General features: G+C 43.4%; 3 protein-coding genes across 3 annotated transcripts; 2 read left to right on the plus strand and 1 right to left on the minus strand.

Annotated features, from left to right (window-relative positions):
* Positions 1–26,411: 26,411 nt before the first annotated feature.
* LOC123433145 lies at positions 26,412–29,608 on the plus strand. Its single transcript, XM_045115435.1, has 4 exons — positions 26,412–28,353; positions 28,658–28,882; positions 28,970–29,089; positions 29,199–29,608. The coding sequence occupies exons 1-4, from the start codon at positions 27,202–27,204 to the stop codon at positions 29,256–29,258; spliced, it is 1,557 nt and encodes a 518-aa protein (XP_044971370.1). The 5' UTR covers positions 26,412–27,201; the 3' UTR covers positions 29,259–29,608.
* A 1,210-nt stretch (positions 29,609–30,818) lies between these two features.
* Positions 30,819–34,525, plus strand: LOC123433177 (monothiol glutaredoxin-S11). The gene is made up of 3 exons (XM_045115437.1): positions 30,819–31,135; positions 32,033–32,107; positions 32,951–34,525. The coding sequence occupies exons 1-3, from the start codon at positions 30,956–30,958 to the stop codon at positions 34,163–34,165; spliced, it is 1,470 nt and encodes a 489-aa protein (XP_044971372.1). The 5' UTR covers positions 30,819–30,955; the 3' UTR covers positions 34,166–34,525.
* Positions 34,526–34,944: 419 nt separating this feature from the next.
* LOC123433161 (pentatricopeptide repeat-containing protein At4g21705, mitochondrial-like) lies at positions 34,945–37,580 on the minus strand. Its single transcript, XM_045115436.1, has 2 exons — positions 37,193–37,580; positions 34,945–36,384 (listed from the first exon to the last, which is right to left on the minus strand). The coding sequence occupies exons 1-2, from the start codon at positions 37,523–37,525 to the stop codon at positions 35,182–35,184; spliced, it is 1,536 nt and encodes a 511-aa protein (XP_044971371.1). The 5' UTR covers positions 37,526–37,580; the 3' UTR covers positions 34,945–35,181.
* Between the last annotated feature and the right edge of the window lie 34,509 nt (positions 37,581–72,089).

Genomic DNA, 72,089 nt, shown 5'->3' on the forward strand with positions numbered 1-72,089 from the left:
ACTTGATCACGAACATGTTGCACAATCTTGGGAGAGAATGAAATTGATGATTAGGAATTGTCCTGCTCATGACTTGAGTCTTTGGATGATTATACAAATCTTCTATACTGGTTTGAATTTTGCTTCTAGAAATATCTTGGACTCCGCCTCCGGTGGAATTTTCATGGACATCACATTAGGAGAAGCCACAAAACTCCTAGACAATATCATGACAAACTATTTTCAGTGGCACACTGAAAGGTCACCTACTAGTAAAAAAGTGCACGCTATAGAAAAAATTAACTCGTTCAGTGCTAAGATGGATGAGTTAATGAAATTGTTTGCTAGTAAAGGTGCTCCTTTAGATCCAAATGATATGCCCTTGTCTTCCTTGATTGAGAGTACCAATGAGAGCTTGGATGTTAATTTTGTTGGTAGGAATAATTTTGGCCACAACAATGCTTTTAGAGGAAATTATATTCCTAGGCCTTTTCCTAGTAATCCCTCTAATAACTTGGGCAATTCCTACAACAATACTCATGTAAATTACAATAAATTACCCTCTAATTTAGAGAGTAATATTAAAGAGTTTATCAACTCGCAAAAGATTTTCAATGCATCCATAGAAGAAAAACTACTCAAAATTGATGATTTGGCTAGGAGCGTTGATAGAATGTCTCTTGATATTGATGCTTTGAAAGTAAGATGTGCTCCTCCCAAGATCAATATGGATGAAACTTTGAAAGCTATGCGTGTTTCCATGAATGAGAGTAAAGAAAGAACCGCCCAAATTCGTGCTTGACATGAATGGCTTAAAAAGTTGTGTTCTCGTGATAAGAATCACGAAGATCTTAAAGTGCTTGGTGTGACTCCCATTGAATCCTTGTTTTCTAGTGTCAAACCTGATAATAATGGGGCTGAATATGAATCCACTTTGGTTAAAAAATGCCCCAATGATTCGGAGTCCATCTATCTTGATGCTAAAAGAATTAAAAGTGGAGTAAAGGATATCAAAACTTTGAGTAGTAATGAAATTACTACTTTGGATTTCAAGGAATTCAATTATGATAGTTGCTCTTTGATTGAATGTATTTCCTTGATGCAATCCATGCTAAACTCTCCACACGCTTCTAGCCAAAACAAGGCCTTTACCGATCATATCATCGATGCTACGATGAAATCTCTAGAAGAGAAACTTGAATTGGAAGTTTCTATTCCTAGAAAACTTCATGTTGAGTGGGAACCTACTATCAAAATCAAGATCAAAAACTATGAATGCAATGCTTTGTGTGATTTGGGTGCTAGTGTTTCCGCGATTCCAAAATCTTTATGTGATGTTCTAGGCTTCAATTAGATTGATGAGTGCTCTCTTAATTTGCATCTTGCGGATTCTACTATTAAGAAACCTATGGGAAGGATCAGTGATGTTCTTATTATTGCAAATAGGAATTATGTACCCGTAGATTTCATTGTGGTTGATATTGATTGCAATCCTACATTTCCTATCATTCTTGGTAGACCTTTCCTAAGGACCATTGGTGTTGTCATCGATATGAAGGAAGGTAATATTAGATTTCAATTTCCATTAAAGAAGGGCATGGAACATTTTCCTAGAAAAAAAATAAGATTGCCTTATGAATCCATGATGAGGGCTACTTATGGTTTGAGCACCAAAGACGACGATACGTGATTCTATCGCCTTATGCCTAGCTAAGGGCGTTAAACAACAGCGCTTGTTGGGAGGCAACCCAATGAATTTATCTTTGCTTTTTGCTTTCTGTTTTGTTGCGTCCACACCATCATAATTCTGTTATGATTGTGTTTTTTGTGTTTCTTTTTGTGTTTGAGCCAAGTAAAACCTTTATGACTAGTTTTGGTGATGGTTGTTTGATCATGCTGGAAAAGGTCAGAAACTTTTCGCTCACGAAATTATTTTTCATTTTTATCCGGAAAGAGATTTTGAGTTTATTCCTTTTGCTGCTGGTTGATATGCCAATTTCCCAAATTTTCATAAGTTTTCCGAATTGTTGAGATAACAGAAGTATACAAAGTATACAGATTGCTACAGACTGGTCTGTTTTTGACAGATTCTGTTTTTGTTGTGTTGATTGCTTATTTTGATGAAACTATGGATAGTATCGGGGGCTACTAGCCATGGAAAAGTGAGAATACGGTAATATAACACCAATATAAATAGAAATCAAGTTTTCTACGGTACCTAAAGAGGTGGTAATTTGTTTTCTTGTGCTAATGATATCATGAGTTTCTATTTAAGTTTTGTGTTGTGAAGTTTTCAAGTTTTGGGTGATGTTCTCAAGGTCGATGAGATAAAGAGTGGAAAGATCTCAAGCTTGGTGATGCCCAAGGCATCCCAAGCCAAATTCAAGGACACCAAAAAGCCTAAGCTTGGGGATGCCCCGCGAAGGCATCCCCTCTTTCGTCTTCAATCCATCGGTAATGTTACTTGGAGCTATATTTTTATTCACCACATGATATATGTTTTGCTTGGAGCGTTGTGTATTATATGAGTCTTTTCTTGTTGTTGTGTCACAGTAATCCTTGTTGTACACATTTTGAGAGAGACATGCACTCATCGTGAATTTGCTAGAATACTCATTGAGCTTCGCTTATATCTTTTGAGTTAGGCAATTTAGCTCACATGTGCTTCACTTATATCTTTTGAGCTAGATAACTTTGCTCTAGTGCTTCATTTAGATCTTTATAGAGCATGGCGGTGTCATATTTTGGATAAATAAGAACTCTCGATCTTCACTTATATCTTTTTGAGAGTGCTCTCTCTGAGTAACTTGGTAGTTGGCTTGTGCTATGAAAGTAGTCCTAAAGATGATAGGCATCCAAAGAGGATACAATAAAACTTCCATATTCTTGTGCATTGATTATAAAGAGAAGTTTGATTCCTCTCAATTAGTTTTGAGATATGGATTTGGTAATATTACAGTTATATTAGTAGGGTGTTGTGAATCTAGAAATACTTGTGTTGAAGTTAGTGATTCCCGTAACATGCACGTATGGTGAACCGCTATGTTAGGAAGTCGGAGCATAATTGATTTATTGACTGTCATCCTTTGTGTTGCGGTCGGGATCGCGCGATGGTTAACACCTACCAACCCTTCCCCTAGGAGTATGCGTTTAGCACTTTGTTTCGATTACTAATAAAAACTTTCGCAACAAGTATGTGAGTTCTTCATGACTAATGTGAGTCCATGGTATAGATGCACTTTCACCTTCCACCATTGCTAGCCTCTCCAGTGTCGCGCAACTTTCGCCGGTACACAAAACCACCATAGACCTTCCTCAAAACAGCCACCATACCTACCTACCATGACCTTTCCATAGCCATTCCGAGATATATTGCCATGCAACTCCCATCGTTCCGTCTCATGACATGTGTCGTCACTTTCATATTGCCATTGCATGATCGTAAGATAGCTAGCGAGTCATACGCTAAGCTAGATCGTTGCACATCCCGGTACACTTCTGGAGACATTTCCTATAGAGTCATCATTGTTTTAAGCATTGAGCTGTGAGTAAATAAAAGTGTGATGATCATCATTATTAGAGCATTGTCCCATGTGAGGAAATAAAAAATAAAGAGGCCAGATTTGCCCACAAAAAAATATGCAAAGAGGCCAAAGAGCCCAAAAAAGAGAGAAAAAGAGAGAAGGGACAATGCTACTATCTTTTTCCACACTTGTGCTTCATAATAGCACCATGTTCTTCATGATTGAGAGTCTCTTATTTTGTCACCACCATATACTAGTGGGAATCTTCATTATATAACTTGGCTTGTATATTCCAATGATGGGCTTCCTCAAAATTGCCCTAGGTCTTCGTGAGCAAGCAAGTTGGATGCACACCCACTAGTTCTCCTTTTGAGCTTTCACATACTTATAGCTCTAAGTGCATCCATTGCATTGTAATCCCTACTCTTTCACATTGATATCTATTGATGGGCATCTCCATAGCCCTTTGATACGCCGAGTCAATGTGACCATCTCCTCCTTTTTGTCTCGCAACCTCCACCACACTCTATTCCACCTATAGTGCTATATCCATGGCTCACGCTCATGTATTGCGTGAGAGTTGAAAAAGGTTTGAGAAAGGAAGAGTGCGAAAACAATTACTTGGCCAATACCGGGGTTGTGCAAGATTTAAATTCGTTGTGTGGGGATGATGGAGCATAGCCAGACTATATGATTTTGTAGGGATAACTTTCTTTGGCCTTGTTATTTCGAAAGTTCATGATTACCTTGCTAGTTTACTTGAAGTATTATTGTTTTCACGTCAATAGCAAACTATTGTTTTGAATCTTACGGATTTGAACATTCATGTCACATGAAAGAAGTTACAAAGGACAAATATGCTAGGTAGCATTCCACAAGAAAAATTCAGTTAAGCTTGTGATGCTTGATACGTCTCAAACGTATCTATATTTTTTGATGGTTCCATGCTATTATCTTGTCAAACTTTGGATGTTTTGTATGCCTTTTATATCTTTTTTGGGACTAACTTATTAACTTAATGCCAAGTGCCAGTTCAAGTTTTTCCGTGTTTTTGACCTTTTTCAGAGGAGAATTTTAAACGGAGTCTAAACGGAATAAAACCTCCGAAAAGATTTTTTCCGGAACTGAAGATACGCAGGAAGCTTGAGAACCAAGGCAGAGGGCACCAGGGGAGGCCACAAGCCCCCTAGCCGCGGCCAGGGGGCACGCCTAACAGGCTTGTGGGCCCCCTGGGGCTCCTCTTCCCTTGTTCTTCCGCCTATAAATCCCTGAAAAATCTGAAACCATGGGGGGAGAGCCACGAAAATACTTTTCCACCGCCGCAAGCTTCTGTCCCCGCAAAATCCCATCTGGGGCACGTTCCGGTGCCCTGCCGGAGGGGGGATCCGGACACGGAGGGCTTCTTCATCAACACCATTGCCTCTCCGATGATGTGTGAGTAGTTCACCACACACCTTCGGGTCCATAGCTAGTAGCTAGATGGCTTCTTCTCTCTCTTGGATCTTCAATACAAAGTTCTCCATGATCTTCATGGAGATCTATCCGATGTAATCTTCTTTTGCGGTGTGTTTGTCGAGATCCGATGAATTGTGGATTTATGATCAGATTATCTATGAATCTTATTTGAGTTTCTTCTGATCTCTTATATGCATGATTTCATATCCTTGTAATTCTCTTCGAGTTGTGGGTTTTGTTTGGCCAACTTGATCTACGTTCTTGCAATGGGAGAAGTGCTTGGTATTGGGTTCATACCGTGCGGTGACCTCACCCAGTAATAGAAGGGGTAGCGAGGCACGCATCGTGTTGTTGCTATCAAGGGTAAAAAGATGGGGTTTATATCTATTGCATGAATTTATCCCTCTACATCATGTCATCTTGCTTAAAGCGTTACTCTGTTCGTTATGAACTCAATACACTAGATGCATGCTGGATAGCGGTCGATGTGTGGAGTAATAGTAGTAGATGCAGAAACTATCGGTCTACTTGTCTCGGACGTGATGCCTATATGTATGATCATTGCCTTAGATATCGTCATGACTTTGCGCGGTTCTATCAATTGCTCGACAGTAATTCGTTCACCCACCGTAATATTTGCTATCATGAGAGAAGCCTCTAGTGAACACTATGGCCCTCGGGTCTACTTCACATCATATTTTCAGCCTTACACTTTTACTTTGTTGCACTTTCCGCCTTCAGATCTCACCTTGCAATCAATCGTGAAGGGATTGACAACCCCTTTGTAGCGTTGGGTGCAAGTTTGCTGTTTTTGCGCAGGTACTTTTGCATACTTGGCTTGATACTCCTACTCGATTGATACATTGGTTCTCAAACTGAGGGAAATACTTACTGCTACTGTGCTGCATCACTCTTTCCTCTTCAAGGGAAAAAGCCAACGCAAGCTCAAGACGTAGCACACCCCACCACGGGTGCTGCAACTTAACAGGTTTGTGTTTGGTGCTAAAACATGGGGTTTCACCAAGTTTGAGCTCCATTGGACAAGTTTAGCTTTGTAAACTTGAAAACATCACTATTTGGCCGGATCTGTCCCTTCCAAGGAGAGTGTGGGAAAACTAAGTCCCACAGATCCCATTTTTGGTGTGGAACCCTCATTTGAGGTATTAGGCACTCCTGCAAAGTTTTAGCATTATTGGACAAACTTTGCTATGTAGAGTTGCTCTAACTTCAATCTGGGCAGAAGGGGGTTTTGGGTTATTTGGGGTCCTTAATCACCTTGGATCAGAGTGATACTTTATGTGGACACCAAATATGGCTTAAGGATACCACTAGAATTTTATAGGATTTTATTGAGGTCAAAACAGACAGAAATGGTTTTCAGGGTTTTACTCAAATAATTATAATATAAATAGGTATTAAAAATCTTATGTATGGAAAATATATGTCCTTCTGATCATATCCAAATTTAATCAGATTTTTCTAATGCAGAGGTCCACTCGATTGGTACCCATCCCACATGTTGTACGTCTTACGAGCACCGATTGTGGACAGTATCAACCATGCGGGGACCAACGGTGTGCGTGGAACTCATAAAAATGGCATAGTTGTCCTACCTGGCACGACCCCATCACAAGAGTGACCACAGATCACTCCCGCCACTAGTAATGTGGCTGTTTGCTAGCACCGACCAGAGTAATCGACATAGCCCCATCCCATAAGGGGTACCGTGGTCATACTGGTAAGGTTGGGACGGTCGACACATCATAAATCTAATCCCATTTCCGAAACCATACTCACACAAATACCTGGTGCACCACTTCACCAAAAGTGGCTACCTAACTCATCATCACCCTCGGGCATTAGTGGCACCCGACGGGGTTTTCATAAATCTTTGATTTTTATACCAACAACATGCTCATGCTATTTAATCTAGCATTACTTGTCAACATGATAATAGCATGATCCTCAAAAGGGGTAGGATCAAGCTCAATGCCTGTGCTCCGAAGGAGCCATCGGTAACATCACCTTAGTGATTTACCGACACTTATGATCATAAGCAATGGAAATACTTGTTATCTTAACATGCAATTATAACATATGCCCAGTCATGGTCAAAGGGCTTTTTGCCTTGGTCAGCTAGGTATCCGGGGTCTTCGAGGTCTTCCGCTCTGATTCCCTCGTCACACGGATTTTCTATCGTCCTCAAAAGAATAAATAAGAAATAGCTCACTCAAAAGCAGATCACAAAGTCATTTTAAAAATGTTCTTTATTACTGATAAATCTAAGTTGTTATCTTGAAAAATATGTGCCTCTTTTCCAATGAAGGAACATTTCTAAAATCAACCAAACACAAGCAAAACTATTCCAATTTAGTCCTTTTTATTATTGCAAAACAGAATAGTTGTTGAAAAAATCATCTCAAGGTCTTATTAAATACTACATATTTTTAGAAGAATAACAGCGGAAAAATTATATTTTTACACTGGTTAAATATTTTTATAAAAATCTTTGAAATCAGATTTTTAAAAATAAAGAAAAATGGGCTAAGTCCCTGGCCTGGCTCGGCCTGGAACTAGGCCGGCCCAAGGCCAGCCGACAGCATGCCCACGCGCGCGTGCCGTCAGGTTTGAACCTGATGTGCGAGGCCTTGCGGTCAGCGGCTGCGGGCAGCGCGGGGGAGGGAACTGGGCCACTGACAGGTGGGGCACACGTGTCGGGGTCGTCTCCTACCTCTGGCTAGAGAGGAGGAGGAGCACGCCGACGAGGCTGCCGACGTTCTCAAGCCCCAACGAGGACAGAAATGGGCTCGGCATGACGCGCCAACCTGCTGGTGGTCGGAACAACGACGGAGAGGCAAGGGTTCGCCGGCGACGAGAAGGCCGCGGCGGAGGAGTTTCGCGAGGTGGTCGAGAAGGTAGCTAGCGGCACGGAAATGCTCGGGGAAGTTGGGGAAAAGCTTCTTGGGGTCGAGGGGATCAGTTTTGTGGGTCGAGGAACGCAGGAGCCGTCGTGTAGCCGGAGATTAACCGGAGCTACGAGACGGAGGGGCCTCGGTCGATCTCGAGCACCGGGGCTCTGTTGGTTTGCTGGGGTGGCTAGGGAGGTGCTAGTGGTTGTGGTGAAGCTGTCTGAGGGGTGCTGGAGCGAAGGGGATGGCTATAAATAGGCCTGCGATGGTGAGCCGATTCGGGAGCGTCGGTGACTCACCGTGGCGCGCATGGGGGTGCAGGGAGGAGCTGGGGTCGAAACCACGGTCTCAGGACGTGGTTTTGGACTGCTAGAACCATCTGCAACAAAGGAAGAGAGAGAGGAGTCGAGCATCCATGGCCGCACAACCTTGGCCGGTTCTGGTGTGTGCGGGCACGTGTCGCACGAGCTCTAGCGCGGGAGAGGAGGGGCCCTGATGGTTGCTCGACGCAGAGGGGTTGTCGGGGAAGAGGTTGGACACCTCGAGGGAGGCTGGAACTGGCCGAGAGCGTCGCCCCCACCTCGGTGGCTTCCTGTAGCGCGCCTAGAGCGCAGTTTTGGCATGCCACGGCATGCTGGTGCGCTCTGAGGCACTTTGGACGTGTCTAGCATGTCCTGGCACTGGCTGGGGTGAGGCTAGCCGTTTGGGTCTCGTGGGAGCTTCGGCTGGTCAAGGGAGACAAGGAATACTGGTGTTGTCACCTTTGAACTGAAGCTTAGATTTGGGTTTTTGGCATTTCCACTTTGAACCAGTGAGGGGCTAGTTGACTGGGGTTGGGCATTGATACTGGGCACCTAATCTATGAGTTTGGAGCAAAGGGGTTGGGTCTAGCTCTAGCTAAGAGGGCTTTTACCCCTCTGTTAGAAGGTGCTCGACAATGGTTTGTTGGGGAACGTCGCATGGGAAACAAAAAAATTCCTACACGCACGAAGACCTATCATGGTGATGTCCATCTACGAGAGGGGATTTCCGATCTACGTACCCTTGTAGATCGCACAGCAAAAGCGTTAGTGAACACGGTTGATATAGTGGAACGTCCTCACGTCCCTCGATCCGCCCCGCGAACCGTCCCACGAACCGTCCCGCGATCCGTCCCACGATCTAGTGCCGAACGGACAGCACCTCCGCGTTCAGCACAAGTACAGCTCGACGATGATCTCGGCCTTCTTGATCCAGCAAGAGAGACGGAGAGGTAGATGAGTTCTCCGGCACCGTGATGGCGCTCCGGAGGTTGGTGATGATCTAATCTCGGCAGGGCTCCGCCCGAGCTCCGCAGAAACGCGATCTAGAGGTAAAACCATGGAGTTATGTGGTCGGGCTGCCTTGAAAAAGTTGTCTCAAATCAGCCCTAATAGCTCCATATATATATAGGAGGAGGGAAGGGGAGGCTTGCCTTGAGGCTCAAGGAGCCCCAAGGGCTGCGCCACCAAGGGAGGAGGAGTCCTCCTCCAATCCTATCCAACTAGGATTGGAAAGTGGAGTCCTTCTCTCCTTTCCCACCTCCTTTTTTTTCTTTCTCTTTGATTTTCTATCCTTGGCGCATAGGGCCTTCTTGGGCTGTCCCACCAGCCCACCAAGGGCTGGTGCGCCACCCCTAAGACCTATGGACTTCCCCGGGGTGGGTTGCCCCCCCCCCCCCCGGTGAACATCCGGAACCCATTCGTCATTCCCGGTACATTCCCGGTAACTCCGAAAACCTTCCGGTAATCAAATGAGGTCATCCTATATATCAATCTTTTTTTCCGGACCATTCCGGAAACCCTCATGACGTCCGTGATCTCATCCGGGACTCCGAACAACATTCGGTAACCAACCATATAACTCAAATACGCATAAAACAACGTCGAACCTTAAGTGTGCAGACCGTGCGGGTTCGAGAACTATGTAGACATGACCTGAGTGACTCCTCGGTCAATATCCAATAGCGGGACCTCGATGCCCATATTGGATCCTACATATTCTACGAAGATCGTATCGTTTGAACCTCAGTGCCAAGGATTCATATAATCCTGTATGTCATTCCCTTTGTCCTTCGGTATGTTACTTGCCCGAGATTCGATCGTCAGTATTTGCATACCTATTTCAATCTCGTTTACCGGCAAGTCTCTTTACTCGTTCCGTAATACAAGATCCCGCAACTTACACTAAGTCACATTGCTTGCAAGGCTTGTGTGTGATGTTGTATTACCGAGTGGGCCCCGAGATACCTCTCCGTCATACAGAGTGACAAATCCCAGTCTTGATCCATACTAACTCAACGAACACCTTCGGAGATACCTGTAGAGCATCTTTATAGTCACCCAGTTACGTTGCGACGTTTGATACGCACAAAGCATTCCTCCGGTGTCAGTGAGTTATATGATCTCATGGTCATAGGAACAAATACTTGACACGCAGAAAACAGTAGCAACAAATTGACACGATCAACATGCTACGTCTATTAGTTTGGGTCTAGTCCATCACATGATTCTCCTAATGATGTGATCCCGTTATCAAGTAACAACACTTGCCTATGGCCAGGAAACCTTGACCATCTTTGATCAACGAGCTAGTCAACTAGAGGCTTACTAGGGACAGTGTTTTGTCTATGTATCCACACAAGTATTGTGTTTCCAATCAATACAATTATAGCATGGATAATAAACTACTATCATGAACAAAGAAATATAATAATAACTAATTATTATTGCCTCTAGGGCATATTTCCAACAGTCTCCCACTTGCACTAGAGTCAATAATCTAGTTCACATCACCATGTGATTTCAACGAATCCAACACCCATATAGTTCTGGGGTTTGATCACGTCTTGCTCGTGAGAGAGGTTTCAGTCAATGGTTCTGAAACTTCCAGATCCGTGTGTTCTTTACAAATCTTTATGTCATCTTATAGATGCTGCTACTATGTGTTATTCGGAAATACTCCAAATATCTACTCTACTATACGAATCTGTTTCACTACTCATAGTTATTCGGATTAGTGTCAAAGCTTGCATCGACGTAACCCTTTACGACGAACTCTTTAACCACCTCCATAATCGAGAAAAATTCCTTAGTCCATCAGTTACTAAGGATAAATTTTGACCGCCGCTAGTGATTCAATCATGGATCACTCTCTGTACCTCTCAACAGACTTTGAGTCAAGGCACACATCAGGTGCGGTACCCAGCATGGCATACTTCAGATTCTACGGCCAAGGCATAGAAGACGACCTTCGTCTATTCTCTTTATTCTGTCGGGGTCGGGTTTTGAGTCTTACTGAAATTCACACCTCACAACGCGACCAAGAACTCCTTCTTTGCTGATCTATTTTGAACTCCTTCAAAAACTTGTCAAGGCATGCATCTTGTTGAAACTTCCATTAAGCGCTTTTGATCTATCTCCATAGATCTTTGATGCTCAACGTTCAAGTAGCGCAGTCCAGGTACTCCTTTGATAACTTATTTCAAACAACCTTGTATGCTTTACAGAAATTCTACATTACTTCTGATCCACAATACGTCAACCACATATACTTATCAGAAATTCTATAGTGCTCCCACTCACTTCTTTGGAAATACAAGTTTCTCATAAACCTTGTACAAACCCAAAATCTTTGATCATCTCATCAAAGTGTATATTCCAACTCCGAGATGCTTGCACCAGTCCATTGAAGGATCGCTGGAGCTTGCATACTTGCTAGTATCTTTAGGATCAACAAAACCTCCTGGTTGTATCCCATACAATGTTTGCTCAAGGAAACCGTCGAGGAAACAATGTTTTGACATCCTATGTGCAATATTTCATAAATAATGCAGCACCTACTAACATAATTCTAACAGACTTTCAGCATCGCTACGAGTGAGAAAGTCTCATCATAGTCAACTGTTTGATCTTGTCGGAAACATCTTTGTGACAAGTCGAGCTTTTCTTAATAGTGACTTATCACCATCATCGTCTGTCTTCCTTTTAAAGATCCATCTTTACTCAATAGTCCTATAACCATCAAGTAGTTCTTCCAAAGTCTACACTTTGTTTTCATACATGGATCCTCTCTCGGATTTCATGGCATCGAGCCATTTGTCGGAATCCGGGCCCACCATTGCTTTCTCCATAACTCGTAGGTTCACTGTTGCTCAACAACATGGCCTCCAAGACAGGGTTACCGTACCACTCTGCAGTAGTACGCGACCTTGTCAACCTACGAGGTTTGTAGTAACTTGATCCGATGCTCGATGATCACCATCATCAGCTTTCACTTCAATTGGTGTAGGCGCCACAGGAACAACTTCCTGCGCCCTGCTAAACATTGGTTGAAGTGATGGTTCAATAACCTCATCAAGTTCTACCACCCTCCCACTCAATTCTTTCGAGAGAAACCTTTCCTCGAGAAAGGATCCGTTTCTAGAAACAAACACTTTGCTTTTGGATCTGAGATAGGAGATGTACCCAACTATTTTGGATATCCTATGAAGATGCATTTATCCGCTTTGGGTTCGAGCTTATCAGACTGAAACTTTTTCACATAAGTGTCGAAGCCCCAAACTTTCAAGAAACGACAGTTTAGATTTCTCTAAACATCAGTCTATACTGTGTCATCTCAACGGAAATACGCGGTGCCCTATTTAAAGTGAATGCGGTTGTCTCTAATGCATAACCCATAAACGATAGTGGTAATTCGATAAGAGACATCATAGCATGCACCATACCAAATAGTGCGTGGCTATGACGTTCAGACACATCATCAAACTATGATGTTCGAGGTGGCATGAACTGCGAAACAATTTCCATATTGTCTTAACTGCGTACGAAAACTCGTAACTCGGATATTCATTTCTATGATCATATCGTAGACAGTTTATCCTCTTGTTACGACGAACTTCACTCATGAAATAGATTTGAACTTTTCAACATTTCAGACTTGTGATTCATTAAGTAAATACTCTTGTATCTTCTCAAATCGTCATTGAAGTAAGAACATAATGATATCCACTGCGTGCCTCAGCACCCATTGGACTACATACATCAAAATGTATCACTTCCAACAAGTTACTATCTTGTTTCATCTCAATGAAAACAAGGCCTTGCTCATGTGGTATGATTTGCATGTCACTAGTGATTCAAAATCAAGTGAGTATAAAGATCCATCAGCATGGAGCCTCTTCATGCAATTTATACCAACATGACTCAAGCGGCAGTGCCACAAGTAAGTGGTACTATTATCATTACCTCGTATCTTTTGGCACCAATATCATGAACATGTGTAACACTACGATCGAGATTCAATAAACCATTGAAGGTGATTATTCAAGCAAATAGAGTAACCATTATTCTCTTTAAATGAATAATCGTATTGCAATAAACACGATCCAATCATGTTCATGCTTAACACAAGCACCAAATAACAATTATTTAGGTTTAACACCAATCCCTGATGGTAGAGGGAGTGTGTGACGTTTGATCATATCAACCTTGGAAACACTTCCAACACGTATCGTCACCTCGCCTTTAGCTAGTCTCTGTTTATGCCGTAGCTTTCATTTCATGTTACTAATCATTTAGCAACCGAACCGGTATCCAATACCCTCGTGCTACTAGGAGTACTAGCAAAGTACACATCAACATCATGTATATCAAATATACTTCTTTCGACTTCTGCCAGCCTTCTTATCTACCAAGTATCTAGAGTTGCTCCGCCTTAGTGACCGTTCCCCTCATAACAGAAGCACTTAGTCTCGGGTTTGGGTTTAATCTTGGGTCTCTTCATTAGTGCAGCAACTGTTTTGCCGTTTCACGAAGTATCCCTTCTAGCCCTTGCCTTTCTTGAAACTTAGTGGTTTTACTAACCATCAACTATTGATGCTCCTTCTTGATTTCTACTTTCGCAGTGTCAAACATCGTGAATCGCTCAAGGATCATTGTATCTATCCTTGATATGTTATAGTTCATCACGAAGCTCTCACAGCTTGGTGGCAGTGACTTTGGAGAACCATCACTATCTCATCTGGAAGATTAACTCCCACTAGATTCAAGCGATTGTCGTACTCAAACAATCTGAGCACACGCTCAACGATTGAGCTTTTCTCCTTTACTTTGTGGACAAAGAATCTTGTTGGAGGTCTCGTACCTCTTAACAAGGGCACAAGCATGAAATCACAATTTCATCTCTTTAGAACATCACTTATGTTCCGTGACGTTTCAAAACGTCTTCGGCGCCTTGCTTCTAAGCCATTAAGTATTTTGCACTAAACTATCGTGTAGTCATCAGAAACGTGTATGTCGGATGTTCACAGCATCCACAGACGACGCTCGAGGTGCAGCACACCGAGTGGTGCATTAAGGACATAAGCCTTCTGCACAGCAACGAGGACAATCCTCGGTTTTACAGACTCAGTCTGCAAAGTTTGCTACTATCAACTTTCAACTAAATTTTCTCTAGGAACATATAAAAACAGTAGAGCTATAGCGCAAGCTACATCGTAATTCGCAAAGACCATTAGACTATGTTCATGACAATTAGTTCAATTAGTCATATTACTTAAGAACTCCCACTCAAAAAGTACATCTCTCTAGTCATTTGAGTGGTACATGATCCAAATCCACTATCTCAAGTCCGATCATCACGTGAGTCGAGAATAGTTTCAGTGGTTAGCATCTCTATGCTAATCATATCAACTATACGATTCATGCTCGACCTTTCGGTCTCATGTGTTCTTAGGCCATGTCTGCACATGCTAGGCTCGTCAAGCTTAACCTGAGTGTTCCGCGTGTGCAACTGTTTTGCACCCGTTGTATGTGAACGTTGAGTCTATCACACCCGATCATCACGTGGTGTCTCGAAACGAAGAACTGTCGCAACGGTGCACAGTCGGGGAGAACACAATTTCGTCTTGAAATTTTAGTGAGAGATCACCTCATAATGCTACCGTCGTTCTAAGCAAGATAAGGTGCATAAAGGATTAACATCACATGCAATTCATAAGTGACATGATATGGCCATCATCATGCGCTTCTTGATCTCCATCACCAAAGCACTGACACGATCTTCTTGTCACCGGCGTCACACCATGATCTCCATCATCATGATCTCCATCAACGTGTCTCCATCGGGGTTGTCGTGCTACTCATGCTATTACTACTAAAGCTACGTCCTAGCAATATAGTAAACGCATCTGCAAGCACAAACGTTAGTTTAAAGACAACCATATGGCTCCTGCCGGTTGCCGTACCATCGACGTGCAAGTCGGTATTAACTATTACAACATGATCATCTCATACATCCAATATATCACATCACATCGTTGACCATATCACATCACAAGCATACCCTGCAAAACAAGTTAGACGTCCTCTAATTGTTGTTGCATGTTTTACGTGGTGACCATGGGTATCTAGTAGGATCGCATCTTACTTACGCAAACACCACAACGGAGATATATGAATTGCTATTTAACCTCATCCAAGGACCTCCTCAGTCAAATCCGATTCAACTAAAGTTGGAGAAACCGACACTCGCCGGTCATCTTTGAGCAACGGAGTTACTCGTAGCGATGAAACCAGTCTCTCGTAAGCGTACGAGTAATGTCGGTCCGAGCCACTTCGATCCAACAATACCGCGGAATCAAGAAAAGACTAAGGAGGGCAGCAAAACACACATCACCGCCCACAAAAACTTTTGTGTTCTACTCGAGATTACATCTACGCATGAACCTAGCTCATGATGCCACTGTTGGGGAACGTCGCATGGGAAACAAAAAATTTCCTACGCGCACGAAGACCTGTCATGGTGATGTCCATCTACGAGAGGGGATTTCCGATCTACGTACCCTTGTAGATCGCACAGCAGAAGTGTTAGTGAACGCGGTTGATGTAGTGGGACGTCCTCACGTCCCTCGATCCGCCCCGCGAACCGTCCCACGAACCGTCCCGCGATCCGTCCCACGATCTAGTGCCGAACGGACAGCACCTCCGCGTTCAGCACAAGTACAGCTCGACGATGATCTCGGCCTTCTTGATCCAGCAAGAGAGACGGAGAGGTAGATGAGTTCTCCGGCATCGTGATGGCGCTCCGGAGGTTGGTGATGATCTAATCTCGGCAGGGCTCCGCCCGAGCTCCGCAGAAACGCGATCTAGAGGTAAAACCGTGGAGTTATGTGGTCGGGCTGCCTTGAAAAAGTTGTCTCAAATCAGCCCTAATAGCTCCATATATATAGGAGGAGGGGAGGGGAGTCTTGCCTTGAGGCTCAAGGAGCTCCAAGGGCTGCGCCACCAAGGGAGGAGGAGTCCTCCTCCAATCCTAGTCCAACTAGGATTGGAAAGTGGAGTCCTTCTCTCCTTTCCCACCTCCTTTTTTTTCTTTCTCTTTGATTTTCTATCCTTGGCGCATAGGGCCTTCTTGGGCTGTCCCATCAGCCCACCAAGGGCTTGTGCGCCACCCCTAAGACCTATGGGCTTCCCCGGGGTGGGTTGCCCCCCCCCCCCCGGTGAAAACCCGGAACCCATTCGTCATTCCCGGTACATTCCCGGTAACTCCGAAAACCTTCCGGTAATCAAATGAGGTCATCCTATATATCAATCTTTTTTTCCTGACCATTCCGGAAACCCTCGTGACGTCCGTGATCTCATCCGGGACTCCGAACAACATTCGGTAACCAACCATATAACTCAAATACGCATAAAACAACGTCGAACCTTAAGTGTGCACACCCTGCGGGTTCGAGAACTATGTAGACATGACCCGAGTGACTCCTCGGTCAATATCCAATAGCGGGACCTCGATGCCCATATTGGATGTACCTACATATTATACGAAGATCTTATCGTTTGAACCTCAGTGCCAAGGATTCATATAATCCCGTATGTCATTCCCTTTGTCCTTCGGTATGTTACTTGCCCGAGATTCGATCGTCAGTATCCGCATACCTATTTCAATCTCGTTTATCGGCAAGTCTCTTTACTCGTTCCGTAATACAAGATCCCACAACTTACACTAAGTCACATTGCTTGCAAGGCTTGTGTGTGATGTTGTATTACCGAGTGGGCCCCGAGATACCTCTCCGTCATACGGAGTGAAAAATCCCAGTCTTGATCCATACTAACTCAACGAACACCTTCGGAGATACCTGTAGAGCATCTTTATAGTCACCCAGTTACGTTGCGACGTTTGATACGCACAAAGCATTCCTCCGGTGTCAGTGAGTTATATGATCTCATGGTCATAGGAACAAATACTTGACACGCAGAAAACAGTAGCAACAAATTGACACGATCAACATGCTACGTCTATTAGTTTGGGTCTAGTCCATCACATGATTCTCCTAATGATGTGATCCCGTTATCAAGTAACAACACTTGCCTATGGCCAGGAAACCTTGACCATCTTTGATCAACGAGCTAGTCAACTAGAGGCTTACTAGGGACAGTGTTTTGTCTATGTATCCACACAAGTATTGTGTTTCCAATCAATACAATTATAGCATGGATAATAAACGATTATCATGAACAAAGAAATATAATAATAACTAATTATTATTTCCTCTAGGGCATATTTCCAACAGTCTCCCACTTGCACTAGAGTCAATAATCTAGTTCACATCACCATGTGATTTCAACGAATCCAACACCCATATAGTTCTGGGTTCTGATCACGTCTTGCTCGTGAGAGAGGTTTCAGTCAATGGTTCTGAAACTTTTAGATCCGTGTGTCCTTTACAAATCTTTATGTCATCTTATAGATGCTGCTACTATGTGCTATTCGGAAATACTCCAAATATCTACTCTACTATACGAATCCGTTTCACTACTCATAGTTATTCGGATTAGTGTCAAAGCTTGCATCGACGTAACGCTTTACGACGAACTCTTTAACCACCTCCATAATCGAGAAAAATTCCTTAGTCCATCAGTTACTAAGGATAAATTTTGACCGCTGCTAGTGATTTTATTGAGAATATTTCCTTTGGAAATATTTCAAAAGGTCAAAACAGACAGAAATGGTTTTCAGGGTTTTACTCAAATAATTATAATATAAATAGGGATTAAAAATCTTATGTATGGAAAATATATGTCCTTCTAATCATCTCCAAATTTAATGATAGTTTTCTAAGGCAGATAAGTATTTTCCATGTAGGAATACCATTTCTGGCCTCAGAAATGGACATGCAAATAAATTAAGAAAATAATTCCAAAAAAATATTATTTTGTGGTTTTGGAATACTAAGATAAGTTAAAATCAGATCACCAACTTTGGTAGAAACCAATCTTGCCATCAAGGGCAAGTAGTGCAACTCAAAGTAGGGTTTTACCCTGATGAGAAACAAGAAGAAGGTTTTGAAAATAATTCAATATTGTGAAATGGGGTTTTATCATCACATGATCATCACACAAGTCATTCAATGACAAACATGACACTCACATCATTAGTTTTGAAAAAGTTTTAACAAGCTCATATTTTTGCATTACACAGAAAGTGGTAGCAAAAACAGGGTGTGACATGATGCCTATATGCATAATCATTGCCTTGGTATCTTCATAATTATTCGCTTTTCTATCAATTGCTCCACAGTAATTTGTTCACCCACCGTATTATTTTCCTTTATGAGAGAAACCTCTAGTGAAACCTATGCCCCCAGGTCTATTTTTCATATTATACTTTCAGATTTATAAACCAAAAATACCAAAAATATATTGCTGCCATTTATTTACTTTTGTTTAACTTTTAATTCTAGCAATCTTTTATCTATCTCTATCAGATCTCATCCTTGCAAATAACCGTGAAGGGATTGACAACCCCTTTTTAGCGTTGGGTGCACGTGCTTTGATTGTTTGTGTAGGTGCTAAGATTGGGGCCTTGCTTGTTCCTCCTACTGGATTGATATCTTGTTTCTCAACAAACTAAGGGAAATACTTATCTACTTTTGCTGCATCACCCTTTCCTCTTCAAGGAAAAAACCAACGCAAGCTCGAGAAGTAGCAAGAAGGATTTTTGGCGTTGTTGTTGGGGAGGATACATAGCAAGATCAAGCTTACCAAGTACCCATCACAAACTCATCTCTTGCATTTACTTTTTTTGCCATTTGACTGGTTTTCCTCTCCCCCACTTCTAAAACAATTTTCAGAAAATACCAAAAAGATTTGCCTTTTTATTCACCCTTCTTCCGTTCGTCTTTTCGCTTGATTGCTTGTGTGCTAGATTGCTTGCTTTGTCACAATGGCTCAAGAGAATACCAAGTTATGTGATTTTCCACTACTAATAATAATGATTTTATTAGTACTCCGATTGCTCCTGCCGCTAGTGCGGAATCTTGTGAAATCAATGCCACGTTCCTCAATCTTGTTATGAAAGAACAATTTTCTGGCCTTCCTAGTGAAGATGTCTCATCCCATATAAATACTTTCGTTGAGTTGAGTGATATGCAAAAGAAGAAAGATGTGGATAATGGAATTGTTAAATTGAAGCTATTTCCTTTCTCACTACGAGATCGTGTTAAAACTTGGTTTTCATCTTTACCTAAAAATAGTATTGATTCATGGAATAAGTGTAAAGATGCTTTTATTTCCAAGTGCTTTCCGCCCGCTAAGATTATCTCCCTTAGGAACGATATAATGAATTTTAAGCAACTTGATCATGAGCATGTTGCACAATCTTGGGAGAGGATGGAACTAATGATTATGAATTGCCCCGCGCATGGTTTGAGTTTATGGATGATTATACAATTTTTTTATGCGGGATTGAATTTTCCTTCTAGAAATCTTTTAGATTCCGACGCGGATGGTACTTTTATGGAAATCACATTAGGAGAAGCTACTAAACTCCTAGATAATATTATGGCAAATTACTCTCAATGGCATACCGAAAGATCTTCTACTAGTAAAAAAGTGCATGCTATTGAAGAAATAAATACTTTGAGTGAAAAGATGGATGAATTGATGAAATTGTTTGCTAGTAAGAATGATCCTATTGATCCCAATGATACACTGTCTTCTTTGATTGGAAATAATAATGAATCTATGGATGTGAATTTTGTTGGTAGGAACAATTTTGGCAATAATGCGTATAGAGGTAATTTCAATCCTAGGCCGTTTCCTAGTAATTCCTCTAACAATTATGGTAATTCCTACAACAATTCTTATGTAAATTATAATAAGATGCCATGTGATCTTGATAACAATCTTAAAGAATACATTAGCTCGCAAAAAGGTTTCAATGCTATGATTGAAGAAAAATTTCTCAAGATTGATGATTTGGCTAGGAACGTTGATAGAATTTCTCTTGAGATTGATTCTTTGAAAATTAGATCTATTCCACCCAAGCATGATATTAATGAGTCTTTAAAATCTATGAGAATTTCTATTGATGAGTGTAAGGAAAGAACCGCTAGAATACGTGCTAAGCGTGAATGGCTTGAAAAGGTGTTTTCTCGTGATAATAATGATGAAGATCTTAAAGTGATTGATGTGACTCCTATTGAATCTTTGTTTTCTAGTATAAATCTTGAAAAGGACAGGACTAGAGATGAGTCAACTTTAGTTAAAATTCGTCCCGATGATTCGGAGTTTATAGATCTTAATGCTAAGATTGATAAAAGTGAGATTGAAGAGGTCAAAACTTTAAATAGCAATGAACCCACTCTTTTGGATTTCAAGGACTTTAATTATGACAGTTGTTCTTTGATTGACTGTGTTTCCTTGTTGCAATCCATGTTGAATTCTCTGCATGCTTATACACAAAATAAAGCTTTTACTAAACATATTGTGGATGATATGATGAAATCTTTTGAAGAAAAACTTGAGTTGAAAGTTTCTATACCTAGTAAGCTTTATGATGAGTAGGAACCTACTATTAATATTAAAATTAAAGATTATGAGTACCATGCTTTGTGTGAATTGGGTGCTAGCGTTTCCACGATTCCAAAAACTTTATGTGATGTGCTAGGGTTCCGTGAATTTGATGATTGATCTTTAAATTTTCATCTAGCGAATTATACAATTAAGAAACCTACGAGAAGGATTAATGATGTTCTTATTGTTGAAAATAGGAATTATGTGCCCGTAGATTCCATTGTTCTTGATATAGATTGCAATCCTACATGTTCTATTATTCTTGGTAGACTTTTCCTTAGAACGATTGGTGCAATTATTAATATGAAAGAAGCAAATATTAGATTCCAATTTCCATTAAGGAAAGGCATGGAGCACTTTCCTAGAAATAAAATAAAATTACCTTATGAATCTATTGTGAGAGCTACTTATGGATTGCATACGAAAGATGACAATACCTAGATCTATTGCATTATGCCTAGCTAGGGGCGCTAAAATATATCGCTTGTCCGGAGGCAACCCATATTTATTTTTATGCTCTTGTTTTTTCTTTTGCTTTTGAGTTCTGCACAAATTATTACTTCTGTAATAATTGTGTTTTCTTGTTTTAATTAGTGTTTGAGCCAAGTAAGACCTTTGGGATGGTCTATGGTGTTTGCAAGTTGATTTTGTTAAAAAGCAGAAACTTTCGCTCTTAGTCCAGGAATTTTGTGAATTCACTAGAACGTGCTTTTGATCTGAATTTTTTACTAAAGATTGATATACAAATTGCCCTAATTGTCCTATTTTTTAGATTTTTTGGAGTTACAGAAGTATTCGAACTTTATAGATTGCTACACACTATTCTGTTTTTGACAAATTATATTTTCTTTGTGTTGTTTGCTTATTTTGATGAACCTATGGGTTTTATCGGGGGTATGAACCATAGAGAAGTTGAAATACAGTAAATATTACACCAATATAAATAAAGAATGAGTTCACAACAGTACCTAAAGTGATGATTTATTTTTCTTGTACTAACGGATCTCGTGAGTTTTGTGTTGAGTTTTGTGTTATGAAGTTTTCAAGTTTTGGGTAAAGATTATTATTTTGAGAGTCTTTAAACAACATGATAACTGTTTAGTTCAGTTCTGTAATGTGATATTCGATTGTTGTGGGAACAATTTTCTATTGTTATGCATGCAAGAAATAAATCAAATTTGGATGTACTAAATACATGTGAAACATATACAATTGCTATATTTCCAAGTTCTTGGCATGTTTGATTTAGATAAGTGGCCTTTTCACGTGTCTCGAATTAATTAGTTGGATCTGCAATGCGCTTATTTTACATTAACATATTTTACTGATAGTATGCTAAGTCTCACTTAACCTGAGCAATATCTATCTTATACATGTTGCAGGAGAAAGAATGGGAGACGATGAAGTTTACCATCGAGGTTTGCACATGCATGGTCCTTTGGCTAATAACATATTATTGCGCAATTGCATGAACCATTCTAATATTTAGGTTTTTTATAATTTTGTTTTGTACATGTAGGTCCTGCTGTAAGAGGTTTAGACCCACTTTTTGACCCATTTTGCATGTGGGGAAATGAGGTGTCCATGAATATAAGGCAAATCAAGAAATTTAGAAAGATTATTAAGATAAAGAAACTAACGACAAAAAACAATAAGATGTTTGTCTGCACAATGAAGGATATATCAATCAACTATAGATGATACTATCTCTTTTACCTTGTCTTTTTCCCTTTGCATCATTTTAAAATTTAGAAAAGATATTTATGCATATCTTTGTTTCATTCCTTTTCAAAGAAGTTCATTGATGATTACATCTCAAACCACCTGTATGGTCAAGAGGCGAGGAAAGTATCCATACACCACCCATGGTATAATAATGAACTATTCCTCAAGAGGACGAAGGATGGGCGGGCAATCATCCACATGCAGTGGCCTAAAGTTGCAAGAACCTTCAATATCATTGAAGGCTCAATATTCCCATTCCATTTCAATAGTTTTATCAACGAAATTCATCTGTCTATTTACCATTTATGATGCTACTTTCCAAAGTTTTTAGATGTTGCATGTAAAACTTGGTGTTATTGTGTAATTGGGTAGCTAGGTATATGCCTATAAGATGTAAATGAGTGATAAAGCTATATGATGTTGTACTCTGATGTATTTCAATTACAAAAACCTGGTTGCCGCGCTACAAATATGAAATATATTGTGTGCTTGATATGAAATATCAATTTGGTTACTAAATAGATTAAAATAATAGGTAAACCAGGCTGCTTACTAGGTTTTTCTATTCCCGACGGCTTCTCACACAACACCATGGGCGGCGACCTCAACAAATCCACACAGTTTCTAGAAATTTGGCATATTGGATGAGTGAACAATCACACATGACTTCCGGCCGACAACTGTGTGCGTTAGGCATCTTGCACAAACGTTTTTACATAAAAAGTGTGTGTGATGGACAACCCTATACCAAACAGTTTCTTCTAGGCACCACGTGTAATGTATTGAATAACGCAAATGATAAAATTACAACGATCGCTTGTGAGGGACGCCCCTATCACAAATAATGTTATGAAGAAGATTGTGTGTGATGTACCATATGAATGGAAACATATCTTTAAGATTCACCATGTGGGATGCTAAGAACACCTCACACGACTTCTATAATATATGTATTTGTGATGGCTCTCCCAGTCGCACACGAGATCCTTTTACCCCATGTGTGTGACCAAAGTAGGCATCATCGATGATTTATCTGTGTCGTGTGGGATATCCCCCCGATCGCACACACATGCAAGGTGGTGGTTTAAAACCTCTTCACGGAAAGTGGTAAAAACATTTGTATAGGACTTGCGCGCACTAGTGATTGCACTCACATTGATAACTTGGATGCTCTTCATATCCACATTCATACATGATACAAGGCATGAAGCACCTATCAGGGATAGACTTGCATTCACTAATTCTAACCATTCCTTTAACTTTGCTTCATTGCTGACCAAAGATGATAGAATCTTATATCTCTTTTCCTTCATTGCAAGTTGTCAATGTTCATGGATAATCATCGCGGAAGACATGATCAATAGATTATTTTTGTTTCCTTTTGGTTTAAAGAAAAAGGTAAGATAAATATCAACAACAAAAAATGTGTGCAAGTGGGAAGGTAATGACCAAGCGTTATCCTCCCGACAACGACGACGTACAATGCTTGATGTCCCGCAACACTTACATGGTTAATTGTATCACTTTCACATATGTGTGTACATCCACACCCAAACCTTTATTTGAAAGTGGTCTATTTTGTCGGTCATTTGGAAAATAATTATAAGGGAAGTTTATCTAATCTACTAATGAGAAGGTAAAAACAGTAAATAAAAGCTGCTAGACTATAATAGGGGTGACACTTGATTAATAAAGTGTTCTCATGAGTTTCAGATTCATCATTGTTAGTATAATCTCTGTGATTGTGCGAAAGTGCAATTTTAGGTTCGAATCATTAAGCTACCTCACATGTTTCTATAAAGTGGGCGAAGCCTCATACAACATACGTGCATACGTGAACAACCATGTATCGGAGATGTTATCACGGTTCCTCCTCACATTCCGGTTATGACAATGATAATTAAGGGTCCCATCATGGATGCGACCAATGGGCGATCTCTGTTTTCCTTTATCAAATGATCAAATACGGAAGGAAAGTAGTTATTGCATACATATATTTCAAAATCCCATCATCACACAGATCAGTGGGGTCTCAAGGAGGGAGTTAGCTTCTATCACCGCAATACCTTCGTTCTCTGCTTCATCCGAATAGTAATATCATTCATGTCCTACTAGGCAAATGTTGAGTGGTGCACTTCAGCTAACATCACAAACAATATTAACATAAACATGCAACAAGAGGATTTTGTATTCTATCGACATTCGGTTATAATACATGCTAGAGTTGATCTATATTGCTCGAGAACTAGTGCAATTACTCAAACATGTATGCGATCAACATAGAGGGGAAATACAAGTTACAAGCCAACATGAAGTTGGTGAAGGAGAAAGACATGGTAGCGCAGGTGGAGATGGCACCAGCCCTCCGATCGATGCGGGGCATTGGCGGAGCCTTCCTCTTCCTTCTTCCTTTTCTTGACCCTTCTTCTGTGGTGGGGATGGTCTTGTAACAACAATGGAGGTGTGACAACACATGATAAATAAATGGGAGCCCTCGCCGTCATCTAGGGTTGAAGGTGTATACATAGATGACATCATGGGTCTTCTACGTGGATCCTCCACCCACTCCTTCGTCCAATGGCTCTAGAGGAGCCTAATCCTCTCCCAATGCCTCCTTTGTTCGCCAAGGAAGTCATAGAACAAACCAAGACAATCAGTGAAGAATCGCGTTATGACTAATTTCATAGCCCTCAGAGGCTGGCACGAGTGCTGGCAAAACCAGGTAAGGTCGTACCGGACATCATCTTCCCTTCTAGAGTGTGCGCGGGGTGTTTACTATTTTGGTCGGCACTTCTTCATACAAACTCCAATTTGGACGTTTTTGGGCTCAAAAGCCATATACACCAATGGCATTGAATTTTCAACCTTGTCTCGTTGGAAAATGTCAAATTACCCAACTCTCCAAAGGGCATGAATCTAAGTGTTGAAAGTTCTCCACTTTGGCCTCGACTTGGTCCCTTTTAACGTGCTAAGACCCTATTTGTTTGAGCTTATGCTTCAACTTTTGCAGCTTTTTCATTTTAGCTAAAAGGCAAAAAAAGCTCCTATTTAGGGCCTTTTGGCTTATACCATCATATGAAAACATTGATTCATAGGCCAATAGCCGAAGCCAAAAGCCCCTATCGAGGAGCTTTTTTGGCTTTTAAGACGAAGTGCAAAAGCGGCAAAAGCCCAAACAAACAAGACCCAAGTCCATGAGAATGCCAATACACCTACAAGGACAACAAAACAAAGAAAACTAATAAAATAAAATAGTTGTGTAATGAACTTGGCAAAATGTGTGAGATAAAAAACTATGCATTGTAAACATGAAAAAGAAACTAGATTGATATGATACGAGGGATTTTGCCACTAGAATACAATCTAAAAAGTGATGCAAAAATCTACTTATCAGCCAAGGGTGCCGAAATGGTCCTTACTCACCTGCCGTGGTTGAGCTCCCCACCACTCCGTTGGCTCAACCATGACCTTCCCGTCGTGGCATGCCCGCACCGATGAATCATCTGACCGCAATAACACCTTTTTTGGATCCGCCCGTAGACCGCACACTGTCCGTATGGATGCCACCCCAAATCCAGCAAGCCCCCGCCCCCCCCCCCCCCCCCCCCCTCTTCATGCCCTTTGCGCCTGCAGATACCCCATTGTTCAAAAAAGCTCGCACACATCAAGGAATATAAGTCTAAATGAAATGTGATGTTTAGAATTAAATATGTTATGAAAATATATGTCCAAATGAAGGTTGTATGAAAACATTTGAAGAAAGAGCAGTTATTTTCGAAAATCAAGTTCTAGAGGATCTACGAGATGGTTTTTTAATCCTAAAGTAACTAATTTTGAAATAAAAAATGCAATTTAAATTAGTAGGAATCTGCCAGAAATGCCCTTAGTTGTGAACCGCGGTTGGGTATGGGTGGCTACCTGTCCTTTTCTCTTTTTTGAGGTTTTCTTTCACCTCGCCTTCTTCCCATTAATCCAGAGTCGAGAGTCGAGACACGCCACGCGTTTTGCTTCCTTTTCCCCTCTCCTCGCGCACCTTCCCTTCTCCACCACCCTCCAGACCAAACATCCCCGTCCAAGCAAACAATCGAAAAAAAAGGGAGGGCGAATTCCGCTCGCCGACGACCTCCCCCGCCGCCGTGTTGACACCACATGGCCTCGACGCCCTCGGCGCTCTTGTCCGACTGCCGCCTCCGTTCCTCCGCCGCCTCGCCGAGCACCGTCCGCAGCCTGCACCAGCCTCCTCCTCCTCCCCCGCCACAGCAGCCTCGACCCGTCGTCGTCCTCTGCTAGGTCTCTCGCCAGCCGCGCTTCCCCGCCCCCACCCGCGCGCCAATTCGGCGGGCGCCAGGAGTCTAGGGTTTGCTGCCTCCCGTGTCTGATTTGATGACTAGGGTTGGCGCCACCGGCGAGGAGTTCGCGCTGCTGGGCAGGTTCCTCACGCTCGCTTCCATTCCCATGGCTGGAAAGATACGAATACGACCGTCCGTGTTAGGTTCTATTTGTGTACTACCAGTTACAGTCTCTTTTTGTTAAGAAGCTTGCAATCTTAGGGCTCGGGAGGAAACTAAGATCTCAAGTGTGGTGTTTTTTTTTCTGTGTGTGGAAACTTGAGATAGTTGCAAGGAGGGAAAATCAGGGAGGAGGTAGCCTTGTGGAGGTTAATTTGGGGGGAATTTGTAAGACAGAGACACGGAATTGAAGGGACCAGTGGTGGTAACTCGAGGGGATTTCGCCATGGTGGGGAAGGATTTGGTGCTGCAACAGAATGCTCCGGTGGACATCCGTGAGATTGCTGCCAAGGCCACGCTCCGGGAGGTTCGGCAGAACGGGCACACCTATGTGGAGCTCCGACGCGTAGGGAAGCGCGTCATCTTCTTCTGCACCATCTGCCTCACCGAGTGCTTCAGCGACAATGTGCTGTTTGACCACCTCAAGGGGAATCTGCACTCACGGCGGTATGCCGAGGCCAAGGTCACCCTGTTTGGGCCCATGCCATGGCCGTTCAATGATGGTGTGCTCTTCTTCAACAACTCACGCGAGAATGATCCGCTCTTGCTGGACTCAAGCTTGCATAACACCGGAGAACTTGCTCTGGTTCCCCATCCTGACTTCTCAGGGAAAGACTCTGAGGTGACATCAAGGCTGAGAGATGGTTCAAGCTCCCAAAATGGTGCAAAAGGCTCATTCAGCGGTGCAAACAGACGTCTGAATGGTAGATCTTCTACCATAACTGAAGATAGTGCTCTGTCAAACTGCAATGAAACCAATGGTCAGCTTGTTATTCCTGGTGTATTGATAAAGGATGTTGTGTTGAATTTGCCTGTGCATCTCTTGGGTTATGGAAACATTGCATACAAGATTGCTGAAGCTAGCGATGCTCGTAAGAAGATCAGCAAAATCTGGTGTGCTTGGGTAGGAGAAGAAGCCTCACAGGGCTCTGAGGCATGTAACATCTATGAACAATCTGGTTTCGCCATTGTCAACTTTTCTTATGCATATGAGTTGGGAAGGAAGTGGCCTTCTGAAGATCAGGACCTTCCCATCTCTGCTGGATCTTTCTTTGTCATTGATGAGGCTGGACATCGTGGAAAGCGAATGAAGAAGTCATTTTCTGATCAAGAAGCATCTTCAGAAGAGTCAAATGGCCAGACTCAGGACAAAAGTCAAGCTATCATGACTGGTTCCCCAACAGGTACCTCAGGCAATCTTCAAGTCAGCCCCTTGTCCAGCAAGTCTATGAGGAGAGAGCTGAGGAAGCAGAAGCGACTTGCTGCTGAGAAAGTTTGTGATATTTGTGGGCGATCAATGCTTCCTGGAAAGGATGTCGCCACCTTGCTGAACTGCAGCACAGGAAACCTAGCTTGCAGCAGTAGAAACTCCAGTGGGGTTAGTAATTCCAAACATCGTTTCCTCTTTCTGTTTCTTGATGAAGGCAACACAAGTCCTAATTACTTCTATTTAGAGAAAAAACAGAAAGAAAATACCATTAGAAAGTTAGGTCTTCAAAAAGTCCTTTATGAGTAGAGATACAAGATTTTGGAACTACCTTAAACTGTTAACTGAGATTCCTTGGTACAGTACAAACATATACCGATTTCTTCTTTCAAACAAATATAGCTAGATAATCCCACCCTTAAATTTCAAATCCTTCTGCTGTGACTACTTGGCTAAACATTTTTTTTCTCTCCAGGCTTTTCATCTATTTCACACTTCATGCTTACTGCACTGGACTATTATGTGCCAATATGAGGTACTGGCTGATCAAATTGTAAAGATGGGAAAGAGCAAACGAGGAAGAAAGGCAAAAACCGCGCCAAAGAGCAGAATAACATCCATCCTTTGCCCAGAATGTCAGGGTACAGGGATTCACGTCGAGGGAGATGAGCTCGAAAAGCCAACTATTTCGTTGTCTGAGGTTTGGAGGAGCACATTATCAGCTGCTGCCTACACTTTCAGCTATGTGTGAATTAAATGGTCCTGAAAATTGGATTTGTTTTTGCAGATGTTTCGCTACAAGCTGAAGTCCATCGAAGCCAACAAGGCATGGATGAAGACCCCTGAGATGCTGGAGAACTGTTCCACTGGGCTCCATTTCCCTGCGGAACATCTGGAGAATGCGGAGGTATCATCAGTTACACACTTACACCGATCTCCCTTTGTTTGCTGTTTTGCTGACGAGTCTAATTTGATCTGAACTCACGACAACCACATTCTCATTCCCTTTGTTGCAGGAGCAGGTGATGCCACTGAAGTCGCTTCCTTTCTTTGCAGCTGATGGATATATGGCATAATTCGTGGGTTAAGCTCATGGACCAGGTGACGCTAACGATGGAAGTGAGCTATACCATTCTGCCAGAGCCATTGTAAATCTACTAGAGCAGCTGTAAATAAGCATGCATGACTATACTGGGAACAGTGTATGCTAGAGATGCTGACGTTTATTTTGCTTGTAATCGTGTTGTATCTATGATGTTTAGGTTTGCAGACACGTCTGTCTGTCAACCGGGTACAATCCAGCAAAACTGTTAGACTGGGTTGTAGTAACCATAAACTCTATACATGTTGCACTGCTCACAATCTTTATTTTGTTGTAAGATGTGGCTGTAATGGCCACATTACATCTCCACCATCGCTTGGTTGATTCATGTTGTCAAACTGGTTATGCACTATATTGATCGTGATTGTTCATAGGAGATTGGATCAGCGGAAACTCATCCGAGTGCTGCTTCTTATCTGAAGAAGAGTGGTTATAATGGCTACATTTGTTCTGAACCATCGCTTGGTGTAATTTTGTTTTCAAACTGTTTGTGTACAATGTTGAGCCTGATTTGAGGAATGATTTTGTTCATAGGAGATTGAATCAATGGAAACTTGTCCAAGTGATGCTTGTTATCTGAAGAAATCGGTGGATTTACATACATGGCTACTTGCAAACATCAGCTGGGAGGGGGGTGGCAACCAAACTTTTTTCTTTTCGACAAGTTCAGCTGGCCTGAATCCTGCCGTTTTTTGCCGCAAAAGTTTTCTTTACAGAAAATGCCACGCGTTCTGCCAACCCATACAACTAAACTCGTCACCTAATCGCCAGCTATTTCTGTCCTTTTTCTCTCCTTTTCTACGCAATTTTTCAGAGAGCGCTATATGTTGAGAGACTCAACCATGAAACGAGGTTCTCCCTTCCAACTTGTCTCAAAATAACATCCAGAGGAAAACAGGCAAAAGAGACAAAAGGAAAACAAAAAACAAAAGGCAGGCAAAGTTGCTTCGTACTGGATCTCAGCGAGAGAAAATGTGTCATCAGGAAGCCGCTGCGATGTCATCGCAGCCGCCTCACATTGATCAGGAAGATAACGCAGTATTTCTACCAGAGCATCATCGATCCAAACCATCCACAGCAAAATCACGCACCCCAAGAGCATCAAACCGAAAACAACGAAGCAGAAGGATGCTACCATCAGGCACAGATCTGAATTGGTGGAGGCAGTGTGTGGGGATTCAGAGTTTCAGACAAAGGGTTTGGTGGCGACTAATACCCTAGGGTTTCGTTTCTGGCCACCCGAGGGAGGGCACCTGAGGAATGCTTCGGATTTATATAGACTCGTCGGCCGGGGCGAGGAGCTGAGGGGGGATGCCGGGATGGGACCCCGGGACGGCGGCTGGGCCCCGCCGCCGCCGCAGCCTCTGGCTTTTTGCCGGGCTGGGCGCGTGGGTCCAGGTCAGTCAGACCGATGATGATTCTTTCATCTTTTGGGCCGTTAGCCCGCTCCGGCCAGGCCCAAACGGCCTAGGTCGGTTCCGGGCCCTTCTGGAATCTTCCGTCGCCGTCGCACCGCACGGGCACGGGCCGGAGAGGAAAACCCCAGGTCGCAACCCCTCGCCACGAGTCATCACCCGTCGTCTCTCTCCCCCAATCGCCCCCGCCGCTGGTAGCTAACCATCTCGAGCGTTCTCGCCGTCGATTGTTGTTGCTTTTCGTGGGGAGGAGGCGATGGCGAGCGGCGGCGGGGCGGTGAGGGAGGTGGGGTCGAGGGCGGAGCTGGACGCGGCGGTAGGCGGCGCGCGGGCCGCCGCGGTGCACTTCTGGGCGGCCTGGTGCGAGGCCTCCAAGCAGATGGACGAGGTCTTCGCCCACCTCGCCGTCGACTTCCCCCACGCGCTCTTCCTCAGGGTACGCACGCACGCGCTCGCGCGCAGCCTGCTGCTGCTGCTCGCCGATTCCTCCCCTGTGGTCGCGGTAGATTTGGGTTCGGGCCGGTTTCCGGTGGATCGTGATCCTTCGGCGGCGGTCTGGGCCTCTGGTCACAGATTTGCGTTTAGGGTTCTGGCGCGTGATTCATGCTGCTGCCTAGGTTACTTTTTTTCGCATGCTTATACTCCCTCCGTTCCTAAATATTTGTCTTTTTAAAGATTCAACTACGGACTACATACTTGTCTTTTTAAAGATTCAACTACGGACTACGTACGGAGCAAAATGAATGAACTTACACTAAATTATGTCTATATACATCCAAGACAAATATTTAGGAACGGAGGGAGTAGAGTATTTATTTACTTACGATGCGAGAAACACTATGTGATGTGTATGCAGTTGATTAACTCGAACCATGAGATAAAAGCAGAATTCAACCCGTTTGTGTGCTTGAAACCGAAACCCTTCGTTTGTTCTAGTTACAAGTATGAAATCAGGCAGTACCTGTATCAAGTCTTTTGTAAGATATTTTTTGCTATAGTGGTCTGTTGTCTACTACTTTCACCGTGTGATGCCATCAGACCGGGATTCAAGTAAAAGAATCAACAACAATAACAAAAACAAAGCCTTTTTATTCCCAAACAAGTTGGGCGGGCAGAGTCGAAACCCATAAGATCTCGAAACCAACTCTAGTAAAAGAATGATCTAATCAAACATTCCTCTTTTGGGACTATTGTCCTTTGATTATTATGAAGTGTTCTTTGGTCACATAATTATGATTCATTCTTTATGCTCTGCCAATGACACACCATTTCGTAATTTGGATATCTCAAGCCTTTTCTTATTTATCCTCGTCATGTTGGTAACTTCTGTCAGGTTGAAGCTGAAGAACAACCGGAAATTTCAGAGGCATATGGAGTTACAGCAGTGCCATACTTTGTTTTCTGCAAGGTATTTACTGTTTACAGTTGTCATGCAATGCAATTAGTTCATGCTAGTGGACCTCTTTTTGATTACACTTCATAATGGATCCTGGTAGGGTCATGGACTCATGGCACCCTTCTTCCTTATTATTAAAGCTGAATTGCATGAGTTCTCTTGTCCATTTTTAAAGGCAAAAAATCAAGCATCTGCTCTGCCCTAATGATGAGGCATGTGTTGATATTATTGTTAGGACCCACTTTCAAACTTCTTAAGCATGAAGTATTCTACAAGCAATGACATAAATCATGTGAGCCCATGCCTCATATACTGTGGAATAATGAAATTAGATACACACTTCACTGAATTTACTCTAGCCCACCTACCCTAAAGATTCTGCATGAGTGTATATGTTAATTGGTTCATCCTAGCATGTACGTTTGATGTTCTTGCTTCTTTTGGTAAATTTTGTTGGGAGATGATGTACCATCCAGGCTCTTACAAGTTCTGGTCATTGGAGTGTTGTATGGACAATGAAATGTTCTGTATGACTAGAACCAACCTAATGATATTGTGATGGACCTCATGAGGTCGGCATGCACAATGTCCTTTTTGCTAGGCTAGTTTGGTCATGCCTTCACTTGGCATTTTGGTGTTATCGTGAGACTCCTTTGTAATTCCAACCTATGTGTCACACATCCTTTGACATTTTCATATGGTGTTTGCTCTGCGCACATATCTGAGGTCATATTTGCTTAGCTTCCAGATTTTCTTCATTGCTGTGCCAAATGTATTTATCGATTTCCTTGGAAGTTTCCTATATTGCCTTCTTTGTAAGAGGTTGTCATCGGTGCATGGTTTATCTCTTTTCAGGAAGGCAAACCTGTTGATACCTTGGAGGGCGCAAACCCAGCCAGCCTGGCCAATAAGGTTGCAAAGTTAGCTGGGCCTGCCAATGTTGCTCAGTCTGCTGTACCTGCTAGCTTGGGGGTGGCTGCCGGGCCTGCTGTACTCGAAAAAGTCCAAGAAATGGCACGGCAAAATGGATCTTCTGCTGCTGAAAGTACACTGAAGAAGCGTTTGGAGCAGCTTGTCAATTCCCATCCTGTCATCTTATTTATGAAGGGAAATCCAGGAGAACCAAGGTGTGGGTTCAGCCGAAGGGTGGTTGACATTTTGAAGCAGGAAGGTGTTGAATTTGGGAGCTTTGACATCCTTTCAGATAATGAAGTACGTGAAGGGCTGAAGAAGTTCTCTAACTGGCCAACTTTTCCTCAGTTGTACTGCAAAGGTGAGCTGCTTGGTGGATGTGATATTGTTATTGCCATGCATGAAAGTGGTGAACTGAAGGATATGTTAAAGGAGCATAACATTCCTCTCGGGCAACAAGGAACCAAAATTGAGGAGCCGGTGATATCTGAATCTGCAAATGAACAGAGTCCTGAGGCAATTGGGCTTACTGAAGCTCAGAAAGCTCGTTTGGAGAGTCTCACTAACTCTAACCCAGTGATGATATTTATCAAAGGTTCACCCGAGGAGCCCAAGTGCGGATTCAGTGGAAAGGTCGTTCACATTCTTAAGCAAGAGAAGATTCCTTTCTCAAGTTTTGACATTCTTACAGATGATGAGGTTAGGCAGGGCCTAAAGGTTCTATCAAACTGGCCTAGTTACCCTCAGGTGTACATCAAGGGTGAATTGGTTGGTGGTTCGGACATAGTGATGGAGATGCATAAGAGTGGGGAACTGAAGAAGGTTCTGACTGAGAAAGGGATTATTCCGGAAGAGAGCCTAGATGGCCGACTCGAGGCTCTAATTTCCTCATCCCCAGTGATGCTGTTCATGAAGGGCAACCCAGATAATCCACGTTGTGGCTTTAGTTCGAAAGTGGTGAATGCCTTGAAAGGAGCAGGGATAAGCTTTGGGTCCTTTGACATTCTATCTGATGAGGAAGTTAGACAAGGTCTGAAGACATACTCGAACTGGCCCACCTTCCCCCAACTCTACTACAAATCAGAACTGATGGGGGGCTGTGACATTGTTCTCGAGCTGGAAAAGAGTGGAGAGCTGAAGGCCACTCTTTCGGAGTAGCATAGCATATGTCGGTGCTATATGGTGTCTTATGGTGTTTCGAGCATCTGTCCTATATCGAATTGCTCTATTGATGGCATTGTTATGCCAATGTATTTCATAGATCCATGTTTTAAACTTGGATATCCTAGTGCTACGTTTGCTTGAACTGTGACAGCTGCAGGAGAAATAACTTATAAGACCTCTTAAGTGACCTGTTAGTCTTGTATTACCCCTTCATTTTTGCTGCCTTGGTTCAGGCTGGATGATGTAGAACATAAGTATTAGCCATCATTTCACAGTTCAAAGACGTATGATTCGTAACGTTTATGAAGTCTTTGTGTATGCCCCTACTAATATAATGTCATGGTTGGTTGGGAATGTGTCATTGTTCTCCAGGCGATGGTTGGTTTTGTTCGAAACTTTTCATTCATTATTATGGTATACTTTAAGTTGGAGATGCAAAATAGAAAGATGCCGCAGATATGCCATGCTGACCCTCTTCCCTTTAAATACCGTTTGATTGTCTTCTCAACATGTATTGTTGCACAATTGCACTTTCATGCCAATATATGTGACATAGATTTTCCCGCATGAAGAGTTAAATCAGAAAACAATAAAAAATGTGGTTGAACATCAACTTAGAAAAGACATCCTGTAAAATTTCACCTAGAAAAGACATCCGTGGAGGCCTGTACACAAAAATAAAATAAAAATTCGGGACTCCAAAAGACATATTTGGAGTACTCACTTCTGTTATTTTTGGCCCAGACCAATATGGATGCCTTCTTGCGGCGAAATTTTGCAGGATGTTAGAAAACTTGTTGATGTTTGTCCACAAAAAAAAATCAACTTTTTTACAATTTTATCAGAAATTGCTGTTCATGCGGGTGCTCTATGCTACAAACCTGCGGAGAACCGGGCAGCAATTTGTTTATGGCAAGTTTCAGACTCAAGTAAAATATCAAATGAATTCCGGTAACTAATTAGATAAATTACATGGTGCAATAAGTTGGCACTGAGAGTTGCAGCAAAAATTATCCTGATGCCTTTGTTGAGCTTAGAGCTTCCTTCTCTGCGTCTCCAGACTTCTTTTCTTCTCTCATACGAGCCCTTGACAAAGCGTCAGTCATATGTGAGTTCATAGGCATAGCAGCTTGCAGCAGTTGGACGAAAGTTTCAACATCCTTGAGATCACCTTCGTCTCCAAGATACTTGAGTATCATCTCAATCATCGCAGGCCTCGGGATCCAGCCACTCCTTGGAACATAAACACAAAGGGCATTTTTAATCAACTCATAAGCTTTCGCACAATCACCTTTCTCCGCGTAGCCGATTGCCACGATGGCCCAACTGGTCGAAGGAGGCATCTTCCCCTTCTTCAAGAAGTCATCCAGCAGTGCTTCGGCCTTGTCCAGCATGTCCTTGTGCCGGTATCCAGTGAGCAAGACATTCGGGACGTGGAAGTCGAATGCGTTTTCGCTCGACTCCCACTCTTTCAACAAGGCCTCGGCTTCTTCAATTTCATCAAGCCTCACAAGCATTGCAAGCATTGTAGTGTAGTCCTTATTAATATGCCTCTTGCAGTTTGACATTTGGAGCCCCCACAGCCTCCTCATCTCTGACTTGTCCCCCAGCTGGCCGTAGAGGGAGATCAGGTGGTTGTAGGTATCTGAATCTTTTATGTCAATTTTTGCTTCTGCTTTCTTCAAGGCAGAGATTGCCTTCTCTCTTAGGTTGCCCTTAATGTAGTTGCTCGCCACAACGGCATAGGTATTCCAATCGACAACAATTTGAGGCTCACACTCCATATCTTCCAGGGTGTTCTCCATCCCGAAAAAATCTGCCCGTGTGCCGTAAGAGTTTATGCATATTCTGTAGCTGAAGTTGTCAGGCATGATACCACTGCTTTTCATCTCTGCTATCACTGAAGGGACCTTCTCATGCTGTCCTATGTTAGTATAGAGGCCCATGAGGTTGTTGTAGGGGAGACTGGAGAAAACAAAGCCCAGCTCTTTCATCTTCTGAAAATGAGCCAAGGATCCATCAACCATGAGTTCTCGTGTGTAGCAGTTCAGGAGCGCACCGTAGGGTTTCTCCGTCTTATCTTTATCAGGCAGTGTATTGAAGTAGGCTTCTGCTGCTCCGATACCATGAACTTGACCGATCAAATCCAGGTGAACAGCATAATCCTTTGGCAAAAATCGGACATGACCCTTAGCACTCATCCACTCGGAGACCTGTACAAAGTAAAGGTTTGGAAAGAAACTGATGAGGCATTTCAAGGGTATGTAAAATACCGCATAATTACTAGTGACAAACTATAGGGATGGATTATTATTATTTTATACGTACTTCAAGGGTTTAATGGTTTACATGCTGCAAACCCCTGGTTGCCATAGTCAGTCGTTAATTCTAAACATGAATGCAGATGCAGTTTAACCCGCACGGAAGTATTACAACTACAGACCACACTGAGTTAAAAATAAAACACATACCAGATTAAACTCCTCATTCCACTAAACTTCAAGTCTGTGACATAAGGCAAACAAAAATAAATTGAACGCAACATTCTCTTCTTTATGCACCATGTGCTACTGTTCCGTACTCGGATAATCTAGTCACGCAAAGTCATAACGTCTAAGCAATGACTCGAAAGGAATTCTTCCTTGCAGTTCTTACTACGCCTCTTTGGATTGTAGGATTTGCATAGGTATTTTGGTTCTTAGGATTGGATTGCCAAAATCCTACGTAATACATTTGATGCACCCAGTTCCACAGGAATCTCCACATGAACTTGAGCCTCATTTTGTTTCCTCTTTGAGAAGTCCAATGCAAATAACCACGTGATTATACAGCATGGTAAAAATGAGAAACAGATCAAGTCACCATTTCAGAAACGTCCTACTCGTATCTGTCAATGGCAGGGAATTTCCCGCATTCCGCTGCAAGAGATAAACGGGCTAACAGAACCATGGGAAGCTACTGCCGCATTTCATCGAACAGCCGACGGACAGTCAGTGGGGCACGGGGAGGGTACGGCAGTACCTCGAGGGCCTGGCGGTGGCGGCGGCGCTTGCGGAGCTCTTTGACGATGCGCTCGAGCTCAACGGGGCGGAGGCGGTTGCCGGGCTTGTCCGCCCAGCGCTCGATCTCCGGCACCAGAAGCGTGTCCGGGTGTCCCAGCGGCCACAGAGTGGACTGCAGGCCCGGGGGTCGCCGCGGCGGCCTCTCGGCGCTGTTGGAGTGAGGAGAGGACGCGGCGCGCACAGGGAGGAGCAGGGGAGTGGGATTCTGGGGACGGACTCGGCCTTGGAGGAGCCTGCCGCGCCCGAAGTGGAGAAGGCGGCGCCTGGCGGCGAAGAGGGAAGAGGAGGCCATGGCGTGGTATTTTTTTTCCTCTTTCCTTTTGGCTACTTGGGTTTAAGGAAAGTTTGCTTGCTTGAGCATCAATAGGAGGGGTTTTATATATTTTTTTTACTAAAAAACCTCGTGCTTCTTCTTTCAAATGTCAACTTGAGTAGATAGCATAAGAATATTTTTAATTTTTATGAATCATGGAGTGTCTCTATATTGAGAAAATACTAAAACATGACGTCCCAATATACTCCCTCCGTTCCTAAATATAAGACCTTTTAGAGATTGTACTATAAACTACATACGGATGTACATAGACATATTTTAGAGTATAGATTCATTCATTTTGCTTCGTATGTAGTCTTCTAGTGAAATCCCTAAAAGGTCTTATATTTTGAAACGGATGGAGTACAATAAAAGAGAAAAGGTATGTATAAACCCTAGAAAGGGTTATACCTTAGAAATGGTTACATTTATGATATCATGAGGGAAATACTGTAAAATTGAACCTGGTTCGATATTGGGTTTTCAATCTGATGTGATGAATACTTTATATCTCAACAATTAAAAGTGACTCCCTTTGTACATAAATACTTATAGTTGCAAACTAGACTAGTTTTTTTCTTCCAAATTTAAATATTTAGGTACAGAGAGAATATGTTTTAAGACTGTGTAAACAAAAGTAAAACATGTGTTTTTAGCAGGAAATTATAAGTTTGTATTGGATTATTTTTACAAAGTAAGACATGGAATGTTTGGCATTACGTGCAGGGCCGGTCCTGAGATTTTGAGGGTCCGGGGCGAAACAAAATTCCGGGCCTATTAATACTAGTAATAGTATGTGGTTTGCATATGATTATACCACCATGTTTCGGCAGTTGATTCATGAGTAAATTTGAGAAATAGTTTTGGAAACATTGGATTCTAAAACGTATGAAGACGAAAATAGGAAGTACAACAATATGGATACCGTGACTTTAAAAAATAAATCACAAGAGTTTAAAGCTCTTGAATTTACAATGATGTGAGTGAAGATACATGCAATCACATAAGACAAATTGTAAGATCTCTAAACTCAAATCTAATGAAAATAAAGGCAGCAAAAGCACAATAAAATTCCTATGAAAATATCTCATTCCAATCTAAGAGGCCACCTTTTTTTGCGAAAATCTAAGAAGCCTTCATTGTTCAAATTATACCTTTTACTTAAACATAAAGTAGATTCGCCATTAATCCAATAAATTATTTTTAACATAAGTGATATAATTTGTGAGTATAATAACAAGGATGTATACCTCACAAATGGCTGAACTTCAGAACGGTAATATGATGCACCTTGGATTTACATCGATTGCTTGGTAATCTGGCGCTTTGCAAGGACCTGATGTGGAGTGAACTCACGGTTGATGGGAGGCGCTCGGCCATGCGGTCTGACCGTGCATATAGCGCCTGGAAACTCAAGTGTGGCGAGCGGAGTTCTCGCCGGCGTCTGTGCGTCAGCATGCGATTTTCGCGATTGGAGCAATGGGTCTGGTGGATAGTGGAATTAGGGATTGACGGATGGTAGCAATGGATAGTAGCAGTCTTAATAGGAAAAAAATGATTATAGCGATCTTTTTGTTAGAAAAAAATCCTAAAGGCAAAACTGTGTCCTTGGATCATGGGCTATCTTGAGAGATGAGAGAAGAGCCTCCAGATGCGGCACGCCAGCTGCTTGCTGGGAAATTTTTTTCACGATCTATGCTCTGGGCTAGTGCGTACCTGGCTGGAAAGGGCCCCTAAATGTTGGGGGGGCGGGGCGGCCGCCCCGTCCGCCCCCCCTCAGGACCGGCCCTGATTATGTGGACTGTGACAATAACGTTTAAATTATTAGTTTGGTATGTTTTGTACTCTAGCTAACTAGCTTCATACATCTATATCATATTATTTTTCAAACAGTCATGATACTAGGCTTCATTATTATATTTCCTTTTACATTATTATTAAATACAAACCTATTTGTTCAAAAAGCCACTTTTTAGTGAGATTGTCTACATTATATACATACAATGTCGTGCCTAGTGAAAAATATATTAAAATCAATTTGTTATAGTTTTTATCATTATAGTGTGACTAGGAGACGTGCTCTTATGGTTATGTGTATGTTGGCTTTTTTATCTGGTAAAAATAGAGTAAAATTTATTATATATTTTTCTATTATAAAAAATATGGTTCTTTTTCTACGGAAGATAGTATCTCTAAGAGCAACTCTAATAGCCGCTCTAAAACGGCCCCGTGCGGAAAAAACCATCAATATATCGCGCGTGCGAGAGAAAACGACGCTCCAGCAGCCGCTGCATAATCGTGCGAGCGATTTTTTTTGGCGAGCGCGCGGGATCGGGTAGGCATATTTTGAGCTCGTCGCGTGAAAGCCAACTGACGCTCAAGTTTCGTCCTGCACTCGCGCCGTCGCCCTATCCAACCCTCCGACGCCCCTCCGACGCGAGCCGCGGCGAATCCCGGCGCCGACGCTGTCTTGCCGCTCGCCAAGCACTCCCGTCGTCGACCGCATGGCAACTTTGTGAACTATTTGTGCATGAACTAGTTGTTTGTTCGTGTGTTTATTTGATGGCAACTTTATAAACTATTTATTTTATTTGTTGTATTATTAAACTATTTGTTTGTTTATTGATGCACTATTGTTGTATGGATGATAAACTATTTGTTTGTGTTGTAATAATAACTAAACTATTTATTTTTGATTTATTTCGTTTTTGTTTGATCTTTCATGTTGTATACATGTTTGCAATCGTTGTTTGTGCTGTCACGCGTGCTGCACTGCAGCGCGCCTCTTGGAGCGCTGCGTTTCTGCCGCGCTGTATTTTAGGACACCTGTTGAACCGCCCCTGTATCGCGCGCACTATACCAGCTAATGCAGCGCTGCAAAAACAATTTGCCGCGCGCAACAATGCAGCGCCTGTTGGAGTTGCTCTAAGAGCAACTGTAGCAGACCCCGCATCCCGCCCCGACCCGTAAAATAACCGTCAAAATGCGGGTTGGGGCGGAAAAACCAGCCTGATCAGACCCCGCATCCCGCAAAAAAAAATTAGGGGGTGCGGCAAAATCCCGACCCCAACCCGGGAAAACGCGGGTTTCCCCCTCGCGACTGCGGTGCCCTGCATATAAGCGGAAGCGGTTGGTGGGTGGAACATTTCATCCCGCGCTTTCCCCCACTAACCACCACTCCTCTCCCCCTCGCGCCACCGCCGGCCGCCGCCCAATATTCCGGCGATAGCAACCGACAGGAGCATGCCGGAAGGCCGCCACGCGCACGAGGCCTCCTCTCCCTTCCCCCCTACGTCGGTGGGCCGCCGGATTTGCACATCCGCGACACTTCATCGCGGGCCGCCGGATTTGGCTTTTTCCGGCCGCCGGTTGCTGCCCCAGGCGATGGAGTGGTCGGGGAGTCTCTCCCGCACCCCAGGCAAGGACGCATCGCCGCATGCAGGCACGGGTTTGTCCGCCCGCCGCCGACGAAGGTTTGCGGGCATGGACTCGTTCGGTCGTCCACCGGGCTCGGCGCTCGCGCTGTTGGAAATATGCCCTAGAGGCAATAATAAAATGGTTATTATCATATTTCCTTGTTCATGATAATCGTCTATTGTTCATGCTATAATTGTATTAACAGGAAACAGTAATACATGTGTGAATAAATAGATCACAATGTGTCCCTAGCAAGCCTCTAGTTGGCTAGCTCGTTGATCAATAGATGATCATGGTTTCCTGATCATGGGCATTAGATGTCATTGATAACGGGATCACATCATTGGGAGAATGATGTGATGGACAAGACCCAATCCTAAGCATAGCACTAGATCGTATTGTTCGTATGCTAAAGCTTTTCTAATGTCAAGTGTCTTTTCCTTCGACCGTGAGATTGTGCAACTCCCGGATACCGTAGGAGTGCTTTGGGTGTATCAAACGTCACAACGTAACTGGGTGACTATAAAGGTGCACTACGGGTACCTCTGAAAGTGTCTGTTGGGTTGGCACGAATCGAGATCGGAATTTGTCACTCCGTGTGACGGAGAGGTATCTCTGGGCCCACTCGGTAGAACATCATCATGAGCTCAATGTGACTAAGGAGTTAGTCATAGGATGACCTGCTACGGAACGAGTAAAGAGACTTACCGTAACGAGATTAAACAAGGTATAGGTATACCGACGATCGAATCTCGGGCAAGTTCTATACCGACAGACAAAGGGAATTGTATACGGGATTGATTGAATCCTTGACGTCGTGGTTCATACGATGAGATCATCATGGAATGTGTGGGAGCCACCATGGGTATCCAGATCCCGCTGATGGTTATTGGCCGGAGAGTGTCTCGGTCATGTCGGCATGCTTCCCGAACCCATAGGGTCTACACACTTAAGGTTCGATGATGCTAGGGTTATAGGGAAATGTTATACGAGGTTACCGAAAGTTCTTCGAAGTCCCGGATGAGATCCCGGACGTCACGAGGAGCTCTGAAATGGTCCGGAGGTAAATATTGATATATAGGATGGATGGTTTTGGACAACAAAAATGTTTCGGGCGTCACCGGTAGCGTACCGGGACCACCAGGACCACCAGAAATGGTCCCGGGGGTCCACCGGGAGGGACCACCAGGCCCAAGAGGCAGCATGGGCCAAAGGGGGAGGGCAACCAGCCCAAAGTGGGCTGGTGCGCCTCCCACAAGAGGCCCAAGGCGCAGGAGGGAGAGAGGGGGGGAACCCTAGGCGCTGGTGGGCCTAAGGCCCACCTAAGGGGTGCGCTACCCCTCCCCCTGCCCTAGCCGCCGCACCTCCCATCTAAGTGGGGGCTCCCGCACCACCTAGGGGGGAAACCCTAGGGGTGGCACCCCCCTCCCCTCCTCCTATATATAGGGAGGGGTTTGGGGCTGTTTTGCACACCGTTTCCTCTCTCCTTCGGCGCAGCCCTGCTCCCCTCCTTCCTCCTCCTCCCGCGGTGCTTGGCGAAGCCCTGTCGGGAGACCTCGTCTCTCTATCGACACCACGTCGTCGTGCTGCCGGAGATCTTCCCCAACCTCTCCCTTCTCCTTGCTGGATCAAGGTGTGGGAGACGTCACCGGGCTGCACGTGTGTTGAACGCGAAGGTGTCGTGGTTCGGCACTAGATCGGAATCACACCGCGATCTGAATCGCCGCGAGTACGACTCCATCAACCGCGTTCTAGCAATGCTTCCGCTTAGCGATCTTCAAAGGTATGAAGATGCACTCGCCCCTCTCTCGTTGCTGGGCTCTCCATAGGAAGATATGAATATGCGTAGGCATTTTTTTGAATTTATGCTACGTTACCCAACAGTGGCATCCGAGCCAAGTTTTCTATGCGTAGATTCTATGCACGAGTAGAAAACAAAAGGTTGTGAGCGATGATTTGTCAATTGCTTGCCGCTACTAGTCTTATTATTTTCCGGCGGTATTGTGGGATGAAGCGGCCCGGACCGACCTTATACATACACTTACGTGAGACTGGTTCCACCGAGAGACATGCACACCGTGCATAAAGGTGGCTAGCGGGTGTCTGTCTCTCCTACTCTAGTCGGATTGGATTTGATGAAAAGGGTCCTTATGAAGGGTAAATAGCTTTGGCATATCATCGTTGTGGCTTTCACGTAGGTAAGAAGGCGTTCTTGCTAGAAACCTAAATCAGCCACATAAAACTTGCAACAACAATTAGAGGACGTCTAACTTGTTTTTGTAGGGTTTGACATGTGATGTGATATGGCCAAAGTTGTGATGTTGCATGTATGATGTATGATATGATCATCTTATTGTAATTGGTTTCACAACTTGCATGTCGATGAGTATGACAACCGTCAGGAGCCATAGGAGTTGTCTTAATTTATTGTATGAGATGCAACGCCATGTGCTTACTACTTTTACTTCATTGCTAACGGTTAGCTATAGTAGTAGTGATAGTAGTAGTTGGCGTGACGACTTCACGGAGACACAATGATGGAGATCATGATGATGGAGATCATGGTGTCACGCCGGTGACAATGATGATCATGCGATGCCTGAAGATGGAGATCGAAAGAGCAAAGATGATAATGGCTATATCATGTCACTATATGATTGCATTGTGATGTTTATCATGTTTTTCATCTTATTGCTTAGAACGACGGTAGCATAATAAGATGATCCCTCTTAAAATTTCAAGAACGTATTCCCCTAAGTGTTCACCGTTGCGAAGGATCGTTGTCTCGAAGCACCACGTGATGATCGGGTGTGATAGATTCTAACGTTCCCATACAACGGGTGTAAGCCAGATTTACACGTGCGAAACACCTAGGTTGACTCGACGAGCTTAGCATGTACAGACATGACCTCGAATACAAGAGACCGAAAGGTCGAATGAGTCGTATGGTTGACTAGTCCGTCTCACGTGATGATCGAACACGGGTTAGTCAACATGGATCATGTATCACTTAGATGACTAGAGGGATGTCGATTTAAGTGGGAGTTCATACTTAATTTGATTAAATGAACTTAATTGTCATGAACTTAGTCTAAAAGTTGTCTTTATAAATATTGTAGATGGCCAACGTCAACATCAATTTCAACGCATTCCTAGAGAAAAACAAGCTGAAAGATGATGGTAGCAACTATGCGGACTGGGTCCGCAACTTGAAGCTCATCCTTGAAGCAGCTAAAAAGGCTTATGTCCTTGATGCACCGCTAGGTGACCCTCCCGCTCGCGCAGCAGCCCAGAACATTCTGAACGTCTGGCAAACGCGGAGTGATGACTACTCTCTAGTTAGGCGTGGCATGTTATATAGTTTGGAAACGGGGCTCCAAAGGCGTTTTGAGCAACACGGTGCATATGAGATGTTCCCAGAGCTGAAAATGGTTTTTCAAGCTCATTCCCGTGTCGAGAGATATGAAGTCTCCGACAAGTTCTTTAGTTGTAAGATGGAGGAGAACAGTTCTGTCAATGAGCACATACTCAAAATGTCTGGGTTACACGATCGTCTGACTTCACTTGGAGTCGAACTTCCGGATGATGCTATAATTGACAGAATCCTCTAGTCTCTTCCACCAAGCTACAAAGGTTTTGTGCTGAACTACAACATGCAAGGGATGGAGAAGACCATTCCCGAGTTGTACTCGATGCTCAAGTCTGCAGAAGTAGAAATCAAGAAAGAGCATCAAGTGTTGATGGTCAACAAGACCACCAGTTTCAAGAAGGGCAAGGGTAAGAAGAACTTCAAGAAAGACGGCAAAGCCGTTGCCGCGCCCGGTAAGCCAGATGCCGGGAAGAAGAAAAAGAATGGACCCAAGCCTGAGACTGAGTGCTTCTATTGCAAGGGAAAAGGTCACTGGAAGCGGAACTGCCCCAAGTACTTAGCGGACAAGAAGGCCGGCAACGTTAAAGGTATATGTAATATACATGTTATTGATGTGTACCTTACCAGCACTCGTAGTAGCTCCTGGGTATTTGATACCGGTGTTGTTGCTCACATTTGCAACTCAAAGCAGGAACTGCGGAATAAGCGGAGACTAGCCAAGGACGAGGTGACGATGCGCGTCGGGAATGACTCCAAGGTCGATGTGATCGTCGTCGGCACGCTGCCTCTAATCTATCGTCGGGATTAGTTTTAAACCTTAATAATTGTTATTTAGTACCAGCTTTGAGCATGAATATTGTATCAGGGTCTTGCTTAATGCGAGACGACTACTCATTTAAGTCAGAGAATAATGGTTGTTCTATTTATATGAGTGATATGTTTTATGGTCATGCTCCGCTGGTGAATGGTTTATTCTTGATGAATCTCGATCGTGATGTTACACATATTCATAGTGTGAGTACCAAAAGATGTAAAGTTGGTAATGATAGTCCCACATACTTGTGGCACTTCCGCCTTGGTCATATCGGTGTTAACCGCATGAAGAAGCTCCATACCGATGGACTGTTAGAGTCTCTTGACTTTGAATCATTTGACACATGCGAACCGTGCCTCATGGGCAAGATGACTAAGACTCCATTCTCAGGAATAATGGAGAGAGCAACTGGCTTATTGGAAATAATACATACTGATGTGTGTGGTCCAATGAACGTTGAAGCTCGCGGTGGCTACCTTTATGTTCTCACTCTCACCGATGATTTGAGTAGGTATGGGTATATCTACTTGACGAAGCACAAATCTGAGACGTTTGAAAAGTTCAAGGAATTTTAGAGTGAGGTTGAGAATCAACGTGACAGAAAAATTAAGTGTCTACGATCTGATCGTGAAGGAGAATATTTGGGTCACGAGTTTGGCACACACCTAAGGAAGTGTGGAATCATTTCACAACTTATGCCGCCTGGCACATCGGAACGCAATGGAGTGTCTGATCGTCGTAATCGCACTTTATTAGATATGGTACGATCTATGATGTCTCTTACCGACTTACCGCTATCATTTTGGGGATATGCATTAGAAATTGCAACATTCACTTTAAATAGGGCACCGTCTAAATCCGTTGAGACGACACCGTATGAACTATGGTTTGGCAAGAAACCTAAGCTGTCGTTTCTTAAAATTTGGGGCTGCGATGATTATGTGAAGAAACTTCAACCAGAGAAGCTCGAACCCAAAGCGGAGAAATGCGTATTCATAGGATACCCTAAGGAAACTATTGGGTATATCTTCTATCTTAGATCCGAAGGTAAAACCTTTGTTGCCAAGAACGGATCCTTTCTAGAGAAAGAGTTTCTCTCGAAAGAAGTAAGTGGGAGGAAAGTAGAACTTGATGAGGTAATTGCAGCCCCTCTCGAACCGGAAAGTAGCACAATGCGGGAAATTATTCCTGTGGCGCCTACACCAACTGAAGAGGAAGTTAATGATAATGATCGTGAAGCTTCGGATCAAGTTACTATTGAACCCCGAAGGTCCACAAGGGCACGCTCCGCACCAGAGTGGTACGGCAACCCTGTGATGGAAATCATGTTGTTAGACAACGGTGAACCTTCGAACTATGAAGAAGCAATGGCGGGCCCGAATTCCAACAAATGGCTTGAGGCTATGAAATCCGAGATAGGATCCATGTATGAGAACAAAGTATGGACTTTGGTGGACTTGCCCGATGATCGGCGAGCCATAGAAAATAAATGGATCTTCAAGAAGAAGACTGATGCAAACGGTAATGTGACCGTTTATAAAGCTCGACTTGTCGCAAAGGGTTTTCGACAAATTCAAGGAGTTGACTATGAAGAGACTTTATCTCCCATAGCGAAGCTGAAATCAGTCTGAATCATGTTAGCAATTGCCGCATTTTATGATTATGAAATTTGGCAAATGGACGTCAAAACAACGTTCCTTAACGGGAATCTTAAGGAAGAGTTGTATATGATGCAACCAGAAGGTTTTGTCGACCCTAAGGGTGCTAACAAAGTGTGCAAGCTCCAACGCTCCATCTATGGGCTAGTGCAAGCATCTCGGAGTTGGAACATTCGCTTTATTGAGGTGATTAAAGCGTTTGGGTTCATACAAGTTTATGGAGAAGCCTATCTGTACAAGAAAGTGAGTGGGAGCTCTGTAGCTTTCCTCGTACTGTATGTGGATGACATATTATTAATAGGGAATAATATAGAGATGTTGGAGAGCATAAAGGCCTATTTGAACAAGAGTTTTTTCAATGAAGGACCTTGGAGAAGCTGCATACATATTAGGCATCAAGATCTATAGAGATAGATCGAGACGCCTCATAGGTCTTTCGCAAAGTACATACCTTGACAAGATATTGAAGAAGTTCAATATGGAAAACTCAAAGAAAGGGTTCTTGCCAGTTTTGCAAGGTATGAGATTGAGTAAGACTCAGTCACCGACCACGACAACGGATAGAGAGAAGATGAGTACTGCCCCCTACGCTTCAGCCGTAGGCTCTCTAATGTATGCCATGCTGTGTACCAGGCCTGATATAAACCTTGCCATAAGTTTGGTAGGGAGGTACCAAAGTGATCCCGGTATGGAACACTGGACAGCGGTCAAGAATATCCTTAAGTACGTGAAGAGGACTAAGGAGATGTTTCTCGTTTATGCAGGTGACGAAGATCTCGTCGTAAAGGGTTAAGTCGATGCTAGCTTCGACATAGATCCGAATGACTCTAAGTCACATACCGGATACGTGTATGTTTTGAATGGTGGGGTGCTATCCCACAGACAACAACACCATAAGTTGACACGTTGACAGAGGCTGGGCTTGCGTTGGTTCTTCCCTTAAAGAGGAAAGGGTGATGCAGCACAGGAGCAGTAAGTATTTCCCTCAGTTTGAGAACCAAGGTATCGATCCAGAAGGAGGGTCTCGTCAAGTCCAGAGTACCTGCGCAAACACAAACAAGCTTGCACCCAACGCTTCAAAGGGGTTGTCAATCCCTTCAAGATTGTTTGCAAAGTGAGATATCAAGGCGGAAAGTGCAACGAAGTAAAAAGTGTAAGGCTGAAAATATGGTGTGGAGTAGACCGTGGGGGCCATAGTTTCCACTAGAAGCTTCTCTCAAAATAGCAAGTATTACAGTGGGTGAACAAATTATTGTCGAGCAATTGATAGAACCGCGCAAAGTCATGACGATATCTAAGGCAATGATCATGCATATAGGCATCACGTCCGAGACAAGTAGACCGATACTTTCTGCATCTACTACTATTACTCCACACATCGACCGCTATCCAGCATGCATCTAGTGTATTGAGTTCATGACGAACAGAGTAACGCTTTAAGCAAGATGACATGATGTAGAGGGATAATCTCAAACCAATGATGAAAACCCCATCTTTTTACCCTTGATGGCAACAACACGATGCATGCCTCGCTACCCCTTCTGTCACTGGGTGAGGTCACCACACGGTATGAACCCAAAACCAAGCACTTCTCCCACTGCAAGAATCATAGATCTAGTTGGCCAAACAAAACCCACAACTCGAAGAGAATTACAAGGATATTAAATCATGCATAAAAGAGATCAGAAGAAACTCAAATAAGATTCATAGATAACCTGATCATAAATCCACAATTCATCGGATCTCTACAAACACACCGCAAAAGAAGATTACATCGGATAGATCTCCATGAAGATCATGGAGAACTTTGTATTGAAGATCCAAGAGAGAGAAGAAGCCATCTAGCTACTAACTATGGACCTGTAGGTCTATGGTGAACTACTCACACATCATCGGAGAGGTCATGGTGTTGATGAAGAAGCCCTCCGTGTCTGAATCCCCCCTCCGACAGGGCACCAGGACGTGCCCCAGATGGGATCTTGCGGAGACACAAGCTTGCGGCGGCGGAAAAGCGATTGCGATGATCTCTTGATTTTTTTTGGAATTTATGGGATTATATAGGAGAAAGACCTAGGTCAGGGGACCTCCAGGGGGCCCACAAGCTTGGATGGCGCGCCCCCTGGCCGCGGGGTGGGGGCTTGTGGGGCCCCTGGGGCTCCCCTGCCTTGGCTCCCAAGTTCCCCGATCTTCTTCCTTTCCAAAAAAAATCTTTTTAGGGATTTTCTTCCGTTTGGACTCCATTTCAAAATCTCCTATCAAAGGGGTCAAAAACATGGAAAAAAGAGGAACTGGCATTTGGCACTGAGTTAATAAGTTAGTCCCAAAAAATATATAAAAGGCATGCAAAACATCCAAAGTTTGACAAGATAATAGCATGAAACCATCAAAAATTATAGATACGTTGGAGACGTATCATGGGGCAGTGAGCTGGTGCAGCAGCAAGCAAGAAGTCGTGGAAGCATCTACATGTGAAGCGGAGTACATAGCTGCTTCAGAAGCGGCTCATGAAGGAATTTGGATGAAGGAGCTCATGACCGACCTTGGAGTGGTTCCAAGCGCGTCGGGTCCAATGACACTCTTCTATGATAACACTGGAGCCATTGCCATAGCCAAGGAGCCCAGGTTTCACCGGAAGACCAAGCACATCAAGCGCCGCTACAACTCCATCCAGGACCATGTCCAGAGTGGAGTAATAGATATTTGTAAAGTATACACGGATCTGAATGTTGCAGACCCATTGACTAAACCTCTTCCTCGAGCAAAACATGATCAACACCATAATTCTATGGGTGTTCGATACATCACAATATAACTAGATTATTGACTCTAGTGCAAGTGGGAAACTGTTGGACATATGCCCTAGAGGCAACAATAAAATGGTTATTATCATATTTCCTTGTTCATGATAATCGTCTATTGTTCATGCTATAATTGTATTAACAGGAAACAGTAATACATGTGTGAATAAATAGATCACAATGTGTCCCTAGCAAGCCTCTAGTTGGCTATCTCGTTGATCAATAGATGATCATGGTTTCCTGATCATGGGCATTAGATGTCATTGATAACGGGATCACATCATTGGGAGAATGATGTGATGGACAAGACCCAATCCTAAGCATAGCACTAGATCGTATTGTTCGTATGCTAAAGCTTTTCTAACGTCAAGTGTCTTTTCCTTCGACCGTGAGATTGTGCAACTCCCGGATACCGTAGGAGTGCTCTGGGTGTATCAAACGTCACAACGTAACTGGGTGACTATAAAGGTGCACTACGGGTACCTCTGAAAGTGTCTGTTGGGTTGGCACGAATCAAGATCGGGATTTGTCACTCCGTGTGACGGAGAGGTATCTCTGGGCCCACTCGGTAGAACATCATCATGAGCTCAATGTGACTAAGGAGTTAGTCATAGGATGACGTGCTACGGAACGAGTAAAGAGACTTACCGGTAACGAGATTGAACAAGGTATAGGTATACCGACTATCGAATCTCGGGCAAGTTCTATACCGACACAAAGGGAATTGTATACGGGATTGATTGAATCCTTAACATCGTGGTTCATCCAATGAGATCATCCTGGAACGTGTGGAAGCCACCATGGGTATCCAGATTCCGCTGATGGTTATTGGCCGGAGAGCGTCTCGGTCATGTCTGCCTGGTTCCCGGACCCGTAGGGTCTACACACTTAAGGTTCGATGACGCTAGGGTTATAGGCAAATGTTATACGAGGTCACCGAAAGTTGTTCGGAGTCCCGGATGAGATCCCGGACGTCACGAGGAGCTCTGGAATGGTCCGGAGGTAAAGATTGATATATAGGATGGATGGTTTTGGACACCGGAAATGTTTCGGGCATCACCGGTAGTGTACCGGGACCACCGGGACCATCGGAAATGGTCCGTGGGCTCCACCGGGAGGGGCCAGCAGGCCCAAGAGGCAGCATGGGCCAAAAGGGGGAGGGCAACCAGCCCAAAGTGGGCTGGTGGGCCTCCCACAAGAGTCCCAAGGCGTAGGAGGGAGAGAGGGGGGGGGGGAACCCTAGGCGCTGATGGGCCTAAGGCCCACCTAAGGGGTGCGCCACCCCTCCCCCTGCCCTAGCCGCCGCACCTCCCATCTAAGGGGGGCTCCCACACCACCTAGGGGGAAAACCCTAGGGGTGGCACCCCCTCCCCTCCTCCTATGTATAGGGAGGGGTTTGGGGCTGTTTTGCACACCGTTTCCTCTCTCCTTCGGCGCAGCCCTGCTCCCCTCCTTCCTCCTCCTCCCGCGGTGCTTGGCGTAGCCCTGTCGGGAGACCTCGTCTCTCCATCGACCCCACACCGTCGTGCTGCCAGAGATCTTCCCCAACCTCTCCCTCCTCCTTGCTGGATCAAGGTGCGGGAGACGTCACCGGGCTGCACGTGTGTTGAACGCGGAGGTGCCGTGGTTCGGCACTAGATCGGAATCACACCGCGATCTGAATCGCCGCGAGTACGACTCCATCAACCGCGTTCTAGCAACGCTTCCGCTTAGCGATCTTCAAAGGTATGAAGATGCACTCACCCTCTCTCGTTGCTGGTCTCTTCATAGGAAGATCTGAATTTGCGTAGGATTTTTTTTGAATTTATGCTACGTTACCCAACACGCGCAACGTCTTTGTGGCCTGCCGATGCCGCTCATAGAGTGCGACGACTGCCCGCGCCAAGTGCTGCGGCTCACTTCGGGCACGCCGAAGCATCCCGGATGGGTGTTCTACAAATGGGAAAACGACGGGGTGCGTGCACTTGCGGTAGCTCGTTCCATAGCTCATTCTTTAGTTCAATTGCGGTAGCTCACTTCGAGCTTGCTCATTCTTTTGTGTAGGACGATGGATGCTCATTTTGGTTTTGGGAAGGCCAATACATTGATTTGTTGATATCTTTTGTATCTAATGTTGTCGCAAAAGCAAAGAAAAGCATTGCGCTAGATCAATTTAAGTTGCAAATCTAAGTTCTACGGGCCGGGAGGAGCTGCGCCAGATCAGAACCCGCAGAAGCCGACCCGTAAAAAAAGTATATTTTGCGAATATGCTTTTTAGGATCCATTATGCGGGGTCTGCATTTGTGCCAGCCCGCGCCGGCCCGCAAAAGCGGTTTTGCGCGAACTGCAAACGCATTTTACGGGCCGGCCGGATGCGGGGTGTGCTAGAGTTGCTCTAACAAGGGACCCTTACTACATTGAGTGTTGTTTTTGTGCACCCATAGACTTTGCACCCCAGGTGCACCCATGATAAAAAAACTTAGCAAAATATTTTTTAAAAATCTAAAACTTTATGAATGTGATTATGATCAAATATTTTAGCTGCTTGTAAAATTTGGTGGCCAAATGATATCCGAGGAGTTCTGAACAAAAAAGACAGTTTGTGCTGAAATATGTAAACAGTAAACTTGATTGCAGAGCATCATTTGTATTTCGTTTTGTATGGAGATTATTTGCTGTCTTTTGATGACCAAACTTTGGAAGCACCTAAAACATTTGCTCATAATCGCATCCACGAAGTTTCATATTTTTTTAATTTACTGTTCACTTATGGGTGTACCGAAGTTGAATGCAGTCACTACTTTCCCTTATCACATTTTACTGGAGACATATGTTCATGCAGAACAACCAGTGTCAGATTTACTTGATCGCGTGAAAAACGAGGTTTTGAGGCTGATGAAAAAACAGATAAAATCATGGCTGGAATATGCCAGTAGATATCCGCAGCTTCCTATCACTAGGCAATTTCGTTGGTTATTTATTTTCCATGGCAGGTAGCTGTAACCCATCCAATTATTTGTTTGACTTCTCTTCACTGCTTAGTGCTTATCTAAGACACTGTAATTATATAATGTTCCCTATGTCTATGACGACGTCACAGGACACTGGGGATGTCAAATATATTCTTAGAGTATGTTCATTTGAAATTTGCAGAGTTTTGTACTTCTCTTAATATCAGATAAGATATGATGTAAGGCAACTGTTCAGTAGTGTCACAAATCAGTCTTTTAAGCCAATCTCCTTGGCTCCATCTACCACATCAAAATCTTCCACTTGCGACCTAACTGCTCCTCTCTTATTTTGTCCCTGTTTTAATGGCATCCGAAGTCGCCATGGGGGCATGTCTGACATAAGCTGATAACCTGATTACACAAACCAGAGATATGGACTGTCAAGGGATGTATTCCCGTCGCACGAAAGACATCTTACTGAAGTACATTGCACATTTACCTGTTGTTCTTCATTTGAAAAGAAAATATAGTACAATTCTTTTTTGTCTGCTCATATGACGCCTGCAATATGTTAGAGATGGCTGTGAGAATGCTGGATCTAGGTGGCGGCGGCAAGTCGTCCCTCCAATGGCCTCGATCGTCAGGATCTTGGAGAAATTGTGTAGTAATTCATTTTCCAAGTTTGCCGCCGTTGTGACGGGAGCACGTACGGCGACCAAAGGAAACTTTTTAATTTTGGGTCCTGATATTGCCCATACATATGGGTGTTAAGAAAGTCTTGTCTTACGTTTCGTGTGATGTATAAGAAAAATAGACCGCACGTCTATGTATGGGTAAAACAGCTAACACCCACACGTTCGGCCTTCTGTTTTGCGGCTCGCACGTCCGACCTGCCAGCTTGCGGTCCCGCGTGCCCCCTCATGATAGTTGTTATGGTTGCTGAATCGTGGCAACTGTTTGTTTAACTGCAGTTGTCATGTCTGAACAACTACAATTATCATGATTGGTCAACTGCAGTCGTCATATCTGAACAACTGCATTGCCATGTAACACTTGAAAGATATGACAATTGACAGACGTGTGGGCGCGCGACGGCAGTTTCATCCAGTCATCATGTAACACTGAAAAAAACACAGCAACTGACAAGCGTGTGGGCGCGCAACTGTAGTTTCACTCAGTTGTCATGTAACATTGGAAAGACATGACAACAAACGTATGAGCACGACGTCAATTCCATCACACGTTGGGTTGACAGACGCGAGGTTTGCGTGCGGGAAACAGGCATGTGGGCGAACTGATAAACGCCTACACATTAACCTTTTCCTACTTGACATAAAAATCTGTTAAAAATTGTTAAAATTTGGGTAAACAGGCATGAATGACGATCCACACGTATGGACCAGTTACAAAATGTCCAAACGTATGAGCGTTATATTATCCCTTTATTTTCTCGGGCCAACAGAGACACATTTCTGTTTTTCTCTAGTCTCTACAGTTCCTCACAAAAAGCCGTCCATGTGAAACTTCTACGTATTGATTTGCGTCGCCTTCGGTTCAAAGGGAAAGAGAAAGCCTCCGTTTGTTGATCTGTTGTGGGGGCCAGTCCAGTCAGGATTAATCACCCGTCTCCCGTCTTCCGTCTCCGTCCACGAGCACCATGTGACAGGATTGCATGCCGAAATTCCGTTCTGCTTTGGGTGTGGTTAACCCACTCCTTTCTTTTATGTTCTCCTTATTGTAGGCATGTCGTTTCGGCCCCTTGTCGTACGATTTGCGTATATTCGTGTACCAACTTGCTTGGAGTGTGGTACACACTTCCTCTAACATTTTCTTTTGCGGGTGATACGGCGCAGCAATTTGGTGATGCTCCTACGTCTGCCACTTCTCTGTCCATGGGATACGATACGTCCGGGAAGGATCTGCTATGGACAAGCTACCGTGCCGTCGACCGCTCCTCACTTGCTCGCGTCCTTGGGAGAGGATTTTTTTTTCCCAAAAGAATCACCTGCTCAACGAAGTTGTTTAAAAAAATCATTTCCGATTAAAATTGATAGAAAAGACTCCTAAATCGTGGCAGCAGGTGCGTCATCCGACACGTGGGACCTGCCGTCACGGCCGGAGGCGGCAGCACTGTTCACATACTATTCACGTGAGGAACGATTTACTATGTATGAACAGTATTCTTAAAAAATTCAAAATATAGCAAAAAAATTAAAAAAAACTGATTTTTTTAGCAAAGATGACCGAGTGTTCTAGCTGGATGCAAAATTTCAGATTTTTTTGCAATTTTTTAATTTTTTCAAAAACACTGTTCATTTTTTTATTTTGATCAAAAACACTGAACATTGCTGTCGCCTCTGGGCATGTCGGCAGGTGCCACGTGTCAGCTGACGCACCTACCACCACGGTCGAGGGGATCTTTTTTCTTAATTTCATCTAAAGAGGATCTTTTCTAGCAATTCGATTGTGCATGTGGTCATTTTGGACAAAAAATCGAGGGAGAGAAGTGCCACCATGTCGTTCTGTCCCCGGAATTGGCGTCAGAGCATGACACTCAAGCATGCATGGCCACCTCCGTAGTTTGCCCACTCTCTTTTTCGAAGGGCGTGCTTCGAGCGGCCAAATTCACCGTTTTGACATTTTTCGGTACGTTTAGCCGGGGTCAGACACTGGTCCGATTTTTTTGGATCTGATCCTATTCCTACCGCCATCTGTTGTGACGGTATGGTAGCACACGCTACCGTCACTTACGCAGGCGGTATGATAGCGGTCAACGCAGACGTCGTCGTCTTCCCGCTGACGTGGATTAGGACCGTACCGTCACAAGCAGTGGCGCTAGGCTTGTTAGCCTACCGCCAGCGCGGGTGGCTATAGGGTCCGCTGAGTAGTTAATCGTCAAGTGGGGTTGCGGGCGCCCTTCATCCACCCACCAACCCGTTCTTCCTCTTGTGCGTGAACAGAGGCCATGGTGGCGCCTCACTCCTCCTCCCGTTTCCATCCTTCGATCTTCCTCTACTGTCAACCATTTGTACGGTTCTTTGGGACAAAACAAAGAGGCCGGTAAGCTACTCCAATTACTTTTGCCAAAAAATTGTAGTTTTGTAGTTATCTTTGGCACTAGGTGCAACCCTAGGTCTTGAGAATTTTTAAAATTTGCTTAAGTTTGAAGTTTTTAGTATGATATGATGTAGTATCATCGTTATCTTGATGAATGCATGTGAAAATTGTATGGATATGATTGAAGTTTTATTAATTTATATGGATTAAAAATTTGTATGGCATATGTTGCATTATTGTTTTATATGTATTGAAATATGTATGTGAATAGTGGATGTTGAATGCATATGAATATTGAATATGTATATGGATAATGGATGATGAATATATCATAAACGACCGGATAAATATATGTTCAAAGTTGTGACCGTCAATGCATATTGATATATATGTGTGAATGCATATTTTTTGAATTGTTTTCTATTCCTATAGGATATGGTTGTTGCAGTATTTGTTACTATGTTTGCAAATTATATGGATATAGTCTTTTCCAAATATTTTCTTTCGCTTACATGTATGGAAGATGATGTCTAATAGTTCATAAAAATTGTATCTTATGTTAGGATGGCTGAGCATGAGCACAATGGGCGTATGTATACGGGGCTTGACATGGCTTTCGACAAGAACCATCATGCCCGTGCTCTCGAGCGTGGAGAGGTAACAAGTGAAGCCAAAATAATTTTCATGTAACTATTTCTTGTATAAAGTAAGGTTCTAACATAATTGTTCAATTTTGGCATACACTTACGGTCATGCGAATGAGGAGTCACACGAAGGGTACCCAGATGGCATATGACATGCGTTATGAGCCCTTCTTCGAGCATGCCGGCCTCCTACCGTTTTTCCTTCAGTTCAAATGTGTGCCACCGGTGATGAACCATGCAGCTCTCACGGCATTGGTTGATCGTTGGCGCCCGACGACACACAAATTTCATTTCCCTTCTGGCAATATGACTGTGACGCTCGAGGACTTCGCCATGATCACATGGCTTCCCATCGAGGGTCAGGCTCTCACCGGACTTGTGGACAACAAGAACCGACGTGGGAGGGTTACCGCTCTCATCGCTGACTGCTCTGTTGGGGAACGTCACATGGGAAACAAAAAATTTCCTACGCGCAAAGACCTATCATGGTGATGTCCATCTACGAGAGGAGATTGGGATCTACGTACCCTTGTAGATCGCACAACAGGAAGCGTTAAGAAACACAGTTGATGTAGTGGAACGTCCTCACGTCCCTCGATCCGCCCCGCGACTCGTCCCACGAACTGTCCCGCGATCCGTCCCACGATTCGCTCCGATCTAGTGTCGAACGGACGGCACCTCCGCATTCAGCACACGTACATCTCGACGATGCTCTCGGCCTTCTTGATCCAGCAAGCAAGACGGAGAAGTAGATGAGTTCTCCGGCAGAGTGACGGCGCTCCGGTGGTGGTGAAGGATCTACTCCTGCAGGGCTCCACCCGAGCTCCGCAGAAATACGATTCTAGAGGTAAAACTATGGTGTCTAGATCTGAGTTGATGTGGCAAAGTTATCTCAAATCAGCCCTAAATCACCAGTATATATAGGAGGGAGTGGGAGGGACTTGCCTTGAGGGCCAAGCCCTCAAGGTGCGCCGGCCAAGGGGAGGAGTAGGACTCCTACTCCAATCCTACTCAAAATAGGATTGGAAAGTGGAGTCCTTCTCTTCCTTCCCACCTTTTTTTTTCTTGCTTTGGTTTTCTTTACATGGCGCATAGGCCTTATTGGGATGTCCCACCAGCCCACTAAGGGCTGGTGCGCCACCCATAAGTCCTTTGGGCTTCCCGGGGGGGGGGGGGGGTTGCCCCCCTCCCGGTGAACTTCCGGAACCCATTCGTCAATCCCGGTACATTCCCGGTAATGCCCGAAAACTTTCCGGTAACCAAATGAAGTCATCCTATATATCAATCTTCGTCTGCGGACCATTCCGGAAACCGTCGCGACATCCGTGATCTCATCCGAGACTCCGAACAACATTCGGTAACCACGCATATAACTCAATTATACTAAAACATCGTCGAACCTTAAGTGTGTAGACCCTGGGGGTTCGAGAACTATGTAGACATGCCCCGAGGTACTCCTCGGTCAATATCCAATAGCGGGACCTGGATGCCCATATTGGATCCTACATATTCTCTAAAGATCTTGTCGGTTGAACCTCAGTGTCAAGGATTCATATAATCCCGTATGTCATTCCCTTTGTCCTTCGGTATGTTACTTGCCCGAGATTCGATCGTTGGTATCCGCATACCTATTTTAATCTCGTTACCGGCAAGTCTCTTTACTCGTTCCGTAATACAAGATCCCGTGACTTACACTTAGTCACACTGCTTGCAAGGCTTGTGTGTGATGTTGTATTACCGAGAGGGCCCCGAGATACCTCTCCGTCACACGGAGTGACAAATCCAAGTCTTGATCCATACTAACTCAACGGACACCTTCGGAGATACCTGTAGAGCACCTTTATATTCACCTAGTTACGTTGTGACTTTTGATACACACAAGGCATTCCTCCGGTGCCAGTGAGTTATATGATCTCATGGTCATAGGAACAAATACTTGACACGCAGAAAACTATAGTAATAAAACGACATGATCAATATGCTATGTTCATAGTTTGGGTCTAGTCCACCACATGATTCTCCTAATGATGTGATCCAGTTATCAAGAAACAACACTTTGCACATAGCCAGAAAACCTTTACTATCCTTGATCAACTGGCTAGCCAACTAGAGGCTTGCTAGGGACATTGTTGTGTCTATGTATCCACACATGTATCTATGTTTTCATTCAATACAATTATAACATGGATAATAAACAATTATATTTAAACAGGAAATATAACAATAACTATTTATCATTGCCTCTAGGGCATATTTCCAACATGCTCTCCCTCTATTTCTCTAGAGGGGAAGAAAGACAACAGGAGAAACGATGCCCCATTCGCGTGGCTTGAGGCCAATAGGTCCGGATGCCCGGCTGATGCCAACCCAGAGACAGTGGAGGAGTATGCACGAGCGTATGTTTGGCATCTCTTAACACATGTTGTTTTTGTAGATACATCCAGAGACGTTGCTCCTTGGATGTTTCTACTGCAACAAAAGACCTTCCAACGGCGCCAGAAAAAAGTGCTGACGGGAGACTATTCTTGTCTTGATACTCCTCAGCAACGGCACCAGGAATCCTTCTACTACGGCTACTCCTTTAGGGACTTCCTGGGAAAATATGAAAAAGATTCCCCCGTGGCCTTGGAACCTTGCGTTGGTGTTCCGTCGAAGCGGAAAGGGTGATGTAGCACAACGGCGGTAAGTATTTCCCTCAGTTTTGAGAACCAAGGTATCAATCCAGTGAAGGAATATCACAAGTACCTGCACAAACACAAAGAGCTTGCTCCCAATGCTATGAAGGGGTTGTCAATCCCTTATAGATTGTTTGCCAAGTGAGAACTGAAAGCAACAAATAAACAAAGCAAAGTAAAAGTGAAAGTGGAAACGATAGGTGTGAATAGACCCGGGGGCCGTAGTGTTCACTAGTGGCTTCTCTCATGAAAGCAAGTAGACGGTGGGTGAACGAATTACTGTAGAGCAATTGATAGAACCGCACAAAGTCGTGACATTATCTATGGCAATGATTATATCTATAGGCATCACGTCCAAAAGAAGTAGACCGATACTTTCTGCATCTACTACTATTACTCCACACATCGACCGCTATCCAGCATGCATCTAGTGTATTAAGTTCATGAGAACAGAGTAACGCCTTAAGCAAGATGACATGATGTAGATGGACAATCTCATATCTACGACAAAAGCCCATCTTGTTACCCTTGATGGCAACAACATGATGCGTGCCTTGCTACCCCTTCTGTCACTGGGAAAGGTCACCACACGGTATGAACCCAAAACCAAGCACTTCTCCCATTGCAAGAATCATAGATCTAGTTGGCCAAACAAAACCCAAGACTCGGAGAGACTTACAAGGATATCAAATCATGCATATAAGAAATCAGCAAAGACTCAAATATATATCATAGATAATCTGATCACAAATCCCCAATTCATCGGATCTCGACAAACACACCGCCAAAGAGGATTACATCGGATATATCTCGATGAAGATCATGTAGAACTTTGTATTGAAGATCCAAGAGAGAGAAGAAGCCATCTAGCTACTAACTATGGACCCGTAGGTCTGAAGTGAACTACTCATGAGTCATTGGAGGGGCGATGATGTTGATGAAGAAGCCCTCCAACTCCAAAGTCCCCTCCGGCAGGGCACCGGGAAGGGTCTCCACATGAGATCTCGCGGAAACGGAATCTTGCGGCGGCGGAAAAGTGTTTTCGTGGACGCCCTGAGTTTTTCTGGATTTTTAGGGAATTTATAGGCCAAAGGCCTAGGGCATGGGAGCACCAGGGGGGCCACAAGCTTGGTTGCCACGACCTCCCCCCTGGCCGCGGCAACAGGGCTTGTGGGCCCCCTGTGGGCCCACTTGCTTGGCCCTCAAGCCTCCCGATCTTCTTCCGTTTTGAAAAAAATCATTTCGGGGATTTTATTCCGTTTGGACTCCGTTCCAAAATCAGATCTGAAAAGAGTCAAAAACACAGAAAAACAGGAACTGGCACTTGGCACTGAGTTAATAAGTTAGTCCCAAAAAAGATATAAAAGGTAAACAAAACATCCAAAGTTGACAAGATAACAGCGTGAAACCATAAAAAATTATAGATACGTTTGAGACGTATCAAGCATCCCCAAGCTTAACTCCTGCTCGTCCTCGAGTAGGGAAGTGATAAAGAATGAATTTTTGATGCTTTCATGCTACCTAGCATAGATGTCCTTTGTAACTCCTCTTATGTGACGTGAATGTTCAGATCCATTAGATTCAAATCAATAGTTTGCTATTGACGTCGAGACAATAATAATTCAAGCAAACTAGCAAGGTAATCATGAACTTTCAAAATAACAAGGCCAAAAGAAAGTTATCCCTACAAAATCATATACCTGGCTATGCTCTATCATCATTGCACAACGAATTTAAATCATGCACAACCCCGATATTGGCCAAGTAATTGTTTTCACACCTTTACTTTCTCAAACTTTTTCAACTCTCATGCAATACATGAGCGTGAGCCATTGTTTTAGCACTGTAAGTGGTGTGAAGTGTGGTGGAGGTTGCAAGACAAACAAGGAGAAGATTGTCACATTAGCTAGGCATATCAATGAGTTGTGGATATGCTCATCAATAGATATCAATGTGAATGAGTAGGGATTTCCATACAAATGATGCCCTAGAGCTAAGAGTATGTGAAAGCTCTTAAAGAAAACTAGTGGGTGTGCATCCAACTTGCTTGCTCACGAAGACCTAAGGCAAATTTGAGGAAGCCTATCATTGGAATATACAAGCCAAGTTATATAATGAAAATTTCCCACTAGCTATATGGTGGTGAAAAAATGATAGACTCTCAATCATGAAGATCATGGTGCTTAATATGCACAAGTGTGGATAGGTGGTAGCATTGTCCCTTCTCTCTTTTTCTCTCATTTTTTTGGATGGGCTCTTTGGCCTCTTTTTTTTTATTTTGGTGGGCATTTTTGGCCTCTTTTATTTCCTCACATGGGACAATGCTCCATCAATGATGATCATCACACTTACAACTCAAAACTTAGAGCAACGATGACTCTATATGGAATGCCTTCGGTAGTGTACCGTGACAATGATCTAGCATGGCATGGACATTAATGGAAATATCATGCTAGCTATCTTACGATCATGCAATGGCAATGTAGACGTGGTGGCACATGTCATGGTGGTAGTTGCATGTCAATATATCTCAGAATGACTTTGAAAAAGCCATAGTAGGTAGGTATGGTGGCTGTTTTGAGGGAGGCTAATGGTGGGTTTTGTGCACCGGCGAAAGTTGCACGACACTAAAGAAGATAGTGATGGTGGAAGGTGAAAGTGCATCTAAACCATGGACTCATCATTAGTCATGAATAACTCATATACTTGTTGCAAAAGTTTTATTAGTAATCGAAACAAAGCATTCAACGCATACTCCTAGGGGAAGGGTTGGTAGGTATAAACCATCGCGCGATCTCGACCGCCACGCAAATGATGACAATCAATAGACTAATCATGCTCAGACTTCATCACATAGCGGTTTACCATACGTGCATGCTACGGGAATAACTAACTTCAACACAAGTATTTCTAGATCCACAACACCTTACTAATATAACTTCAATATTACCAAAACCACAACTCAAAACTAGTTGAGATGAATCAAACTTCTCTAACTATTCAATGCACATGAAGGTGGAAGTTTTCGTATGCCTTTGGATAACTACCCCTTTTGAGACTACTTTCATAGCATAGATAAACTACCAAGCCACGCACCGCCGTGCTCTAAAAGATATAAGTGAAGCACATAGAGCAAAATCAACTAGCTCAAAAGATATAAGTGAAGCCCATGTGAGCTGAATTGTCTACCAAAGGATATAAGTGAAGCTCGACAAAATCACGGTTTGTGCATGTCTCTCTCTCTAGGTGTGCAGCAAGGATGATTGTGACACAACAAAAATAAAAGACTCATACGATACAAGACGCTCCAAGCAAAACATATAACATGTGGTGAATAAAAATATATCCCCAAGTAACGTTACCGATGGATTGAAGACGAAAGAGGGGATGCCTTCCCGGGGCATCCCCAAGCTTAGGCTTTTACGACATCCTTGAATCATCTTGGGGTGCCTTGGGCATCCTCAAGATTGAGCTCTTGCCACTCTTTATCTTTTTGTCCATAAGAACTTCACCCAAAACTTGAAAACTTCACAACACGAAACTTAAACAGAAACTCGTGATAACATTATTATAAGAAAGCAAACCACCACTTCCTTAGGTACTGTAGAAAACTTAAATTCTACTTATGTTGATGTTAGGTTACTGTATTTTCAATATTCCATGGCTAATACCCCCCGATACTATCCATAGTTTCATCAAAATAAGCAACCAACACAACAAAAACAGAATCTGTTAACAGCAGACCAGTCTGTAGCAATCTGTATACTTCGTATACTTTTGGTTCTTCAAAAATTCTGACAAATTACGAAGGTCTGAATAATTTGCATAGCAATCAGCAGAAAAAAGAATCAACTCAAAAGCTCTTACATAAAAAAAATGAAAATTCTTTTCGTGAGCAGAAAGTTTCTGTCTTTTCCAGCATGACCAAACGATCATCCCCAAGACTAGTCATAACGGTTTTGCTTAGCACAAACGCAAAAAGAAACACAAAAAATACAATAATAACAGAATTATGAATGTGTGGAAAATACAAAACAGAAAGAAAAAGGATAGATTCGTTGGGTTGCCTCCCAACAAGCGCTATTGTTTAACGCCCTTAGCTAGGCAAAAGGTGATGAAATCACGTATAGTCATCCTTGGTGCTCAAACCATAAGTAGCCCTCATCATAGATTCATAAGGCAATCTTATTTTCTCTCTAGGAGAATGCTCCATGCCCTTATTTAGAGGAAATTGAAATCTAATACTCCCTTCCTTCATATCGATGATGGCACCAATAGTCCTTAGGAAAGGTCTACCAAGAATAATGGGGCATGAAGGATTACAATCTATGTCAAGTACAATGAAATCCACGGGTACATAGTTCTTATTTGCAACAATAAGAACATCATCGATCCTTCCCATGGGTTTCTTATCAGTAGAATCCGCAAGATGCAAATTAAGAGAACACTCTTCAATCTCATGAAAACCAAGAATATCACATAAAGACTTTGGAATCGCGGAAACACTAGCACCCAAATCACACAAAGCATTGCATTCATAGTTTTTGATCTTGATTTTGATAGTAGGTTCCCACTCATCATGAAGTTTTCTAGGTATAGAGACTTCTAGTTCGAGCTTCTCTTCAAGAGATTTCATCATAGCATCTACGATATGCGCGGTAAAGGCTTTGCTTTGGCTATAAGCATGTGGAGAGTTTGCAATGGATTGCATCAAAGAAATGCATTCAAACAAGGAGCAACTATCATAATTGAATTCCTTGAAATCTAAAGTGGGAGTTTCATTACTACCCAAAATTTTGATTTCTTTTACTCCACTCTCCACACCTTTATCATCAAGATAGGTGGACTCCGAATCATTGGGGCGTTTTTCAACCAAAGTGGATTCATATCCAGCCCCTTCATCAATAGGTTTGACACGCGAAAACAAAGATTCAAGAGGAGTCACACCAAGCACTTTAAGATCTTCGTGATTTGCATCACTAGAATGCACCCTTTTAAACCATTCATGCCTAGCGCGAATTTGGGCGGTTCTTTCTTTGCTCTCATTCATGGAGACACGCATAGCTTTCAAAGTTTCATCCAAGTTGACCTTGGGAGGAGCACATCTAACTTTCAAAGCATCAATATCACAAGACATCCTATCAACGCTCTTAGCCAAATCGTCAATTTTGAGTAGTTTTTCCTCTATGGACGCATTGAAAATCTTTTGAGAGTTGATGAACTCTTTGATATTACTCTCTAAATCAGAGGGTAATTTGTTGTGATTTCCATACGTGTTGTTTTAGGAATTGCCATAATTGTTAGAGGAGTTACTAGGAAAAGGCCTAGGAACATAGTTTCCTCTAAAAGCATTATTGTTGCCAAAATTGTTCCTACCAACAAAATTAACGTCCAAACTAGCATTGCTACTCTCAATCAAGGAAGATAGTGGCATGTCATTAGGATCTAAAGGAGCATTTCTACTAGCAACCAAATTCATCAACTCGTCCATCTTAGCACTAAGCGAGTTAATTTCTTCTATAGCGTGTACTTTTTTGCTAGCACGTGACCTTTCATTGTGCCACTGAGAGTAGTTGGTCATGATATTGTCTAGGAGTTTTGTAGCGTCTCGTAATGTGAGTTCCATGAACGTTCCACCTGAGACGGAGTCCAAGATATTGCGAGAGGCAAAATTCAAACCAGCGTAAAAGATTTGTATAATCATCCACAAACTCAAGCCATGAGCGGGACAATTTCTAATCATTAACTTCATCCTCTCCCAAGATTGTGCAACGTGTTCATGATCAAGTTTCTTGAAATTCCTGATTTAGTTACGTAAGGAGATAATCTTAGCCGGCGGAAAATACTTGGATATGTAAGCATCTTTGCACTTATCCCAAGAATCGATACTTTTTTTAGGCAAAGAAGAAAACCAAGTTTTTGCGCGATCTCGCAACGAGAAAGGAAAAAGCTTCAACTTAATGACGTCATTATCCACATCTCTTTTCTTTTGCATATCGCAAAGCTCAATGAAGGTATTGAGATGGGATGCGACATCTTCACTAGGAAGGCCAGAGAATTGCTCTTTCATAACAAGATTCAGCAAACTGCGTTGATTTCATACAATTCCGCACTAGTGGCGGGAGCAATCAGAGTACTAATAAAATCATTATTATTGGTACTCGAGAAGTCACAAAGTTTGGTGTTTTCAGCCATGATGACTTCAACAAACAAACAAGCACACAAGCAAGCAAGAAAACTGGCAAAGAAAAACGGCAAAAAGGGAAAAGGCAAAAGAAAACGGCAAAGGAGAAAGGCAAATGAAAATGGCAAATGTGAAGTGGGGGAGAGGAAAACGAGAGGCAACTGGCAAAAAAGTAAATGCAAGAGATGAGTTTGTGAGACCTACTTGGATAGATCTCTCCTTCCCCGGCAACGGCGCAAGAAATACTTCTGCTACTGCAACAAAAGACCTTCGAACGACGCGAGAAACAAGTGCTGATGGGAGACTATTCTTGTCTTGATACTCCTCAACAACGACACCATGAATCCTTCTGCTACGGCTACGCCTTTAGGGACTTCCTAGGAAAATATGCAAAGGATTCCCCCGTGGCCTTGTAGCCTTGCGTTGGTGTTCCCTCGAAGCGGAAAGGGTGATGTAGCACAGCGGCGGTAAGTATTTCCCTCAGTTTTGAGAACCAAGGTATCGATCTAGTGAAGGAATATCACAAGTACCTGCACAAACACAAAGAGCTTGCTCCCAACGCTATGAAGGGGTTGTCAATCCCATATAGATTGTTTGCCAAGTGAGAACTGAAAGCAACAAAGAAACAAAGCAAAGTAAAAGCGAAAGTGGAAACGATAAGTGTGAATAGAACCGGGGGCCATAGTGTTTACTAGTGGCTTCTCTCATGCAAGCAAGTAGACGGTGGGTGAACGAATTACTGTCGAGCAACTGATAGAACCGCGCAAAGTCGTGACGTTATCTATGGCAATGATTATATCTATAGGCATCACGTCCAAAACAAGTAGACCGATACTTTCTGCATCTACTACTATTACTCCACACGTCGACCGCTATCCAGCATGCATCTAGTGTATTAAGTTCATGATAACAGAGTAACGCCTTAAGCAAGATGACATGATGTAGATGGACAATCTCATATCTACGATAAAAGCCCATCTTGTTACCCTTGATGGCAACAACATGATGCGTGCCTTGCTGCCCCTTCTGTCATTGGGAAAGGTCACCACACGGTATGAACCCAAACCCAAGCACTTCTCCCATTGCAAGAATCATAGATCTAGTTGGCCAAGCAAAACCCAAGTCTCGGAGAGACTTACAAGGATATCAAATCATGCATATAAGAAATCAACAAAGACTCAAATATATATCATAGATAATCTGATCACAAATCCACAATTCATCGGATCTCGACAAACACACCGCCAAAGAGGATTACATCGGATATATCTCGATGAAGATCATGTAGAACTTTGTATTGAAGATCCAAGAGAGAGAAGAAGCCATCTAGCTACTAACTATGGACCCGTAGGTCTGAAGTGAACTACTCATGAGTCATTGGAGGGGCGATGATGTTGATGAAGAAGCCCTCCAACTCCAAAGTCCCCTCCGGCAGGGCACCGGGAAGGGTCTCCACATGAGATCTCGCGGAAACGGAATCTTGCGGCGGCGGAAAAGTGTTTTCATGGACGCCCTGAGTTTTTCTGGATTTTTAGGGAATTTATAGGCCAAAGGCCTAGGGCATGGGAGCACCAGGGGGGCCACAAGCTTGGTTGCCACGACCTCCCCCCTGGCCGCGGCAACAGGGCTTGTGGGCCCCCTGTGGGCCCACTTGCTTGGCCCTCAAGCCTCCCGATCTTCTTCCGTTCTGGAAAAATTCATTTCAGGAATTTTATTCCGTTTGGACTCCGTTCCAAAATCAGATCTGAAAAGAGTCAAAAACATAGAAAAAACAGGAACTAGCACTAGGCACTGAGTTAATAAGTTAGTCAAAAAAAGATATAAAAGGAAAACAAAACATCCAATGTTGACAAGATAACAGCGTGAAACCATCAAAAATTATATATACGTTTGAGACGTATCAGATGTATCTTGACTTCTTGGTTGACTAGGATTAGAATTACACTAGGGGGTTGATACGTCCATTTTGCATCATGCTTTCATGTTGATATTTATCGCTTTATGGGCTGTTATATTACCTTGTGGTACCATACTTATGCCTTTTCTCTCTTATTTTGCAAGGTTTCTTTGAAGAAGGAGAATACCGGCAGCTGGAATTCTGGACTGGAAAAGGAGCAAGTCTAAGTCCTCTATTCCGCACAACTCCAAATTCCCTGAAAATCAATGTGGAATTTTTTGGGAATATAAAAAAAATACTGGGCGAAAGAAGTACCAGAGGGGAGCTACCAGGGCCCCACAAGCCTGATAGCCGCCACCCCCTGGTGGCGGCTACAGGGCTTGTGGGCTCCCTGACGGCCCACTGCCCCCCCTCTTTTGCTATATGAAGGGTTTCGTTCCAGAAAAAATCATGAAGGAGCTTTTTCGTGGATTCTCCGCCGCCACGAGGCGGAACTTGAGCAGATCCAATCTAGAGCTCCGGCAGGACGATCCTGCCGGGGAAACTTCCCTCCCGGAGGGGAAAATCGTCGCCATCGTCATCACCAACACTCCTCTCGTCGGAGGGGAGTCATCTCCATCAACATCTTCATCAGCACCATGTCCTCTCCAAACCCTAGTTCATCTCTTGTAACCAACCTCCGTCTCGCGACTTCGATTGGTACTTGTAAGGTTGCTAGTAGTGTTGATTACTCTTTGTAGTTGATGCTAGTTGGATTACTTGGTGGAAGAGTTTATGTTCAGATCCTTGATGCTATTCATTACACCTCTGATCATGATTATGATTATACTTTGTGAGTAGTTACTTTTGTTCATGAGGACATGGGATAAGTCATGCTGATAATAGTCATGTGAATTTGGTATTCGTTCGGTATTTTGATATGTTGTATGTTGTCTTTTCCTCTAGTGGAGTTATGTGAACGTCGACTACATAACACTTCACCATGTTTGGGCCTAGAGGAAGGCATTGGGGAGTAGTAAGTAGATGATGGGTTGCTAGAGTGACAGAACCTTAAACCCCAGCCTATGCGTTGCTTCGTAAGGGGCTGATTTGGATCCACTTGTTTAATGCTATGGTTAGACGTTGTCTTAATTCTTCTTTCATAGTTGCGGATGCTTGCGAGAGGGGTTAATCATAAGTGTGATGCTTGTCCAAGTAAGGGCAGTACCCAAGCGCCGGTACACCAACATATCAAACTATCAAAGTAACAAACGCGAATCACGTGAATATGATGAAACTAGCATGACAGAAATTCCCGTGTGTCCTCAGGAGCGTTTTTTCTCCTATAAGACTTTGTTCAGGCTTGTCCCTTGCTAAAAAAGGGATTGGGCCACTTTGCTGCACCGTTGCTACTACTTGTTACTTATTACTTTTCACTTGCTACGTTTCACCTCGCTACACCATCACTTGTTACTGCTACTTTCAGTGCTTGCAGTTATTACCTTGCTGAAAACTGTTTATCAAAGCCTTCTGCTCCTCGTTGGGTTCGACACTCTTACTTATCGAAAGGACTACGATTGATCCCCTATACTTGTGGGTCATCAGGGGTCTGTCAGCCTCGCCTACTTGTACCATCATGTAAGTGCAATTCTCATCAACCATGGTAGTACATCATAATACTTGGAAAGCTAACTAGGAACGAAATGTTGGTTGGCAACTGGATGATGCATGTAGAAAAACCAACCAAAAACCATGCATGGGTGGATGTATTTGGGGCCTATCTATTTGGATGTGGGAGTGTTCGCCGATTGGACGTCCTGAAAGGGAGACCAAAAACCCGGTATTGTGGGTACGCCTTGCTGAAGACCCTATACCGTGGGAAGTCCAAGATGCTTCTCGACTCCCCACTATGGCATTCTCCTGGGACAAAGTTAAAATGTTTGGGAGCAAGCAAAACTCCTTGTACAAGAGGTTCATCAACTAGATGGAAAACCTAACATATCGTCAGGTATATACACCCATCCTTTTCTTTCAACTAATCATGGAATACATTGGATCGACTAACTAGCTCTTTTACAGGTTAATTGGAGGCCTTACGAGGCACAGAGGGGTTTCCGTTGAACAAAATGTGTACGAGGGACCGCCATCTTTGGAGGATTAGGTGCCCCCTCATATGCACTTTTGCTGTCGAGTGGCATCTACCGCATTGAGTGGCGTTGCAATTTGGTAGGAGGCAACTCACCCCACCGACTATGCAAGCACGGGTGGTTTCGAGCTCCACGAGTGAGTTACATAATCAAAGCTCTTTTAACCAACGCTATACAGTCTTCATTTGTTTCTTACGCTTTGTTGTTTGTTGTTCTACGCGGGGTTAGCCGACATAATAATCAAAGTGTGACTGAGTGTGGACAACACCATGCAAAATATGTCCAGATGTGGATGGAGAGGGAAGGTTCCATAGAGACAGATATGACACCGTCTAATATGAGGGAATTCAAAGAAACACATCTAAAATGGTATGCCAACAGAATGCGTTATTGGTTGCGTCTGAGACCAAGGTGGACCGACGCATATCTCGTTGAAGCCCAACAAAACAGTGACACAGAAGATGAGTACGACGTCATGGTGAGAAGTATACAAGGTGCACACAGAGAGTACGCGCCCATGAATGACCGAGTGGTAAGTATTTTGACCTCATTTGACCTCGCTTGACCTCAAATTATGTCGAGAATGGTTTTGAAATCATGTATACTTTTGAACTCATTTTCTTTTCAGACTTATGAGCTTAACAGAAGTATCATCGAGGGACACTATGAAAGTAAGCAGTCGAACTCCTTATCCTACTGTTTACTTGACAAATGTTTATCTTTCATTGAAATGTGTTCAAATGCTATCATTGCAGTGCTTCGTAACACGCTGTCGGAGGATACTCACCATGCTTGGGTGCGCAACCCCTGCCAACATTGATGTGCATGCTCCTAGAACATCCATGCAGGCAAGTGGAGTTGCCACTTCTTCTAGCATGCCGGTGGATCTTCTATGCATATCGACGAATCTAACAAAGAAGAGGAGGACTCGCAGGACGAGTGCCCCAGGAGATGAACATCTCACAGATGCCGGACGCACCATCAATTTCCCAGGCGAAAAGGGTTTCAAAGCCTCATTCGAATGTACTTTCCTCTGATCTATTTCAAAGATAGGTGCCTCGTCGCCGCAACAAAACTGCAAACAAGGGGGCTCAAAGAGAGGAAGAAGATGATGCATGCAGTTGATGATTGTTTAGTTTGTGTCTATGTTGGTGATGTTGAACTTTTACCCTTTCGTCATGTCGAATTTGCAACTATTTGTTTAGCTCTATTGTTGAACTTCTATGGTCATGTTGAACTCTGATGTGCAATGGTGATGTTGAACTACATATTTCTGACAATTATGATGCATATTTGGTGTTGTCTAATATGAATTTGTATTGTGAAAAATGCAAAATCTGTGTCACCCTGTTGCTGTTTATTATTGACTGTAAGGAGCCTATTGCCATTGCCTACACCGGTAGGGTACTGGAGCCTACCGCCAACGACTATGCCAGTAGTGTACCGGGTCCTTTAAGTGGCTTGCAAGGCCCACTCCACCCACTCCTAGCCACTTATTTCCTGGCTTCATCCTCCCCCGAGCTATTTCTGTTAGCATCAATGAATTTTCCGAGCTGGACTTAGAAAGGCCTGGGCAGGTCATTGGTTGGGAAATCAAACAAGGCAAGTCATCTATACCGACCCATGTTGCTCGTTGGGCCAAGGTAAGCAAGATGAAGAAAGTTCTTATTCATTGGGAAGAATCCAACGATTTTCGAATGGAGCCAATGCCAAAGTGTGTTCAAGAAATTGCACGTGTTAGAATTTTCAAGGGCCTTTCACCATTTGATACATAATTAGCTCATGTGTGTCATTTGAAAGTACGGTTGTTGTATGTCATTTGAACTATCAATTCTTGTATGTCATTTGAACTATCATTTGAATCCATCTCGTCAAATTCCTCCGTCGGACACTCGTCATCCAAGTCATACCCATACATACGATATAGGGGAGGTTACGATCCATGTCTTCCTATTGTAGAATCACATCCAAGTTACCAATGGGATTATAATGAATCTCTTTGGCTTCCTCATAAACATCAACATGGGCAGCTTCAACATCAACATGAAACTCTTGCTCATGAATTACCTTGGCTCTATCATTCATATCCTCTTCATTTGGTGGTTGACTAGAAGAATTGGAGACATACACCTCCACCGTTGCATCATGCATTGGGGAGGAGGCATGTCAGCTCAAGTCAATTTCCAGCACAGGAGGCTCAACCTTGGTGGCAAATAATTCAAGGGATTTGTCTTGCGATTCAACTACTTTATCCTTGTAAACCTTCAAATTCAATTCCAAGGTGATAGGCATATTCTTCAATCGAGACTTCACCCCCACAACAACATCATACCTTCCAATGAGTTTAACATCAACATTTGGATCAATCCAGTTTATCACACTCCTAACTTTCACAACCACCTCCTCGTAAGTTGGGCTTGAGTCAAAAACCATGGATTCTTCCCCTTCATCATCATTGCCTTTCATAAACGTCTCCTTATCCAAATAATGTACATTAACGAGTCTATCCATCTAAATACATTGTAAAATTTGTCAATGATAGGCCGGTAACATAATATGGACCAAACAACTACTACGCATTCATGGATCAAAAACATATACACATTAAATTAAAACAACAACACAAATAACAAAATATCAGTGCTTAACCCTAATTACTTAATAATGACAATGCCTAACCCTAACCGTAAACCTAAAAAAATGCCTAATAATAACTATAGATCGGTGTTAAAAACATGATGATTATGTTGGGGAACATTGCATGGGAAACAAAAAATTTCCTACGCACACACAATACCTATCCATGGTGATGATCATCTACGAGAGGGAGAGTGAATCTACATACCCTTGTAGATTGCTAAGTGGAAGCGTATATAATGCGGTTGATGTAGTGGAACATCTTCGCGATCCAAATCGTAGCCCGTCCCGCGATCTCATCACGATCCGTCCTGCGATCTCATCATGATCAGTCCC

The sequence above is a fragment of the Hordeum vulgare genome, chromosome 1H (genome assembly GCF_904849725.1).
Source record: "Hordeum vulgare subsp. vulgare chromosome 1H, MorexV3_pseudomolecules_assembly, whole genome shotgun sequence".
Lineage (NCBI taxonomy): Eukaryota > Viridiplantae > Streptophyta > Magnoliopsida > Poales > Poaceae > Hordeum > Hordeum vulgare.

What these genes read in the sequence shown, in the direction of transcription:
- LOC123433145 (XM_045115435.1), top strand. Translation starts at nt 27,202, where the DNA reads ATGGTGGGGAAGGATTTGGTGCTGCAACAGAATGCTCCGGTGGACATC. An exon ending in CAACTATTTCGTTGTCTGAG is followed by an intron (nt 28,883 to 28,969) that starts GTTTGGAGGAGC and finishes TTGTTTTTGCAG; the next exon opens with ATGTTTCGCTACAAGCTGAA. An exon ending in AACATCTGGAGAATGCGGAG is followed by an intron (nt 29,090 to 29,198) that starts GTATCATCAGTT and finishes CCTTTGTTGCAG; the next exon opens with GAGCAGGTGATGCCACTGAA.
- LOC123433177 (XM_045115437.1), top strand. Translation starts at nt 30,956, where the DNA reads ATGGCGAGCGGCGGCGGGGCGGTGAGGGAGGTGGGGTCGAGGGCGGAG. An exon ending in CCCACGCGCTCTTCCTCAGG is followed by an intron (nt 31,136 to 32,032) that starts GTACGCACGCAC and finishes AACTTCTGTCAG; the next exon opens with GTTGAAGCTGAAGAACAACC. An exon ending in CATACTTTGTTTTCTGCAAG is followed by an intron (nt 32,108 to 32,950) that starts GTATTTACTGTT and finishes ATCTCTTTTCAG; the next exon opens with GAAGGCAAACCTGTTGATAC.
- LOC123433161 (XM_045115436.1), bottom strand. Translation starts at nt 37,525, where the DNA reads ATGGCCTCCTCTTCCCTCTTCGCCGCCAGGCGCCGCCTTCTCCACTTC. An exon ending in GCCACCGCCAGGCCCTCGAG is followed by an intron (nt 36,385 to 37,192) that starts GTACTGCCGTAC and finishes TACTTTGTACAG; the next exon opens with GTCTCCGAGTGGATGAGTGC.